The following is a 72,089-nucleotide window of genomic DNA, read 5'->3' on the forward strand; positions in this document are numbered from 1 at the left end:
TGTCATAATGGTCAATGCCACAGTTCTAATTCTTTCCCTGAGATAGTGGTTATGATGCTTTCTTTGGGGCACTGGCTCCAAAGGGAACCACAGTCAAATGAAGGCAACCAGGTTACCTCTCTTTCAAGGGTCACCAGATTCAGACTCATTTGGTTTGGGACATTCCGATACTGTCAGTATAACATCTAATATGACTTGCACTGTGTGTGCTCAGCTCTACACTACTGTTTCACAAGTATCGTGTTTCCTGCTCCTCACAATAACCCCATGAGACCTGCACTAACACCAAGAGGCATCATGGTGGAGGGGTTATGCCCCTGGACTCTGAACCCTGAGTACCTGGGTTTGAATCCAAGGTCTAGTATTAGCATCTATGTGACCTCAGGCCAGCTATTTGAACTCTCTGTGCCATAACTTCCTCATCTGTAGAATGGAGTTACAGCGCCCTGTCTCCTGGAGTGTGTGGATTAGATGAGATAATAGTGCCTGGTGCTTGCAAGTCCTCAACTGCATTAGCATCCGCTGTTGGCGGGTCTACTTTTGAACAGTAGATACTACACAACAAAAAGCACTGAGAGTCATCTCTGATCTTATTTCCCCACAGAGAGGTCGTGTGTGGATGGAATAGGGACTCAGTGAGTTTCTGCTTCGTCCCAGGCAGCCCCGTTAACCCTCTAACAGCCCCAGAGGTTGGTCCAATTATGGTCCACACTGTACAGATTTGGGAAGATTATCTTCTTTCTGAAGATCACTATTTTGTAAGTAATCGTTGTTTAAAGCCAGGTCCCTCTGAACTCAGAGCCAGTGTTTTATTACCCAATATCATGTGGCCTTCTCTTCACCCAGTTTCAACAGGGAAAGACAGAACAAAACAAAAGGTGCGCTGCTTCTTTACAAAAGGCAACCTACAAGGAGTCAGTGAGAATTTTCTTAGGGACTCGTGGGTGTACCTATGTTTATTACGTGTGTATTTACTCTGTCATTACTGTAATTGCTCCCTTTGTTTCCAACAGTATGGAAACCCTAATTTATTCTATGAGGGGGTGTTGTAGATTTGCAACTGCCTTTTGGGGGGCTCCTAATGAAATGAACCGAGAGTCTTGGGCAGAGCAGTACTAGGCAGTGTCTCCTGTGGCTTCACACTTCTTAGAGACTTCCTTCCACACTGGGCTTGGGCTGCCCTGAACTAAGTGGTACAGGGAGGGAGAGCACAGGTGGTGGTGGAGGAAACAGCCTGGGTGGTGGGAGGTCGCTGGTGTAGTTGATGGTGTGTTATTTTCTCAGGCTTCTTTTGTTTATTTACATGCTCTTTCCAATGTGGTTGATTCTTGGAAAATGCTCAAAGTCAAACCAACCCCTACTGGTTGTGGTTGTGCAAGCAGTGGCTATGGTGTCATACATAAATTAAGGACAGTTAATCCACAACCAATTTTGCTCACTTTCAAAAAGCCACAGCTAATGGGAGGAAAATATCCATCTACACACACATGCAATTGCTGTCAACCATACTGTTAGGGTGTTGGGTAGCAAGTTCCCTGCTTTTTACATACAAAGCTTACTCCAATTAGCTACGGCATGAGTTGGGAATCTCAGGTCCAGGACTGTTCAGATGCTGCGTTTCAGTCCACTCTCATGAACCTGTTCTGAAGGAAAGAGCAGACAGGATATCTTGGAGCACTAAAATAATCCTAACAATCCTCCAAGTATCTGGGCTCGTCCATGGTGTTTGATTTACTGAGACTGATACCTATTGCCTTCATTTTCTCAGTGTAGACTGGGTGACACAGATCTGTGCCCATGAACCTGGTGGCATGGATGGACTATAGATGTGGGCAACAGTGATGTGCTTTTTCCCTCCCAAGAACACAGAGATACAGAGGCCCCGAGTTCAACTGTGTAATTGAATGTCATATACTGAATCATATAAGTCCCCCTAATGAGTCAGAGTCAACCTGAGCAAGGCTTATTAGAGGGCATTAACATCAGTTGAAAGTGTGATTGGGCTCAAAATAGAAGTTGATGATGTACACCTGAAATTTATACAAGGTTATAAACCAATGTTACTGCAATAAACAAAAAATTTAAAAAAAAAGAAGAGGGCTGTTCAGCAATGTGAGCATAAAGAGCAAATGTCCCCAACCCCACCCACCTAGGCATGGTACAGAGTGGGTGCCCAGCCCACAGACTCAATCTGTCCAGTCCCGGGGGGAAGGAGAGATCTACTGTTGAGATCAACGCTTTAGTCTTTCACAGTTTTACTTCATGGCAGCACATTAAAATTACACGCTTCCTTCTTCTTGGTCTGTGCTCTGAGAGCCTTGGCTTCCTATGAGGATCAGCGGCATCTACTGGTTGAGCCCAGCATGTCTGGATGAGAGCTCTTTCTCAGGTTAAATTAATACATTGACGTCTGGCTTAGACATCATCTGTGGGCTTGGTGTATCCGCGACTCCGCTCCTGAGACAGGACGTTCTCACTGTGACAACACCATTGAGCTCCTGAGGTTTCAGTCCCAAGGCAGACCCTGGAGCTGTTCCTCACCCTTCTCCTCCATGGGAAGCTCTTCCTGGTCAGGACCCGGCCTCCCAGTGACCACCCCAGTTGTATTTCTGTCGTTTGGCCCATTCTTAGAACAAACACACATGGAGTTGTTGTGATCTGCACAAATAGCCAGTTTCCACCCCAAACAGCACCATTTCCACAACACATGATTGAGTTTTTCTTGAATGACTCAACGAATAATGAAAGAAAACTAGCAGACATGCTGCCTTCCTATGAAGCATTGAGGTGAATATTCATGTTTAAATAAATAGCTCACCATATAATTTAGTTCAGTTTAATTCAAATTAGCTAAACACAAAGGGAAAATAATGGTAGTGAAATTATAGTGTGGGTCCAAAGTACGAGAACTCAGACTACCTCAGGACCATACTTCTAGGAGAAAGGTACTATTTCATGATAAACTAATACAAAACTTCTGGTGACCTTTTATATATATTCACAGTCCCTCATGTTCCCCTTTTGTAATTCCAACACTTTTGGTCAAATACATAATGAAAAAGAAGAAAAATAAAACTAATCATTTTGATATGTTGGATTTTATTACTTTTTAAAATTGTACAAAGAGCACATGTGCATAAGTTAAAAAACACAACGTTAATGTAGGGTGTTAAAAAAGAAATACAAAAGAAATCTGAGGCATGAAACAAAAAAAATCCCATTCTGTGAATCAAAATTAAAAGATACTTTGCTTACTAGAAGAGTGTTCTTCCAGTATGTTAAGAAATCTTCTGATTAGGAATACAGCAGAAGCCTTTTCTGCAACTCTTCATTAGCAGATCAGACTCAGTCTCACCAAATACAAGACAGTTCATTCCATTATCTTACCAGTCACAGGCAGGCTACTAAATGTACGTGAATGTGGTACAGTGTCTGTGAGATTTTGCAATAAATATATGTACAAATTTATATATATATATATACATATATATATATATTTTTTTTTTTTTTTTTGCTGAGGTAGATTCACCCTGTGCTAATAGCTGTGCCAATCCTCCTTTATTTTTTGTATGTGGCTTGACACCACAACCTGGCTGACTAGTGGAACAGGTTCGTGGCGCTGGATCCGAGCCCAGGAACCTGGGCTGCAGAATCAGAAAACTTTAAACTTAACCAGTAGGCCACATGGCGAGTTCATAAATAAGTTTTTTATTAGCCATTCAGTGAAGTAAGCAGTGGATGTCACCACTTCAACCTTCAATAGGGAGACCCCATCTCCTGTCCTTCTTTCCTCTGGTGTCTTTCAATGAGGGGTTTTCACACCAGAAACGAGAGAACATAAAACTGAGATGTGGTGTAAAGGCAAAATGCTCCATTTGCCTATGTCTTTATAACAACGTCTATGCACTGCAGATGAGCTGTGTTACAGACACTTACAGGACCACGGCTGTGGCCACACAAGAATTTATCTAAGGCATTTAGAAAAGGATCTCCTATTCACATGCCCACATTTTTGCTTCATGTCCAACCACTGTTGTGGAAAGAAGGGGCTGAAGTGTGTTGGGTGCTTCTGATGCAGACACGGGGCCTCCAGTCACCACGACTCTGGCCGCCTCTGCTTCCCAAGGACCCCAGATCCATCCACTCCTTTTCCCATCTGTGACTGAATAATCAGGCAGAGTTGCTGCTACTCCAATTTACTTCCTGTTCATTTGCTTGTATTTCTGAGGATGAAATATTTCCTTTGCTGATCTGAAGGGATTTAACAACGTGCCCACCTAGAGGCTCATCAAGAGCTGCTGCTCTGACTGGATCACATCCTTCATCTCGGAAGCTCCAGAACACTGGAGAGACATTCCAGTCCAGGGCCGGGGCGGACCCTGGAACCAGACTGGGGGGCCTGAGTCCCGGCTCTGCCACTTGCTCCCTGTGTGACCTGGGACAAGTTACTCACCCTCTCTAGTCTCACTGGCCTCAGGTGTGAATAGAGACAATAACAGGACCACATCTCACAGGACTGTGGCCTACACAGCACTTGTAAGTTAGGGTTTGTGAATAAACAACATCTGACACGGAGACCCTTTGATTAAGTCAGCAATTATGAACTTGTGTTCATTCTTTAGAAATTTGGGACTCTGAGGTATTTTTCCTACTTCAGTAATTTATACCTCTGCAGAAAATGTTAAGAAATGTGACATTAACAAAATATGACTGATAAATTCATGTAAATAGGACAAATCTGGTTAAACACTCACGCTCATATTCTTTGATTTTACTTGGAATCTACTGGAAGAAAATGCTCCACATTTAACTACTTTGTTGTTATAGTTTCATTTTCAAAGACTTACTTTAACATAAGAAATACTCATAGTTCTAGAAGTGGTTTTCCACTGTCCTGCTTTCCTTCAGCTGCTTCAGATCTTGCATGGTTAGAAAGGTGATAAAGCAAAATTATTGCATCGCATTAAATTAGAAAGGATTTCTTTAAAATTACAACATATGTCCATAACATTTAAAATGAGAGATACATATGTTTAATCTTCAAGACATTTAAGTTAATAGAACTGTTAATATAAAATACAGTTTTACTTTATTTCTTGGGGTTGAAAGCCTTTAGAATGGGATCTATCCCTTGCACTAATCCAATAAAATGGGTTTCACTTATGTACTTCTAAAATAATTCCTATAGATCAAGAAATATCCCCTGCTGTTATTCCTCCTCCACCTCTCTGCAGAGAAGCTTGCATATGTTTTTCGAGTGCCGATAACTTTGAGCTTTGATCCAAATTACTTAATCTATATATTTTCCAAATTGCTCTCAGTAAATTCTCTTTTTGAAAAGCGACTATAAAACTGGATAAGAAGAACAAAACTAACCATTTCAGCACTCAGGAAATGACCACAGGCATACAACAATATGAGAAGTGCTTATGCTGGAAAAACTGAAGATCTCAGGCAACAACAGTGGTGTGCTTCCCTGGAACTGCTCCCATTCCTTCCCTACCTCTCAACATCCTGCTCAATGGGCATGAAGGTTCTTCCTCTTTAGGGCAGGCTATGCAGACTGGCAGAAATGTTACACGGTTGAAGGGAGCGCACTTGATTTGGGTTAGGGAGTGGTGCAATGGTGAACTGACAAACTCAGTTCTGTGCAAGCAGGAGGGCCTGAGGCTCTGCAGCTTTGAAGGTGCGGTCATGGTTTCAGCAAGCATATGCTTGGCTGAAGCTGTGTGTATGCTTAGCAGAGACGTAAAATTGCCCGAGTTAGTCAAACACTGCTGGTTGACTCTGAGGCTGTTCGCATATTTAGAAAAGGTGTGAAAAGACTCAGCAAAAAGTACAAGCTGGGAAAGACTCAAAATGGCCTGAAATTTGAATGTGCTCCCAATACACACACATATCCACCTGGCAGAGCATAGAAGTCTTAATCAAGGTGCATCAGCACAATCTTTGTGCAATCACTAGCTACCACTAAGCTATGTAGACACTGGGGGACACTAGGAAGCTAGACTTAAAAATAAGAGAATTAAAAAAAAAAAAAAGACCTGAGACGAGACATCAGACACCATACCTCACAGGGTTCAAAATTTCACAGATTTGGCTAAGGCAATTTTCTAAGTGAAAAAGCAGTAATAGCAGCATTATGGGGGAAAAATCAGAATCTAGAGTTGCTACAATATATTTTCAACAAAATATTTTTCAATAAATTAGAAGCAGGCAAATAATCAGAAAAGTGTGACTATTTTCAATAGAAAAAAAGAAACCCACAATTGAATACAAACTGTCTCTGAATGTATCCAGATATTTTATTTATCAAAGACTTCAAAGCAGCTATTATATATATGTTCAAAGAAGTATGGAAAACCATATTTAAAGAATTAAAGGAAAGTATGACAACAAAAAATGAACAGATATAGATTCCTAAGAAGGAGAAAAGTTACAAAATAAACAGACTAAAAATAAAATCTGGAGTAGAAAAGGATAATGATTGAAGTGAAATATTCACTACAGAGGGTTAAGAGAATATTCACATTAGAAGAAGACACAGTCTGTAAGCTAGTAGTTAGAACAATAGAAATTGTCCAATCTGAATATCAGAGAGAAAAAAGACTGAGGAAAAATTCAGCAGAGCTCAGAGACCTATAAGATAACATCAAGCATACCAACATACATGTAATGGGACACACAGAGAAAGAGAGAAGGGGGAGAAAGAATTATCATGGAAAATGTTTGAAGAAATAATGGCCAAAATCCACAAATTTGTTGTGAATTATTAATCTACACATCTAATAATCTAAACAACCACTGATTAAGATATAGACAAAGGGTCGGCCCTGTGGCTTAGCAGTTAAGTGTGCACGCTCCATTGCTGGCGGCCCGGGTTCGGATCCCGGGCGTGCACTGATGCACCGCTTCTCTGGCCATGCTGAGGCCGTGTCTCACATACAGCTACTAGAAGGATGTGCAACTATGACATACAACTATCTACTGGGGCTTTGAGGGAAAAATAAAAATAATAATAAAAAAAGATATAGACAAAGAAATGCACATGTAGACACATCATAGTCAACCTGCTGAAAGCCAAGGAATGAATGAAAACACAATACTTCAAAATTTATAAGCTGTCACTAAAGCAAGACCTAGGGGGAAATTTCTTGCTTTAAATGCCTGTATCAGATAAAAAGAAAAAGATCTAGATCAATCATGAAAAGAAGAACAAGCTAAACCCAGCCGAAGCAGGGTAAGGGAATAATAAAAATTGGAGCGGAAATAATTGAAATGGAAAACAGAACACAAGAGACAAAAATCAGTGACACCAATAGTCTTTCTTTATAAATATCAACAAATTTGACAAATCTGAAGCTAACATTACCAAGAAGAAATGAAAGAAGACACAAATTACCAAAATCAAGAAAAAAACCTCACTACCAATCCATCAGAAATTTAAAAGAATTATAAGGGAATAACACAAATAATTTGTCAACAAACCAGATAATTTAGAAGAAATCGATGAATTTGTAGAAAGGCACAAATTGCCAAAATGGTCTCAAGAATAAGTAAAAGGTCTTAATAGACCTATATATAATAAGAAATTAGATTAGTCATTACATATCTTCCCACAAAGAAAATCCCTGGCCCAGATGGTTTCAGTGGAGAATTTAATAAACATTTAAACATGGAATAATATTGATCCTTCACAAGAAGGATTCAATCAGAAAATAGAGACGTTGGTAACACTTCCCAATGTTTTCTGTGAGACCAGCATCACCCTGATATGAAAGCCAATGACATAATAAGAAATCCAGAGACCAATAGGCACAAAAATCATGAGCATAAGTAGAACAATTCTCAAGTAAATATTAGCAAATTGAATCCAGAAACTTATATACCGGATTACAAACATGACATAGTAAGATTTATCCTAGATGTAACCACTTGTATTAACATCAAAAATCAACTAATGTCATACACCATATTACCTTAATATAGGACAAAAACCACATGATGATCTCAGTGGATGCATACAAAGCTTTGGAAAAATCCAGTGCCCATTCATGATAAGAATTCTCTACACACTAGGAATAAAATGGAACTTCCTCAACCTGATAGAGGGCATCTGTGAAAACCCACAGCTACCATCATACTTCATGTCGAAAGACTGATCACTTTTCCCCAAAGACCAGGATCAAGACAAGGATGCCTGCTCTTGCCACTTCTATTCAACACTGTGTTGGAGGTTCTAGATACTGCAACACGAAAAAAACAAAATTAAAGATATCCAGCAGATGGAAAAGGGAAAAGCAAAAGAGTCATTATCCACAGGCAACACGATTCTGTATGTAGAAAATTCCATGGAATCCACACATATATAAAACCAAAACTCAAACTAAAAAACAAGTTAGCAAAGCCACAAGATAAAAATATTCAATATACAAAATTCAATATACAAAATACAGTTGTGTTTCTATACATGAACAACGAACAACTTGAAAATGGAAATGAAAAAAACACCAAAAAAACAATTACAGAGGCCGGCCTGGTGGCGTAGTGGTTAAGTTTGCGCACTCCGCTTTGTCGGCGGCCCAAGGTTTGACTCTTTGCATCCTGGGTGTGGACCTACACACTGTTCAGCAAGCCATGCTGTGGAGGTGTCTCACATACAAAATAGAGGAAGATTGGCACAGAAGTCAGCTCAGCTATAATCTTCCTCACTCGAAAAGATGACGATTGGCAATGGATTTTAGTTAAGGGCCAATCTTCCTCACCAAAAATACAAACAAACAAAAACAATTACATTCACAGTAAGGTCAAAAAGAATAAAATAATTAGAAATTAATTTAACAAAATAAGAACAACACTTGTATGCTGAAAATTATAAAACAATGCAGAGAAAATTTGAAGAACATCTAAATAAAAGCAGAGGGAGTCCATGTTCATAGATTAGAAGGTTCGGCATTGTCATGATGGCAATTCTTCCCAAGTTGATCTATAATTCAATGCAGCAGGCTTTTGAGGCAAAAATTTACAAGCTCATCCTAAAATTTACATGAAAACACAAAAGACCTAGAACAGTCAAAATAATTTCGGTAAGGAACAAAGATGGAGGACTGTTAAGGTCACTCTGAGAAAGCAGTTGGGGGACGGAGCCCCCAAAATGTGATTTGGATGTTGAGATTGATGATGCCACACACTCCAGAGAGCCTGACAAAGGTCATTACTTACAAAATCGAGGTCTCAGGGGACAGCAGGGAAGGCCTTTCAAGCAAGGCCTCACAGGACCTGATTTCAAAGTGACCTAAAAATAAAATCACAGCAACCAAGCCAGTGTCGTTATGGGGCAAGGAGAGCACACAGGTCAATGGAGAGAACTGAGAGTCCAGAAATAAACCCTTATATTTATGGTGAACAGGTTTTTAAGAAACGTGCTGAGTTAATTCAAAGTGGAAAGGATCATCTTTTCAACAAATGGTCCTGTGACAAGTAGATATCCGCGGACAAAAGAATGAATTTAGTTCCTTACCTCCGCCATACACAAAAATTATTCAAAATAGCCAGGAGAGGGTGCTAGAAGTTAGTCTAAGTAACAAAATGCAATCAAAATACTGTATATTTTCAGCAGAAAGCATGGTATTGTAAACAAACAGGAAGTGTAACAACATCACATTTTGCATTCGAATGCAACAGCCCAATGAGGACAGAAATTAACCCCTGAATCACAAACAGCCAAGCAGGTTACTTAGGGCACAGGCCCTGGAGACTAGCAGACTTGATTCAAATTCTTGGCGTGCTCTTTATTAGCTAGACAACGTCAACTTAAGTTACTTAACCTCCCTAATCCTCTGTTTCATCTGCAAAATGGGGATCAGTAACACCTACTTTACTCTTGCGAGGAAGGAATGAATATGTACAATGTTTGTCATTCAGTAATGTGTATATGTTATCGTTTCATGGATCAATGATTTCTGTTATGCCTTAAAAAATTAACGTGTAGTAAAATAAATCAACTCAACTCAAAAGGGCTAGAAGACATTTCTTCTACCTTTTGAGATCCACCACTATTAATTGAATGAACTCTCTTCAAGAATATCTTCAGCTCTTTGCTTACTGGCATGGGAGAGTTATTCTTGAGTTTCTGCAATCTTTCTGAGATTTTCTTCATGGTACCTTACACTTTATAGTTTAAAAAGAAATTCTCTGTATAGACTGAATTCTGTATATATTGAATGGATGGTGACATGGGTTTTGGAATTTGTTAGACTTGTGCTTTAATCCAGGCTCCATGGCCCACTTCTTAAGTGACCCTGAGCAGGTGAAACTTTTTAAGATTCTGGTGGTCTTATCTGTCAAATGTGGTTGATTATAACTACATTGAAGTGTTATTATGAGTTAAATTATTATAAGAATTAAATTGTACTTAAGACTGACTTAGGGCCAGCCCCGTGGCTTAGTAGTTAAGTACGCGTGCTCCGCTACTGGCGGCCCAGGTTGGGATCCCGGGCGCGCACCAACGCACCGCTTCTCTGGCCATGCTGAGGCCACGTCCCACATACAGCAACTAGAAGGATGTGCAACTATGACATACAACTATCTACTGGGGCTTTGGGGGGAAAAAAAAAGAGGAGGATTGGCAATAGATGTTAGCTCAGAGCCGGTCTTCCTCAGCAAAAAGAGAAGGATTGTCACGGATGTTAGCTCAGGGCTGATCTTCCTCACAAAAAAGAAAAACAAAAAAACCCCACACATTTAAAAAAAATTTAAAAAAAGACTGACAGCATCTATTTAAAAAACAAACAACTTGGCGCAATCCCTGGCATGTGGTGAATGACGAATCCAGAGTCAGCGTTATTATTCCCACTTACAGAAACTTTCCCAAGGACACATCCTCCAAGTGGCAGTGCTTGGACTCGAGCTGTAATTCCGTGTTTTTTAAAGCAATGCATCCTCACAGAATTACAAGGTCTCATGTCAAACTCTCCAAAGTGTCCCTTTTTGGCAGCTCCGTCCTGAGAAGGACCATCTCCCCTCAGCTCACTGTTTATTGGATTACATCAGTGGCTGCCCGGGGAGCTGGGCTCCCAGGCTGAGCCGCATGACTAGACCATTCGCGAGGAAAGGAATTCTGGCGGGCTGGCACCATGTGCAGTGGATCAGAACCCCCAGTTCCCTGAAGATTGCATGTTCCTGGCAGCCACAGAGCCTGTGGGAAGAGCAGGCAGGCTGTGACGCTGTGGTTGAGGTGTCTGGGCTACACTCAGCTTCCCTGGAACCTGCGCCCGGCCCAGCGCTGCCACAGCACTGGCAGGAGAGGCTGCTGCTCTCTGGGAAGCTGCAGGGCGCACAGAGCAGCTCAGGGCCAGGGACGCGACCTGGGCCCTTTGTCCACCTGGTGTGGCTTCCTCCTCCTCCACTGTCAACACCTAGTTTAGTCCCGTGTGATGAGGAATGGTTTTCATCAATCACTGCTTCCCGTCTATTCCCAGCCCAGACTGACTCTATGAAAATGTTGTTTACTGACAGCTTCTTTTAACCTTCTCTGGAAAGGCCACACACTGTATAATTCAGTTTCACTGTCACCCTTGTAAGAATCTTCCAGAATATTCACGTGGTACTTTTCCCCATAAATGTGTGTAAAATACCCAGGCTTTGCTCCAAATGCTCTTCATGCAGACGTATGTGCCCTATGAAGCTCATTACAAACACTATTGACCTGCCTCACTGTGGTCACAAAAGGGTAAGAGAGGGCAGACACTCATTCAGAGGCCAGGAAATCATAGGAAACACTAATAATTCATGATAAACAGTCATGAGTTACTTCCCATATTGCTGCTAGATAACACCTCATGGCCAGTTGAAATAGGAATATAAGCAATAGTCTGTATGTGATACCCTTCTCCCCGAGGTAGCAATGTTTTGACGGCTCTTCTATCATCACCATAATAGCTCTGATCTCTTGATACGTGACCGGTACAATTATGAGGAGAAGCAGAAGAAGTAATTTTACATTTGTGAGCTTGGACTCATTCTCCCTTCATAGCGAGCTGACACGACCCACAGGCCTACATGCCATAGGCCCCAGGAGACCAGAGGAGAGGAAGAGATAGAAAGAAAAGGAGAGGAGGAGGAGAGAGGTCAATATGAGAGAGGAATGAGTCACATCAGTTATTTTTTTTCAATTATTAAAATTAAGGGACACTTGGGGTGAACAATCAGACAATGAATAGTGTATATTGGAACTGAGAAGTTGTATAGGAAAGGGTTGTGGCTGCCTCGTTGGGCCAGGTTTAAGGATGCACAGTTAATACTGAAGTACAGAAATGCTAGATTCACCTGTGTCTGGTCTCTTGTGTATCAGATCCTCCAACTTTCTGCCAGGACTCTTCACCTTGACTCTAGCTTAGAGTTTAAGCTCCTAGTACAGTGTTTCTCAAACTGTGGTCCATGAACCACCTGCATCAGAAGCACCTGGGACGTTTGAATAAAAGTACAGGTTCTGGGTAACATCCAACACAATATATCAGAATCTTAGGCTGAAAGCTGAAAATGTGCATTTCTCAATGACCTCCACATTCATTCTTATTCAGATTGATTTGTAAGAATTTCTGTCCTAACAGAAACAGCTAGGGTGATGTGTCGCCAACTGAAATCGACTGTTTCCCAGCCTGACACAAGAATGCATTCTAGAAAGGTGCTCATGGGCTTCCTCCCAACACACAAAGCCCTCACTCTTATTGCACTCCTGGATGCTGCTACTCTAACAGCTCATCACATTTCTCCATGATACTTCCATCAGAGCCACAACTGGAAACTTCAGTTCCTTCTCACTTCTGTGACCTTAGACAAGAAGAATTGTATACTAAATGAACCAGCTTTAACTTGCTCTACTGTACGAAGGACCATGTATTTAACTATTTTTCAGCTTTATGAAAGTTTGTTCCTTACCTTCAATCATAAACATATTCTCATTTTTATTTTTTTAGTAGCGTTAAGGTTTTTTGTGTGTGTGTTTTAAAACATTTTAATGTTTATTTTTTTGGGGGGAGTTTCTATTATTATTATTATTTTCATTGTGGTAACATTGGTTTATAACATTGTATAAATTTTAGGTGTACAACATTATACTTCTATTTCTGCATAGATTACTTCATGTTCTCATGTTCACCACCCAAATACTAATTACAATCCATCACCACACACATGAGCCTAATCATCCCTTTCACCCTCCTCCCTCCCCATTTCCCCTCTGGTAACCACCAATCCAATCTCTGTCTCTATGTGTTTGTTTGTTGTTGTTTTTATCTGCTACTTATGAGTAAGATCATACGGTATATGACCTTCTCCCTCGGACTTATTTCACTTAACATAATATCCTCAATGTCCAACCATGTTGTCACAAATGGCTGGATTTCATCGTTTCTTATGGCTGAGTAGTATTCCATTGTGTATATATACCACATCTTCTTCATCCATTCGTCCCTTGATGGGCACTTAGGTTGCTTCCAAGTCTTGACTATTGTGAATAATGCTGCAAGGAACAAAGGAGTGCATGTGTCTTTACGAATTGGTGTTTTCATGTTCTTTGGATGAATACCCAGCAGTGAAATAGCTGGATCGTATGGTACTTCTAGCCTCAATTTTTTGAGAAATCTCCTTTCTGTTTTCCATAGTGGCTGCACCAGTTTGCACTCCCACCAGCAGTGTATGAGAGTTCCCTTCTCTCCACATCCTTTCCAAGTGTTAAGGCTTTGTTATGCACATTTATTTCTTTGATCTGCTTTGAACTGAATTTTTGTGTATGGGGGTAAGGTAGGAATAAGAATGTGGAGATCCAATTTCTCCCCCAAATTATTGACAAATCCAGCATTACTCTCACTGTTTTTCATTGCCGCCCCTGTGATAACTAAGTTTCCACAGGCTCACACAGCCCTTTCTGCTCTCTCTATTGTTTTCCACTGTACATGTCCCCTTAAACTTGCCCTTTTTTCTAAGGATACAGCTAGAGGTGGAGTCACTGTTTATGCACAATTTCACCTTTACAAATGGGGCTGACCCCAGTTTCATCTATTCCTGTGCCAGGAACATAGTATTCTAATTAGTATAGGTGTATAATAATTTTTGATTTTTGGAAAGCAAATTGTCTTGGTTTTTTTTTTTCAAAGTTTTCTTGGCTTTATTTTATGCATGAATAAACACTCAATATAGCTACATTAATTTATTTATTAAGTAATAAGTCACAAGAACTATGGTAAAATGCATTGTGCATATTGCCAAACATAAAAAAATTAAAAATTTCAAAATATGTGATATAAACAAATAAAACAGTAGTTCTAACACTTTCTTGCAACACACCAATGTATTGTCTTATGCCCCTCACTTTGAAAACCGCAGCACCAGCAGCACCAATGCCAATAACACATTTCATTTTCAATTCTTCCTCTATCCTGACTTAGCACACATCCCTAAGACAAATCATACTCAATGTCTTCTTTTTTCTTCAAACAAAATTCTCATAATCCCTTTATAGTGCACCTTTGCTTCATTCTCTGAATTACTTCTCGGCTTATAAATGGACACGTGATGGTGTCTTTTCATGTTCTTTACAAGGAAGTACCCCCAAACCTGAGAAATCTTGGGCTAGATCAGCTGTTTAAAGAGATCTTTGTGAGGAACGTCCAGGGAGCCCGACTTTCACCATCTGTTGACTGAGAACACTGGTGTGCGCCTCATAGAGGTTCATTCCCTTCACTGGTTATAAACATGAGGTTACTGCTGTGAAAGGGCCTGGCCCCACACCTGACGTGTCCTGGGTGCTCTAGATGAGGTTGTTGAATTTGAGATGACAGGTTCACTGCATGAAAGGTGCTCACAGTGGAAAGGAGGGAGAGGGTGTTCTGATCCTGCCTCAGCTGCTCACGGGCCTGTAATGTAGAAAGAGTCACCCATATTTTGGGAGTTTTTTGTCATCTTTAAAAAATGAGAAACAGTGAGGCTTCTGGTAGGAAGGGTTCCTTTTTCACCTTTAAATGTCTAATCTTTTGTGTTTCCTTAGCAAACCTACGACTTGGTTTTAAAAATGGGGTTAATAATTTTAACAAAAGACAGATGATCATCAAGAAAAAGTATTTACTCAACAGATAGTGTTATAAAGATGTAAATTGGAGATAAAAGAAAGAAAATTGTATCCACAGTCCTGTCATCAAACTATACCAAAGACTTTCTTCTTTTTGGTTTTCCAGCCTTGTCTGTTTTATTAACAATTGTCATCATATATACATCTACTTTATTCCATGTGACTAAAATGAAAAAGTCAGATTAGATTAGTTCTCTGATTCTGTGATGGCCAGAAGGGCGCTGCACTGAGTCAGATAAAGTATGCCAGGGTCTCAGAGGTTAAATTAAAAATTCCAAACTTCGAGACCTGGAACTCTGCTCACCCATCGGCCTGAGTCCGGATCTGCTCTCCCGCACCCGCTGCCCCAGGCTGGCTGAGGTCTGCTTCCATCAGAGCAGGTTCATTCCTGGCAGCAGCAGGAAGACCCAGGATGAGAGGAAGTCCTGCTCCCTCAAGCAACACTTATTTCTCTCTTCCTGGAGACCAGTGGGGTCTTGATGAGAACCCTCCAGACTCCACACGAGGGCTGAGAGGGGAAGCGCTGGCTGCTCTTTGCTGGTGTCCTGCCGGAGAGTTTTCCTCTATTATGTTTTTTAAACATATGTCTCTTTCAGAGGAGTATAACCTTTCAGTGCCCCTTAGAGAAGAGCACAGACACACCACAGCAGGAAGAGAAGTAGAGGACAGGAAAACAAACGTGACCTGCTGAAATCACCTTCTAGGCCCAAGATGGAGCCACTCCTGCCCAGGGTGTCAGGTCAGCAAACTGAAACCTGGATGACTTTCCTGGCCCTGTAAATGCTGCGCTTGACCAGAAACGCAGTCTATCCAGCCAGCCAGCCCCCAACTGCCAAGAATCTGTAATGATCTCCCTGTTCTCAATAAGGTCAGATATGCAACCCTAGTCAATCACCTCAATCAAATATTCCTTCCTTATTCCCTGACTGACCTGCTGGCCTTCTAAGGAAATCGCTGACCTCCCAGCTAGTCCTGCCCTGTTTCTGCGTTGCTGCTTCTACGGCTCCATAGATCTCCTCTCACCCAAAATGCCTGGGAAGAGGGCTCCACTGCCCGTGAGGCGCTGGACTCCCCAGTCCATGCATTGTCTTCCCTTGAATAAAGGTATCAGTCTCATTACTAAATTGTATTATTTCTGTAACTTTACACACTGAAAAGAGTATTTTGCTTGGGGTGGGACAGACTTCATTAAAATTATGGCTGGTTATTGTCAACAATTGTTGAACCTTAAATTTGAGTAGTAATTGATAAAAGTGATTAAAATAATTGAGAGAAACATAGCTTTGAATGTTGACAATGTGAAATAAAACAAATTTTTTTTCATAAACCAGTAAATCGTTGTGGATTTTGTCCCCCAAAGCATAGTTTTCTCATTGGTGAAAATCTAGAAGAGAGAAAAAGAGAAAGAAAACAGTTCACCCAATTTCTCACCACCCAATTGCTCACTGACTGTATTGAAACTCTTTCCACCTGTCCTTTTGCTATGCAGATGTCACCACAATTGTCACTTTCTTTTCCACTTAACATTTTACCACAAATGCGCTAGACATCTCCAGAAGGTATAAATGATAGCCTTGGAATATTCTCTTAGTTCTAGGTGATCAGAATTGGCCACCACAAAATGTGTCTCTTTGCCTTGGTTATTTTTAAGAACAAAAGACTCTAAGAGAAACTTTGACCTTCCCCCTAACTGCCTAAAAGAATTTAAGATAGAAGGCCTATTCCAGGAAGGAGCTAATACCATAAGATAACATTGCCCACAGATGGGCCAACAAACACTCGTTTAATAAACATTTGCTTTTCCATCTCCATGTGAATTGTCTTCCTCCCCTTTGAAGTCCCAAACCTCTACCCCCAACACCTTCCTTTGTCTCTACCTCAAGATAATATTTAAAGTGGTTGCTTTGGCCATTCTGGGGAGTTATTCTGTTTTTCTGGGTTTCTCCATGTATACGTGTTATAAGCTTTGATTTTCTCCTGTTATTTTGTCTCATGTCAATTTAATTCTTAGACCAGCCAGAAAGAAATAGAGAGTAGAGGAATTGTATTTTTCCCCTACATAGCAAAGTATTCTGTTGCTTAATATTTGGCTAACACCTCACCAATAAAGCACAACCCAAAAGCCTACATGTGGGGACACTTGAGCCTTGAAGCTTGGTTATAGGTGAGCAGGTCTGACTTTCAGTTTTTACTAGAGAAGAGAAACTCAGGAAGTGGGTCTGGTGGTGCATGCTGAAGGACCCACAACTTCCCTCCCAGGCAAAGTTCCCTTTCTGACTGCTTCCTTCTCTTGGCCATCAGGATATAATTGGCATAACTAACTAGCATAACTACACCCAGGAGGCCCTGGGTATAATTACCATAACTGGAAAGGAACCTTCTTTTCAGTTGGGAGTCACAGCTATCTCTATTTCTGAAAGCTTCATTTCAGATGCATTCCTTGCTCATCCTTCAAAATGCCCTGTCTTACCGTTTCTGAGGATATGGTGCTGGAACAGGAGGAGCTGGTCCTGCCCCCTGGCCTTCCCTGCAGCCTGATTCAATTTAGTCTTTTTCCTTTGGCCACACACACAACAACCAACTCTCCAAAACTGTAATATTCCCTATAATTTCTAATTTATGTGGACCCCAGAGATCATCTACTGCCACCTGGCAGTTTCAAGGTGAACCAATAATCCCACCATTTCCTGATCATGTCTATGCATCTGGGACTGGACTACATGCTTTGCTCACGATATCCTGTTTACTCTCCAGGCAACCCCATGAGGTCCCATTTTACAAATGAGGAAAAGGAGATGACATAACTTGCCCAAGACTACAGAGCTATCAAGTTATTTTAGGGCATTTAAACTCTTCTTCTGATGGAACCTTTGGGTAAAATGCCCCAAAGCTAGCTAGGATGGTGGGCGTGGGTTTCTGGCAGGGATTGCTGTTCTGTGCTTGTCCCTCCCTCCCAAGCAAGCAGCACACTCACTGCTCTATTAGTATCAAGTGGTAAATGAAGCATGAGGTTTGTCTCCAGCCAGACCTGGCTCCATATCCCCACCTCATTCTCTGTAGATGTTGTCAACCTATAAAAACAGAAACCAATTTGAGGGCAAAGCTTTTATTTGTGATCAAAGAACTGCAGTTCAGGGAGCACAGATTTACATAGAAACCCTAATGGTGTCCCGATTATAGGAGAGGGCCTCAGGGTTTTTATGGAAAAAAGGGAGAAATATGAGGTAAGTTGTATTAAACAGGAGTTTACTGGTGCTAGATGAGGCAAGGATAGGCTTTTACTTCGTAGATTGGTTTGAGATTCTGTCATCAAGCAAAAGGCTAGACTTGTACTTCATTGGTTCATTAGCAATTTGGTCATCAGCAAAGTCCAATTACATTGGTTCTTACAAACAGGATATTCTTGTCCTTACTGACTGCTTGGAATGTTTTCCATTTGGTCCAGTTGGGAAGGTCAAGAAAACAAGATGAGCAAGGCAATTCCTCTGAAATGGCTACTCCAGCTCTGTTTTAATATGACTCCACTCATGTCATTTTTCACAATGTGCAGCTTTGGGAAAGTGATTTAAAATACCAGCCCCGACTCTCCCTTTTTCTAAACTAAGTCTAACAATATTTGTCCCACAGGACTATTTTCAAGATAATAAAACAATGAACATAAACCAATTAGTGCAGTGCTAGAGTGTAGTCGATGTCCAATCAAAAAATGCTCTCATCGCTGTTATTATCCAAACAACAGCGATAAGAGCATTTTCTCTCACCATTTATCATCCCTCCTTTCACCTTGTGGTCAGACTTCTGTATCTTCTTTCTAGAGCTCCTCCCTCCCTCATGTCTCTCACCAGTTGCCTCCTTGCCCCACCAAGGAAGAAGCAGCTCAGGCCCTAACCTGGCCTCCACCACCCACCAAGGTGTGGCTCCTCCCATGAGGTCACTCTGGGATTCTCTCCACCAGGGCAGGAGGCAGGGCCGTGCTGGGCTGCCTTGTCCTCCTGTGGGCCCTCCTTTTCATGGTAGGTCCGACCCCCTTTCCTGGTACAGGGTGCACAGTAATGTCTGAGGGTCTTGCCACCTCTGCTTCACCGCTGTCTCCCTCGCAGGTGAAGAGGCAGCAGTCAGGCTGGAGCAGCTGGCCTCAGTGGTGGTGTGCACGGCCACCCTGGCTCAGCTTGGCCATCCCGCCGTACATGGCCCACACCACGGTCAGCTACATCCAGTTGGTACCTCTGCTACCAAACCAAAATGAGTTCACTCCCTGGTGAGTTAAGATCAGACTCTCCACCAGAAGCAGTTGACACACAGAGTAAAGTATACTTGCAACAAATAGGACACCACGCAGAATCATTTCCAAAGTCATGGCGCTCCCTGAACAAAGGGAAACAGGTCCTTTTATTTCGGGTGGAGAATGAGTATTTCAAAGGGAAGTTTTGCCATCACGTGTAGATGTAGGTATTAGCCGGCATGGTGCAATCTAAAAGCATGCCCTCACATACATCACAGGTTACGCTAATAAGGCATAGGCACTTGTTAGGGCAGAGATTTTAGTATTAAGATGAGGAAAAAGGCCATTTTCTGGTCATCTTCATGTCATCTACCCAGGAGTTGCCCTTGCAGTGGGGTTGGATCCAGTTCAGACCAGTTGACACTGGTATCTCTTCCACACATAGCTCTAAAAAACAACCTTGAGGGAGAGGTAAGCATGATTAAACTTCCCTCAGCTGCTTAGACAATGCACCTGTGACACCACAATCATCGAAGGGCAAGAACCCTGAGAGACTCCTCCGACTGGGCCATGTTCAAGGCAGATGTGCCATGGGATTCAGTCCTAAAAGCAGATAAAGTTACCATGTTGAAGGAAAATGATGGCACTGGGTGTACCCTGTGGGTGCTGAGGGGAGAGAAGCACAACATGGACATATACTACTGCACTGCCTGGAATGAGCAAGGCCCCATGAGCCACTTGGGCCCCTGTGCAAAAAGCACTCGGACTCCCTACTCGTCAAGGCCTGGCAACTTCCACCACCTCCAGGTCCCTTTGGTTACCCTGGGGTTATCCATCAACATCCCAGTCTCTCCTGGACGCCACCTCCCCCAGTCCACTGCAGATAATGGATGAGAAAAACAACTGCTAGTGCGCAGGCTGGCACCCACTCAGAGAGCCATTTGTTTGGAGGTGGCCTTTCCAAAGATCACGCATCTCAGTGTTTCTGAAGTACTTGGAGGAGGATCTGTGCTGTTAAATCCAGTAGCCACTAGCCATATGTGGCTAGTGAGCACTTGAAATGTAGGGAGAGACCAATAGCCCAAGCTGAGATGGACTGCATGTGTAAAATGTATAAACCATATTTTGAAGTTAAGATAAGAAAAGTGAAATATCTCATTAAGAATTTTTTATACTGGTTGCATGTTAAAATGATATTTTGGATATCTTGGACTAAATAAAAAGTCCTAAAATTTATTTTACCTATTTCTTTTTAGTTTTTTTTTACACAGCAGCTAAAAAAAATTAATTTGTGGCTCAAATTGGTGACTCACATGTAATTCTATTGGATGCACTGTTAAATACTAACAGTTTAAGAATCTGACCTTCTCCCCTGAAAAATGCATAAATGAAATGCTTTGCAAATAATGTCAAGGGTAAAGGACTCTCTGGAGATTGACCACAAAATGGTTGAAAGCTGAGACTGGAAGCCAATTCCTAAATCCAGTTCCTAAGTTGTTGCCCCACCAACCATCAATTATTTTGCAGCAGAGGAGCCAGTGATTAGGTGCACTGGAAACAACATTGCCAACTTTGCAGTGCCTCATCCATTAGTGGGCCTGACACTCAGATCAGTTTGGTAGATAATAATCCTCGTGGCAGGGTGATGCCATCAACCCTGGTGAGACACCGGGCCCTCTGCCTTCCACTTCTCCCCTAGTGCCACCCCACACGGGAATTTGGGTGGATCTCCAGCTTCTCTGGACCTCTGTTCTGTCATCTGTAAACTGATGTGGCTTAACTGCTGAAATTATGTGGCTCTGATATCTGTATTAAAGCAAAATCATAAAAAAAGATATAACTATATTCGCTATTTTCTCATAAAGCCAGTCAAATTCTTGGAAATAAAAGAACAGAATAGAAAAGAAAAGTAAAGAAAAGAAAAGCTATATTACTAATCCTCCAGCCCCAAAAAAGAAACTCCTCTGCTGCTATTTGTGGGGGGAAAAAAAACACTGTTTGAGACCTAAGCCGAACTGACACATTTTCAATTGAAAATTCAAAGTTTATTCACAGTTTAGTAAGATTGGCAAAAATGATTAATAAAAGGAAAGTCTAAAGGTTATGAAGGAAATCAGTCCCTCGGATTATTAACTCATCGTCTGTCTTCCTAAGCTTCTGTTTTGTGGTTAGAAATTTATAATTAAGACATGACTGCTTGTGAAAGAGCCAGACACCCCCACCCTCTACTGAAGGCCTAGGTCAAGGTTAACACCTCCCAATATATGTGAGAAGGGGTCGGGGTAGAGGGGGCTTAAACTTATTTTCACTCTGTTTTCAGGCTGTTCCTTCATTTCGTCTTCCCCATTGTCCTAATAAGACAGAACCCTTTCCTCTTCTAGCACCATCTCAGTGCCTGACTCCAGGGAGGACAGAGCTCTGTGAACTGATGATAATGAGGGGCATGGCCAACAGGAAGAACAAGCTCCTCACTCATCTCCTTACAGAATGTCATCCCCATTCCCCAAGAGGGGCTGGCCAGTGCTCTGCTGTGAACCTCCAGACCACCCTAAACCCCCATCTTCACCCCTCACTAACTCCTGCTGTGCCCGTTATGAGCTCTGTGACCTTGAGTGAGATCTTAACTCTTCTTAAAGGGGAGAATTGTGGCTGACACTCAGGCTCTTGGCTTGGACAAAGTGGGTAGGAATGTCCTTTATTGAGACAGGAAGAAGAGATGGGTTGGAAGGAGAGAATGAGTTCACCATGGGCTATGTACAAAGTCAGTTTGAGGTCCTATGTCAGACACTTGAACATGCCCAGTAGTCAGCTGGATATGTGGATGTGTTACTGAACCAAGTGGGCTTGCCTCCTGGTGAGGTAAATAAGACTCTACACCACTGGAAGTTGTCTTGGAAAGTAAAGTGTATTTGCAGCAAATAGAAGGCCATGAGGAATCATTTCCAAAGTCATGGCGTCCCCGAACAAATGGAAGCAGGAACTGTTGTTTTGGTTGGAGAGTGAATATTCAAAAGGGAGAGGTAGGTATTTGCTTGCACAGGCTCAGTTGGAGAACAGGCTTCCACATAGTGAGGCCTAAGCTCCTCCTGGAGAAATCTTTGCATTAAAAATAAGGCGATGTCATGGGCTCTTGTGGTGAGGCTTGGTCAGTTTCAGGATGGTTGGTGGTTATATCTCCTAAACATACAAAAGGAAAAGAAACAACTTGGAAAAACAGCTAATTGCTTCCAAATCCACCTTTGAGTTTCTTGGGGAACCTCATTGGTGACAGATATGCTCAGGAAAAGGTGTATGATGGAGATGGACATGTAATTACCTCCTATCATCCCTTCCCCAATTCCTTCAAGATAATTAAAGCCAAGAATGGAAAGAGATCCCTCAGGGAGAGCCAATAAAGTGAGAAGAGAAGTCTGGAAAACAGCAACTTTTGGTGGATTGGGGAAGAACAGTTTATAAAACTACCCTAGGACAGATTGAATGTCTTGCGTTGGAGACAGAAAAACAGACAAAAAGGAAACTCAGGAATTCAGAAACAGGGAACCCAGTTTCATAGAGGAGAAGCTGGGGTTTCGAAGAGATGTATTGCTCAGGTGGCCAATGGAGAGGACGTAAACCTGAAGCTTAAACAGAAGCAAACAATCCAGAATAGAGTGTTCAAACCCCTGAAGGTGCCAGTACCTCTCTAAGCTGTAGGGTTTGTGAGTAGCTCAACAGACGTGAGCACATTGACAAACCAGTCTATCTAGCTGGTTGCAGAAGTTCTCTGTGGGCCCAAAGATGCATAACACAGCCTGGACCACCCTCCATTCTTCCCACCAACTCTGGCCTGACAGCTCACAAGGATTATTGAGGATTTGTTCTTTGACAGGGAGTGGGAGAAAAGAGAGAGGACTAAGATCATATCATTAAGTCATATGGTCTCCCCATTAGACAGTTCTCCATGGTTAGGTGCCATATCACTGCATCTTTATTACACCCAAAGAACTTAGCATAATGCCTTGCACATAGTGGGAGCTTCATGAATAAATGACTCCTCTCAGAGTTCTGTGGTGGCAGTCTGTACTATGTGGTGTGATCAAACATGGAGATCTTAGTAGGTGGAGTAGCTGGCACTACTGTCTTCACATAGTGTGGATGTGCTAACTGGTGGTGAGGACCCTCCTTCACAATGAGACAAGAGAGCCATGTTCACCCTCCCCATGGGAAGTTTGACCTGGTGACTCAGCCAAGCCACAATGGTCTGAAACTGTTCTCAGCAGTGGTTGCAGGCTGCCCTACAGGAGATCGTAGTTCATACAGACATGCTTTCACTCTTTCAAGCATTACCTCTGGCAGTCCTTGGTGCTTCTATGTTGTTTTCCTCTCCAATTCCCTTTGATAGGTATTCTCTAATTTTGTAATTCTTAAAAATTTCTGAGTTTTTGCTCGCTACTCTTTTCCTTCCCTCAATTTTCAGTGTATGTGTGGTGCAGATCATCTTTGGCAACCTCACCTTTCCAGTGCTAAAGGGCTGTCAAAAACAGCCCACCTGGAATGTGCCATGTGGTGTAAAAATTTCTACGACGTCCATACATTGGGATTAAGAAAGCCCTGGTCAAGCCGTGCAGCACCTGCTGCACATTTCATCTGACAACACTGTCACAATGGAGGCAGGCATTCCTCCGGGCAAACTTGAGGCAGACAAGACACCTGCAACTTCCACCTCTACCCTCACCATTCACTGTGTGGGGAAAGGAGACTCAGCCACCTACTATTGTGTCTTCTGGGAGGTGCACAGCAGCAGACGTTAGAGCCATGCCAGTCAGTAAATGTCCAGTGATTCTTCATTCACTATTATGAACTGGGAAAGCACAGTTATTTGCTGTATGTCTTTATGCAGTATTCTAGATAAATGTTCATATGGGTGACTGTGTATGGAGTTGCCAAATTCTATATTTTCTCAAAGAGGAATCTTCGCACAAATAGGTGCAAATGATCAGCCTCGTCTTTTCAGGACTCTACTCTCTTGACAACAGGGTTTCCCATGCCACCCACATTTGTTCATCGGGGTCAATCTCCCCTACTTGCTCTATTTTATTTTCCACGAAGATATGTACACCACACCATCTCTGTGACTCCTTTTGTACTAGTCAATTTGGATTACATTAGTTTTTTGTGATCCACCTTTCTGCTTTGATTAATAAACTGGATATTAGATTAAATGCTATTCATTTTCCTTGAAGTTAAAATGTAACAAACACAGCATGATCTGGCACCCAAGCAGGGCCACCTTAAATGATAATATTTCAGATGCATGCCCTGGAGTGGTGACATTTAATTTTGCACAAAAGTTGTAAACACAGCTACTTGATGAGTCTGAATCAAAGTCTGCTTTGGGTTGGAGTTTGAGGAGTAGTTCATTTTCTGGCTTAAGATTCCAGTCACCCAACAGGAGGTGTTTGACTGACTCCTCTGAGCCAGGCACTGTCACAGCAGTCATTACAGATCTCCTCTGCTCTGTCAAGGCTGCAGGTTGCTCCTGTAGAGCCCTTTCTCCTGCTGGGCTGCCATTATCTGGCTACACATGTGGTACAGCAAAGTGGTTAGGACCTAGGCCTCTTGTACAGAGATATCCAGGTCGGACCTGGGCTCTGACACTGACTAGCTGTGTGTCAGGCCGATGGCTTCTCTAGCCCATTTCCTCACCTGTAACACAGAGGTCCTGTAGTTACCTCACGGTTGTGGTGAGTGTTCCTGAGATGATACACCCTAACGGTATGGTCCAGTGCCTGGCACATTATGAGAGTTCAGTAAATGTTAGCTGATAAAAACAAAACAAAACAACAACTAGCATACATACAAAGAGAGGAACACATACACACACACAGAGGTACCACACATCTTTGTATACCAGGGCTTAGCACCACATCTATCATAGTGTGACTGACTATTACAGTTTAGTTAAAAGGAGATTAGCTAGACACGAAGAGACTCTCATGAGTATTCATCGCAAATCAATTTAAATCTAAGTTTTTAATCATGGTTCTGTAGTCCCTTCAATTTACACAGGTTGGGGAGGAGAGTGGCCTCGTACTTAGAGCAAACCACCTCTACTGGGGGACAAACAAGTCCATATTTGGAGTCATTTCCTCCTCCTGCCTTTCTCCTTTAGGTGAAGGTGAACTTCCCCAAGGGCACTTTGACCACACTCTCAGAAGGCAAACCAGCCAGAGGAAATCAGGCCTGTCCTAAGTGGACGTTTGCCAATTGAATGGTGGTTTAAATTGCTGATTCATAGAAACACTGTAAGTATCTTCTGGAATGTACAGCATTGAATATAGTGGGGACTCAAGTAACGTCTGTTAAATTGAGATGAGTATTTTGGTTATTATTGAGGTGTAACATTACCTAGTGGGTCGGGGATTTTGTGTACTTGGATGCCTGAAAGATCCTGATGATTTTGGCTCAACTTATTTTCCTTCAGACCTGAAGTGGGTGAGACACAACCACTCTGAGTAATAGAAGCAACATTATATTATCTAATGAACACTGAAGGAAATCCAAGAAATTCTTCAAAATCACTATTTTCATATAACATGTTTATTACCCGACTTCCCACACGTTCTAGTACTGTGGAAAAGTGATGTCTGTAACCTAGGAGTCATCTTGTAAAAGTCACAATTCAACAATTGTGAGGGCCCCCTGAAATCCATGTTGACTGCTTTGTCTTGGGGGCTTTCTTTTTTCAGCCCCAAGAATGGGTTTAGAGGAAAGGGTACAACTCTGGAGTGGTCAGCTCTAGACACTGGGCTCATGGATATTTTTTTCTATGTCATTTCTGTAGTCCTCAAATTGTCTAGTAGAAAAAATTTATGACTTTTGAATTTTATTTTAAAATTTATTTTGAGAGAGAATTCACATTTTTCAAAATATTGACACTACCTCTGCATGTTATTGAGCTCTTTAGAGACCATACGTGAAACTTGGCGATTAGAAAAGCCTGTAATGGGCTCTGCCGTGATGACCTTTTTTTCCTCTTTTCTCTAACGACTTTTGCCTTCTTTACAAAACTAACCTGATTTCTCTCTTGATTCCTACTGATCCCATCTGCCAAGTTAGAGACAATGTTCATGCTTGGGGTGCTCAGCGTGGCTTATTGGGCTGAAAATCTCTTTTTCACTAAGTTGTACAGATAGAAAGTGTTACAGATAGTGGTAAAAATACTCAGTTCTCTTTTTTTGCCATTGACTGATATTTATTTTTATTATTCATTATTATTTTTACCATTTTATTGAAGTCACAGTGGTTTATAACATTGTGGAAATTTCAGGTATACGTCATTGTATTAGCTTCTGTATAGACTGCACTGTGTTCATCACCAAAAGCCTAGTTTTCATCTGTCTCCATATATATGTGCCCCTTTATCCCTTTTGCCCTTGCCCTCTGCCCTTCCCCTCTAATAACCACCAATCTGTTCTTCTTATCTATCTTCCACATATGAGGGAAATCATACAACACTTGTCTTTCTCTGACTTTTTTCCCTTAGCATAATACCCTCAAGGTCCATCCATGTTGTCACAAATGGCACAATTTCATCTATTTTTTGTGTGTGTGTGTGTGTGTGAGGAAGATCAGCCCTGAGCTAACATCCATGCTAATCCTCCTCTTTTTGCTGAGGAAGACCGGCTCTGACTAACATCTATTGCCAATCCTCCTCCTTTATTTCCCCCAAAGCCCCAGTAGATAGTTGTAAGTGATAGTTGCACATCCGTCTAGTTGCTGTATGTGGGACGCTGCCTCAGCGTGGCCGGAGAAGCGGTGCGTCGGTGCGCACCCGGGATCCGAACCCGGGCCGCCAGTAGCGGAGCAGGTGCACTTAACCACTAAGCCACGGGGCTGGCCCAATTTCATCTATTTTTGTGGCTGAATACTTTTCCATTGTATATACTCACCACATCTTTTTTATCCATTCATTCACGGACCGGCTTTTGGGTTGCTTCCAAGTCTTGGCTATTGTGAGTAATGCTGAAATGAACATATGAGTGTATATATCTGTTCAAATTGGTGTTTCTGTGTTCTTTGGACAAATAACCAGAAGTGGAATAGATGGATTATAGGATATTTCCATTTTTAATTTTTTGAGAACGCTCCATGCTGTATTCCATAGTGGCTGCCCCAGTTTACATTTTCTCTAGCAGTGTATGTTGAACCTCCCTTATATTCCTGGAAGAAATCTCACTTAAGCGTGAGACATGATCCATTTCATGTATTGTTGTATTCGATCTGCTAACATATTGTGCAGAATTTTTGCATCTATGTTCGTCAGCGATATTGGCTGTAATTTTCTTTTTTTGAGTCGCCCTTATCTGTTTTTTGCATCAGGGTAATGTCGAGTTTGTAAAATGTGTTAGGAAGCATCTCTTTCTCTTCAAAGTCTTGGAAAATTTTGAGAAGGAAAGGTATTAAATCTTCTTGAATATTTAGTACAATTCACCAGAGAAGTTGTCTGGTCCTGGGCTTTTGCGTTTTCGGAGGTTTTTTTGATGGCTGTTTCAATCTCCTTGCAAGTGATTGGTCTATTCAGATTCTCTATTTGTTCTTGATTTAGTTTTGGAAGGTTACGTCATTCCTGGAATTTATCCATTTCTTCTAGGTTATCCAATTCGTTTGCATATAGTGTTTCATAGTATTCTCTTATAATCCTTTGTATTTCTGTGGTATCTGTTTTAATTTCTCCTTTTTCATTTTTGATTTTATTTATTTGAGCCTTCTCCCTTTTTTTTTTTATTAGTGAGGCTAGTAAAGGATTGTCCATTTTGTTCATCTTTTCAAAAAATCAGCTGTTCGTTTCATTGGTCCTTTCTTTTTTCTTTTTAGTCTCTATTTCATTTATTTCTACTCCGATTTTTATTATTTCCTTCTTTCTACTGATTTGGACTTCATTTGTTCTTGTTTTTCTTGTTCCTTTAGGTGTAAAGTTAAAGTGTCTATTTGAGATTTTTCTTGTTTTTAGATGTAGGCCTGTATTGCTTTAAACTTTCCTCTTAGTAACAATTCTGCTGCATCCCATAGATTTCCTTATGTTGTGTTTCATTTACATTTTCATTTAGATATTTTTTTATTTCTCCTTTGATTTCTTCATTGATCCAATAGTTATTCAGTACCGTATTTGTGACTTTTCCAACGTTTTTCTTACTGTTGATTTCTAGTTTCGCATCCTGTGATACAAAAGATGCTTTATCTGATTTCAAATTTTAGCTTAAAGAATCTATTATTTCATAGGAGATAGAATTCCATAAATTTCTTCTTTAATACCATGAAAAGTAATGTCATCACAGAAATTATTTTCTTATTTGGCATTGCTGGGTAAAGAACCATATTGCCAAATGGTAAAAGTGGCTTCATTAAAAATGCAGAAACTTGGGGGCCAGCCTGGTGGCATAGTGGTTAAGTTCATGCACTACACTTTGGCGGCCAAGGATTCACGGGTTCGGATCCCGGGCACAGACCAGCACACCACTTGTTGAGCCATGCTGTGGTGGTGTCCCATGTAGAATGGAGGAAGGTGGGCATGGATGTTAGCCCAGGGCTAATCTTCCTCAGCAAAAAGAGGAGGATTGGCAACAGATTTATCTCAGGGTGAATCTTCTTCAGAAAAAGAAAATGCAGAAATTTGTTCACATTTCTCAAGTATATTTGCATTGGCATATTTCCATTTCAGTTACTGAAGAGTTACTTCCTCTCAGATATACATTCCCAAATTGCTAACAAAGCAGCCCTGCTGTTTGTGAGAACAAAAGGGCCTTTCTTTTGATGCAATGTCTTAGCAGTTTCAACACAATTAACACCTGGAAATAAAAAAAAAAATCTTAATTCTCTGTACGCTTTTCTTAGTAACTTAGAAAAGTAGTTGGTTGACCATTTGGCCTGATCTCTTCTTCTGCTCTTATTCTTTCCATTTTACATCAGTGCTTTTCAATGATTAGTGCCTTGTTTGAAAACAGATGTTTGGGTCAATTTGTCTGAGGAAAACTTATAAAATATCTGATGCCACAAAACTTATGTTCAAGGACTTCCCAAGGAACCCACAAGATCAAGTTGCCAGTACAGTGTTTTCACTGCTAGTTACAACATGAAGCTCAGGAGGGGGCTGCGTTTTGTGGAAGCTGTAACCAGTGTGACAGCTCATACTGGATCAAGACATTTGGAAAAGGGACTAAGCTCACAGTAACTCCCTCTGGTAAGTTACTTTTTTTCTATTTTTACCCAAGTAACGAAAAATTGGTAGATGCTTTTCAGAAAAAGAATTTAGGATCACCCTTATCTGACTGCCACATACTTGGCCTCAGCATATGAAGACCAATTTTGCAGCTACTGGTCACTGTACATGAAAAGAAAACTACTTCATAAATGATTTGTTGAATTCCCTGATGGTAAGTAGATTGAAATTACTTTTATAATACACTAACACAAAATGATAGACTCAGGCTACATATTAACATATTTTTTGGACCATATTTGCAAGCCATTGGTGTAAATTATTTGTTCAAGATACTTTTCTTGCAGACAGTCTTTTAGGTGAGAGTCATTTTTATTAATTACTACTTCTCTATATGTCGAGATAAAATATACTGCTCCTTTCTTGCAATAACCTTCAAAACCCATGTTATTGGTTTTCATATATCCCAACAGCAGTGCAAAAGATTAATTCTTCAAGTAAATGACGATAGAACATTGACAAATCTCACTTCTTGTTACTGTAGCTTCTTAGAGGTAGGCTGAGATCAGTCTAAATTTATGCATCACAAGTCTTGATGAATTGCCTAGAGATGGGCCAGTTTAAGGGAATTTGTAAGCTCAATAAGCCATTTCAGCTCCAAAGTCCATGAAAAGAGTCTGCATGGTTTACATCCTCATTTGCTCATTCATTCTGTCAGCACGCATTCATTGAAAACAGTTTCAGTGCTGGATACTGGAGATAAACAGGGGAAGAAGATAAAGATAGAACAAGTCTTAATATTCCAAAAGCTTCTAGCCTAGTGGATAAGTGTTCTAACTCCAACTAAGTCCTTGGAGGCCATTCTCTGCCTGACGTAGCAAGGAAGACATTCACAAGGAGTTAACTACTTAGACCACTTTGAGTCCCTATGGAGTGGGGACGTTAACATCCATTTTGTATTTCTGTATTGAAAGATTTGTAAGGAAGTTTGGTATTATATTTATTTGATTCCAAAATAACCAGTGGGAAAAAATTAACAAAAATTGCTAAACTTGTCATTTGCTCAGAAGATGATTAACATCAATTATTAAAATATTTAACAAGGCAACCATATTCAAAAATTTCACACGATGAGTTGTCTTTTTCTAAATTCAGTGCAGTAAATTTGTTCAGTCCTCATTAGCCTCAAAGAGGAAATTTTGCGTGAATTAGGGAGAACATCTCACAAGGATATTCTTAGACTACTAGATTCGTTGAAATGAAAGCTTTTAAAGAATTTTCACAAAGTTGCTAAAACAACAAAAAAATAAAGTATATGTTTTCTTTTCGTTAGTGGTTGTGATCATATAAACAAAGAATTCATAGGTTGAAAAGCAACTTTCTACTTTCCAACTGACTACATATTCAATGTAAATTTTAGCAATCAAATTAAACAGTGGTGACACAGATATAATTCATGTGGGTCCTGAAAAATGTTTTTTAAGGGAGTGTGGTGCAGGGAAAAATATGGACTTTGACTCTGGGTCTATCACTTTTTGTATAGTCATGCTTTAGCAAATAAATTTTAATTCATTTGTTACTGCTCTACTAAAATTATAAAAATAATACTTGCCTGTTATGAAAAAAAGGGAAATAGAAAAAATTAAAATTTTATATCAACATGTATTTCTGTTAACATTTTGATATATTTCCATCCATTCATTCTGTCTATGTAAGAACCAACTCAAGAGGATGTTGTGAGGATTAAACAAAATTAAAATTACCAACATGGTCATTGATAAAAATGTCAATTAACTGAGTTCAAATTACCACCATTTGAATTCTTCATGAAATCCGGAGTGCAGACAAATGTATTAATTACTCTCTTGTCTACAGGTCACATTAGAACAAATGGTTAGTATTTGGAAAAAATTTTCAATTTCTAAGGCTAATTGTTACCTGCTTCTAAAAAATGATTAGAATATAATAAGCATTCTCTCAAATATTATTAGCCTGAATTTAAGGTGATCTCTCATTTTCCAGTAGAAATTTCTGGAAGTAAAATAAAGAGGGTCTTTTGCAACTTGAATGTGTTAATTTATAGTGATACAGATAAGAGTCAAATACCCACTTATAATATTTAATTTCTTAACTGGATTATACATACAAAGTTAACATTATATCAATAAATATCAGTGGAGAAATATTGCTCTTTTGGCCCTCACATTTCATTAAAATTTTGTTCAGACTCTTCACCTGCATCTGAAACATCTACCTCAGAGCAACTTTCTAGGTCATCTCAGGGTCTGAGTGTCTGTTCTGGGATCCCCATAGGATGATGTCATTGGATATTTTACCTAAAGAGACAATTATCCATTTATAAAATAAAAGGAAAGCATTTTTTTCATTTATTCCGTTAATTTATAAATGTGCAACATAAGCATAACCTGTAGAAACTTTATTCCCAAGTAATATTTACCAAATCCATGTTAAATTTCTTTAGTTGCTTTTACCAGTGCTAGCTCCAAAACAAGCATTAATTGAGTTCTTTTCAGGTGGAGATCTTGTCCAAGTAGTATTTTTTTATCACAGCAGAGTATTAAAAGAGCATCTTTTGACATACAACTATCTGCTGGGGCTTTGGGGGAAAAAAAAATAAAAGCAGGAAGATTGGTAATAGATGTTAGCTCAGAACTGGTCCTCCTCAGCAAAAAGAGGAGGATTAGCACAGATGTTAGCTCAGGGCTGATCTTCCTCAAAAAAAAAAAGAGCATCTTTTAATATGAGAGGTTGCAAAAGGACTGAAAGATAGGGCCGCCCCTATTTTCTGAGGGATAATTTTGAGAAAGAAAGCCTCACCTTATGTTCTGGCACTTTCAGTCTGTTTGAATTCTGCATGTTTTGTGTCTATATCACAGAGCTAGGATTTGCAAACATATCTTCCACCTCTCATGCCATATTCGAGGTAGACTTCACTAAACCATCAACCACTGGGGCAGAAAAAGAAACAAGCTGTAAGGAGTAAACTCTTTGTCATTTATTTCAACTGCCTATTTCCAAAATCTATTTGAGAAGAGCTAAAGTCAAACACACAACTACAGTCATACCATATTTCATTGTACTCCGCTTTGTTGCACTTCGCAGATATTGCACTTTTTAAAAATCAAAAGTATCTGCCAACCCTGTGTGGAGCAAGTTTTCAGTGCCATTTTTCTGAAAGCATTTGCTCACTTCGTTTCTTTATGTCACATTTTGGAAATTCTTGCAATATTTCAAACTTTTTCATTATTGCTATATTTGTTATGGTCATCTGTGATCAGCGATCTTTGATGTTACTATTGTAATTGTTCTGCGGCTCCATGAACTGAGCCCATATAAGACAGTGAAGTTAATCCATAAATGTTGTGTGTGTTCTGAATACTCCAACAACTGTTTCCCAATCTCTCTCCTTCTCCTTGGGCGTCCCTATTCCCTAACACACATCAAAATGGAAATTAGGCCAATTAATAACCACACAATGGCCTCTATGTGTTCAAGTGAAAGGAAGAGCTGCATGGGTCTCATTTTAAATTAAAAGCTGGGAATGAGGAAGCTTAGTGAGGAAGGAATATCGAAAGCTGAGATAGGCCAAAAGCTAGGCCTCTTATGGCGGTTGGCCTAGTTGTGACTGCAAAGGCAAAGTTCTTGAAGGAAATGAAAAGTGCTACTCCAGTGAACACATGAGTGACAAGAAAGCAGAACAGCCTTATTGCTGATGTGGAGAAAGTTTTAATAGTCTGGATAGAAGATCAAACCAGCCAAAATGTTGCCTTAGGCCAAAGCCTAATCTAAATCAAGCCACTAAATCTTTTTCATTCTATGAAAGATGAAAGAAGTGAGGAAGCTACAGAGGAAAAGTTTGAAGCTAACAGAGGTTGATTCACAAGGTTTAAGGAAAGAAGACATCTCCATAACATAAAAGAGCAAGGGGAAACAGAAAATGCTGCTGTAGAAGCTGCAGCAATTGTCAGATCTAGCTAAGAGAATTCATGGAGTTGGCTACACTAAACAACAGATTTTCAATGTAGATGAAACAGCCTTATGTTGGAAGAAGATGGCGTCTAGGGCTTAGAGAGAAGATTCAAAGGACAGGCTGACTCTCTTGTTAGGGGTTAATGCAGCTGATGACGTTATGTTGAAACCAATACTCGCTTACCATTCTGAAAATCCCAGGGCCCTTAAGAATTATGCTAAATCTACTCTGTTTATGTGCTATAAATAAAACAACAAAATGAGGGTGACGACACAACTGTGTACCACATGGTTTACTGAATATTTTAATCCCCCTGTTGAGACCTACTACTCAGAAACAAAGATTCCTTTAAAAGTATTACTGCTCAGTGACAGTGCAGCTGGTCACCCGAGAGCTCTGACGGAGATGTACAATGGGATTCATGTCGTTTTCATGGCCGCTAACACAACATCCATTCTGTAGCCCATAGATCAAGGAACAATTTTGATTTTCTAGTTTTATTATTTAAGAAATACATTTCATAAGGCTATAGCTGCCATAGATAGTGATTCCTCAGATGGATCCAGGCCAAGTAAATTCAAAAACTTCTAGAAAGGGTTAACCATTCTAGACGCCATTGAGAACATTTGTGATTCATTGAAAGTAGTCAGAATATCAAAATTAACAGGAATTTGGAAGAAGTTGATTCCAACCTTCATGGATGACTTTGAGAGTTTCAAGACTTCAGTGGAGGAAGTAACTGCAGGCGTGGTGGAAATAGCAAGAGAACTAAAATTAGAATTGGGGCCTGAAGATGTGTTTGAATTGCCACTATCTCATGACAAAACTTTAATATTGAGGAGCTGATTCTTATGGATGAGCAAAGAAACTGGTTTCTTGGGATGGAATCTCTTCCTGGTGAAGATGCTGTGAATGTTGTTGAAATGACAACAAAGGATTTAGAATGTTACATAAACCTAGTGGATAAAGCAGCAGCAGGGTTTGAGAGGATTGACTCTAATTTTGAAAAAAGTTCTACTGTGCGTAAAATGCTATTAAACAGCATCACATGCTAAAGAGAAATTGTTCATGAAAGGAAGAATCAATCGATGCTACCCACTTCATTGTTGTCTTATTTTAAGAAATTGCCACAGCCACCACAACCTTCAGCAACACCACCCTGATTGCTCAGCAGCCATCAACATCGAGGTAAGACCCTCCACCAGCGAAAAGATTACAACTCATTGAAGGCTCAGATGACTGGCATTGTTAAGCAATAAAGTATTTTTTAGTTAAGGTGCATTCACTGTTTTTTTAGACATCATGCGATCTCACACTTAATAGACTAGAGTGTAAACGTAACATATATATGCCCTGGGAAGCCAAAAAAATTGTGACTTGCTTTATTTCCATATTCTCCTTTTTGCGGTGGTCTGGAACCAAACCTGCCATGTCTCTGAGGTATGCCAGTACAGTCACACCATGAAATAAAAATAGAAGATCAAAACCACTAAGGAAAGCAGAAGAAAAAAGATCTGTGGTTATCTTGCAACAAGCACAGGGTCAAATTTTACGCTCAGAGGTGGGAGAAAAAATGAAATGGAATTCATAGTTTTCACTAACTGATGAAATGAAGCACACTGAATTTTCAAATAGGACGTGTTTTTCCCACCATAAAATTAGAAAAAGACTTCAATGCATGAGTCCTTTAGGAGGAAAGGGAAGTAAAAGAGTGGACATTGCCTTTAACATTCATTTTAAAATGGAAGAAATGGTCTTTCAGCAAACCCATTTTATCCCCCAACTGCATCAAGGCTATGTGCATCATAACGTTGAGTGTCGTCCACAGATGGTGACCCTCAGCAGCTATGGTCAGGCAGGTGACATTTAGTGTCTAACGTGACAATAGGAGGATTTGAGGACAGGCATCCTGCCATCTCTCTAGTCAGTTGCCTTGAAGGCCCGCTGCCAGGAGTTTCAAGATGAACTTTCCACATGAGCTGGAAAGATGTCAGTTTGAGGCTGAAATTTCTGGTGAAAACTCGGAATGCAAATAGATTGTGCCGTTGATTAAGGAAAAGAGCCATTTGTTTTGGACAACACGAGTGAAGCAGTTCCATATACTGATTGCATGTTATTAGGCTTTAGTCAGTGTTCCCTTAGATTTTCTTAAAACTGTGAATGCAGTGGATAAGAAAAGACAATGATTCCCTATTAACTGGATGTGTGAAACACATGCTTCCTGTGTTTATGGCTTTGAGAATTCCAGACATATTAGAGCAAAGTGGAATGCAAATGAAGGAACAAGTCTTCACGCTTAATTGCCTGGGATCTAACTGCAACCTCAAAATACTAAATTCCTATTAGTAAGAACAATTTGGTCCCATGAGATTAAAATGTCATGCTGGAGCACACAATCACCACAAACAAATCGTTAATAATAATGATGATGATAATAATGACCATAATAGCAATTATAATCTCTATTTCTATAACATTTTTAATGAAATCACTTTTCAGATCTCATGTCATTTTGGTCTCACTTTAGCTCTAGTAGGGATGTTGAATTGACTTACAGTAACATTATTGTTTTCAAACAAATAAGGCACCAAAGCCTTTAATTTACTTGATTTCTCAGCCACAGAACTTGTTGTGAGGAAAGGCACCAGGACCAGAACCCTGGTCCCTTGAGTCCTCAGGTCATCCTAGTTCCCTAGAATTTGAAGAGTTCAGAGAAGCTAAATTAGTCTAAAGTTTTTGATATGGGTTGATCACTGTGGAATTATTATACAGAACTCCTCACTGATGGAACAAAACGTCGTCACGCCTGGGTATCAGAAGAGTGGAATTTTTCAAGGTAATAGAGGGAAGGCAAGAAGTAATTAAATTGGAATAATAGTTAAGAATGTTTAGAAAAAACAGGAATGTGATGCGGATTGGATGTAGATATCTTAGGAGTGATTTTAAAACAAATCCTTATGGCAAAGATCAGCATAGACAACTTTGTGCAAATATTGCAATAAGATTTGGCTTTGTGTACGTATGGACATATAAAAAACTCAAATATGATATATATGGTTACCATGAAAGTGTTTAGCCCGTGGACAAAGTTTATGATTACGGGTAAGTTTTGTGAGTCGACACATTTCCTTTGTAACGGTGAGAGGATATTGTCAAAGAGCCTGGGCTTTGGAGTCAGGCTGACCTGGCTCCACCTCTTACGTCCTGCTTATGTGAACTTGAGCGATTATTCTCTGGCCTCAGTTTCCTAATCCATAAATTGGTATGACAGTATGTATCCAGCAGAGGTTATATGAGAATTGAATGAAATAGTGTGAATAAAGTACTTGGCACATTGTCTAACACGGAATAGGCGCTGGTTACATGTTCCCCCAGCTCAAATGTAAAGGGAGAATTACATCCAGGTGGAGCACTCTTTGCAGCCAGTAACGTTGACAGAGCAGCAGCTCTCCAGAGCACTCAGCTGTACCTCTAACTGCTCAAATGGAAAGATACCTCATTGTCCACTCACACACAAAAATGAATTTGGAGGTATTTGCTTCTCTTTAGCAGACTTTTCTCTCATTTGGGAACAAAAATGAGATTAAACTGTATTTGTTTTTTATTTTGTTGTTCTATATGCTTTAAATCTCAATCCATTATTTTAATTGATATTATCTCTAATGCCAACATTTGTTGACCCTTAAACTTATAGCCAATAAATTTAAGATTCATGCTCATGTTTATCAGAAAAAAAGTTTAAATTCAAACAGAACATGGTCAAGATGTAAAATCAGTTATTGTAGAAACTTGTCATAAATTTGAAATACGTATTTAAACATAAAGTAGCTATGATTATTTATTTGATAAAAGAAAAATTACAAGAAGAATCTAAGGAACACCTAAATGAATATCAATATGTAAGTTTGAAATATCATACTCTCAATGCAAAATGTAGTTGACATTTGTAAATTTATGTAGAATTCATACTGTTCCATCTCAATAAAATATAAACAAGTTAGGCAATTTCACTGAAATGTATTATTTGATTATGCATATGAATGTATATAAATGAATTAGGTTTGTTTATTTTTTTACCTGGTTTCCCTTCTACACACCATGAAAATGACTTTGACCATAAAAAACACTGTTAATAAGTTTTAAAAAGAATGTTTCAAGAAAAAGCATGTAATATAATTATTTAAAATATAAACACTAACCATATATACACAGGTACACTATTTAATGCTCAGTTAACTCTTACATTAAGAAAGTTATGGAAATGCAAGATTCATTTTATCCGGAAACAACTGAAACTTCAAGAACCCAGGTAAGGGAAAGGGACAGGAGGTAAGAATAGTGTGTTATCATACAGAAAATTTTCAATTCATCATTTGATTTTCAATTTCTTTACTATAATGAATCAGAAATATTCTTATGAAGAAATAAAATTTCTGAAGATTAAAATGATTCTTTAATAAATTGACTAAAGACTAAAATTATGTAAACGTAATTTATGACTGAAAAATCAATCTTGCTTTATGGTACATGTTTTTTAAATTAAAAACAAGTTATAAGATTGGAGAAATATAGTGTCTTACTAACATAATCAATAAAATACCATTTACACTAAAAGCAAGATGTATAAAATTAAAATAAGCACATTATGACCTAATTGTATTTACAGCATGAAAAAAAACTCAGCATTGTTTGCTTACTAATAGAGTATAAAAATCAAGAGTTTGCTATAGTGGCAGAACTTCTCAAGAATTTTTTTTTTTCCTTCTCAAATAAGAAATCAAATTCTTCTTTTCTTAAGAAATTGTCCATTGAATTATTTAACTCCAAGCTAGCCCAAAGAGAATATTAGTAAACCATTTGTGTGTCACTTGGAAATCAAATTGTAAAATTTTAGTGTTTATAATTCCAATCATTAGATTAACAATAAATGTATAATCAACTACCATTCCAGCATTCAAGTGATATGCCTTTGTAAACTATGAGGTTTTGTTATGTATTTTGACATTATGTCTGCAAGAGACTCTGGAACTGTGACATTTAACATTACACCAATGGTATATATACTTTATTCAGCAGATGAAATAAAGAAAATAGTGGAGCTCTAACACAGTTCAGCAGCCTTACAGGCTAGACATAAATTTTAGAGGAGACATTGAGAGTCAAATGTGATGTATTCTTTGTCATGCTTAAACTTTAAGGAATTCCAAAATAAAATGCGCTTTTGGTGAACATATTCTAAAGTGAAACAAAATTCTGATAAATGCATCACTTAATATAATAGCATCTCTGAAAATAAGAAATTTTTTAATAGGAGTTTTGAAAATATTGCTATTTTGCTTCTATATTCAAGGCATTGTGATATAATTTGGAGGTGCAGCTTTAATACTGCCCTGCTCAAAACCCTAGGGTGGTTCAGATGTGAAATTGAGATGTTATATAAAATTAGACATCAAGTAGGAAAAGTCCATTACCTCAGAACTGGGCTTGGGATCCACATTTGAAGCTAAAAGGTCAACTTGATTGTCAAGTACACGTGGAAATGAAATCCAATTAACAAGTGACTGTGCATTGTTTTAAAACAAATGAAAATTTTCCTCCTGATGTTTATTTTTATGGCAAATAAGATAAATATGGTGTAATCCAGAAACAGTTAAATGAAGAGCGAGGTTTCACAGAGTTGAAGAATACAAGAAAGTGTTACTTGGCCAAAGGCGCATAAGTTACAAAATTCACAGGATGGGAATGGGAAGTACTTTAGAAAGGACCAAACATTCTCATGAGTAGAGAGATCATCAAAGTTACCTGATTTCCTCCCCTATCCCTCCTATCTACCAACCCACCTTGAAAACATTTTCCACTATGATAGAACAAAAGAGATTTAAAAAAATGCATGTGTTCATGAACATTAGATGCCTTGAAATTGGGCGGTTAAAAGTCACACCCCATTTTAGCATGTGGAGAAAGAACGAAGGACAAAGTATAATCCAGCCTCTGCTACTTCACAGATGTGACTCTGGGCAAGTTACATAGCCTCTTGAAACCTCTTTCCCCATTGAAAATAAGAACAATAAATACCTCACAGACTATTGTGGATGAAAGGCCATGATAAGCACTAACTCAATGGCAGCTTTTCCTCCTTTTACTATATGCGCTAGGTTGTTCCAGACCACACAATGTTTGTGCGTCTCTAATGATTCTTTTTAATGGCTGTTCTATTTTCTCCCATAGGTAGAAGCTTTCCTGTAGACATTTCCCCCAAGCCCACCATTTTTCTTCCTTCAATTGCTGAAATAAACCTCCATAATGCTGGGACATTTCTTTGTCTTCTTGAGAAATTCTTCCCTGATGTTATCAAGGTATATTGGAAAGAAAAGAATGGCAATAGAATTCTGGAATCCCAGCAGGGAAATACCATGAAGACTAATGACATGTACACGAAATTCAGCTGGCTGACCGTGACGGGAAGGTCAATGGATAAAGAGCACAGATGTATCATCCAACATGAGAATAATATTGGAGGGGTTGACCAAGAGATTCTTTTTCCTTCAGTGAACAAAGGTATGTGTATATAAATATAACCTCCCAGAACACTTGTTTTCAAAAGGAATATCCCACCTTTTCTGTCAAGAATTAATGAAAAACAAACAAATATAAATCTTTCTTAAATGTTGTTCCACTTATTTGTAGCATAAATGTTCCTCTATTTCCCCTTAGAAGTAAAATAGTATAGGCTTGAGAAAAGAACAAGAAAAATTTCCTCAGCCTCAGTTTTATCAACCATAATATTGAGGTCTCAGTGATGTTTTTTAGGTTTGTTGATGGATTTAATGAAACAGCATACGTGAAAGCACCTAACAATTTAGCACACAAGAAATACTCAAAAAGAGATTCCCCTTTTGATGAACTTACTTGATGACAAAATAAGAGCAATTATACCTCTTTCAGGAATGTTCTGCTCAGCAAAAACAGTCACTCTCAGTTTAATCTTACTATACTCAGAGTATAATCACAAAACAATGTTATTAGGTGACAAAATTGTGTTCCTTTGATCAAGCCAAATTGCAGCCCCACAAAAAATAGAATAATTTGGCCATTGCAGTTTTATTATGGCCTTAGATTGTCCAGATTTGTATTTTATGTATTTATGTTATTACCTGATGTGAAATAAGGTAAAATTTCACAATTACAGATTGAGTGAGGCTAATGTAATTCTACATAATGTAATTCTACATAATGAATGTATTTCTTGCCATTGGTAAATGCAGCCCAACAAACATTTATTGCAGACCTAGCTTGTGCCCGGCCTGGAAGAGATGTGTGGATGGGCACACTGGGATGAATTACTGTCCCAAGAGGATGCAGTACAGTAAAGAGAAATATTCTTTTCCTAATCACTCGGGTTCACTTGTGATTCAGGCATGATGTACCAAAGGAGTCCTGGCAGTTGTCCAGTAACTCACTAGACTCAAGACTTGCTGTCCTGAGTATGAACACAACAGACCAAAGGCCCCAGATCACCCACAAGAAAGACTAAGTTTCTACTTTTCCCTGTGGTTCACAAGCCCTTTTGAAGCATTGGGGCCAAGCACATAACAAAACATGCAAAGACCTTTGCTCTGTACCAGTATTAATTTCTGAAGTCAGTCTTGATCTTCTCGGATCCTTAGTTTCATCAGTGACCAAATTAGATTTGAATGCTTGCCTTGGCCTTCTCCTGGGGCCGTGATGAAGATCAAATGTAATAATGTCAGTGAAAACACTTGCTTTTGAAAACATAACATAGATGTGTTTATTTATATATTTATTGTATTTTTTAATATCCTTTCCTAAAACTCACTAATGAAAGATTTACAAAATAGTCCTAGTTTACTATTTCTACAGCTAAGAACAGTGCATGATAATAAAAGAGTTTCACTCATTTTTTAATAAAAATGTCGCTGTCAAGGAAAATAAAGAGACTTTTAAGACACATTAAAGTCAGTGTTGAAGATATTTTAATATCTAAACATGATTATGTTAGCATTTTAATTCTTGGAATTTATTCCAAATCCTATACCTCAACCCAGTTTTAGAGCCATCAAAAAAAATATCTCATGAGTGCATAAAATTGCATATCAGAACCATATCCATATGGACAAGAACATACCTAGTAGAAAAAGGAACAACCAAAACAACGGTTTCACCTTTGTTTTCCTCCATCCTACAGTCAATTATCTTTTAAAAAATTTTATCTTAGTACGTTTGCCACCTTTTTTTTTTTTGCATTATATATAAGTCTCACCTCATGTTTTACTTATTTATAGAACTGTATATGTGATTTGGCCTATCTTTCTATCTTTGGAAATGATTGCTGTGAAATGCTGGGCTCCTATAATGAAAAGGTCATTTGCTGAGAGTATTTAACATATCTGGAAGAGAAGATGATTTTAGTGTCCATAATGATGAAATTATGTTGTTTCAATATAGATTATTTCCTATTCCTATGGATTGTTTTTACAAAGTGCTTTCCACCTGCTCTATCTCACTGAATCCCCCGCAAGGATCAGTTGAATGCTGGCTCTACCGTCACTGGAATGACTCTTGGCAAGTTACTTATTCTCCCAACCTTGTTTCCTTGTTTGTAACACTGAGTCCTCCAAACCACAACTCACTTCAGCCTGACTGGAGCATTAAAGGTGATAATGCATGTGAAGCATTTAACACAGTGCCTGGTGCAGTAATAATCACTCAATAGCTCTTTGCTTTTATTCATATTGCTGTCATGTCCACAAACACCACAACTCGGAAATCATGTGCATGAGTTGGGGATATTGGCATTTGCATGCTTTGGAAAGGTATGACTGATTCCTTTGCTCTAATGGGAAATTTGCCTAAACCAGACTCCTTCAAACCTGAGACTCTGTTGTGGATTCTAAGATTTGTAGAATTGATTTTGGCAGCAACTCTTCATGTTAGCAGCATGTGCTGAACACTGTAGAGCAGCCACATTTTCTGTTTTCCATGAGACAAGTATTTCTCCAACACCTCCTTTGTGGCAGGCACTGTGCTACGAGCTGTGAATACAGAAGGAAAAGAAGATAGTCTTGGATATTACCATCCTGTTGTGATAAAGAAGAAAAAAATGTATTTGTCTTGAAGGTCAACATCTTCATATGCAGAAACACAATACCTGAATTAGATCTACTGAATTACATAGACTCAGATGAGCTATTCCTGGAATTGTAGGGCTCATATTTTTAAGGACAGTCTCTCTCAGCTGATTGTGTGTGTGTGTGCGTGTGTGTGTGTGCATACACGGATAGTCATATAAACACATATGCACACTGTTGAATAATGGGCCTGAATAATTGACTAGTGTCTGCTCTCATTTCTTCTAGTTGTCACCTCAGTTGTCAGTACTACTGATTCTACACAGGCTTTCCCGAAAGATGAAAGCAGTAAGTGGTTGCATATGTTTTCCTTCCTGTCATGTTACAGGCATTTTTTCCTTCCTGATCAACTTAAATTTTAACATGTTCAGGCTTAAAGTAGAAAAGACCAATTATTCCTAGAATTGTGGGCTCATAATTTTCATATTTTTAGTGGCTGTTTCTCCTCTCTGCCAGCATATTACATACATATAATAATATATGTATATATACACCCTGTTAAATAATGGGCATGGAGAATTGACTAGTACTTGGTCTCATTTCTTCCAGAGGTCAGTGTTGCTGATTCTACCACAGCTTCCCCAGCAGAGCAAAGTGGTAAGTTTTTTTACATGCTTGCCTTCATGTCATGCTATAGAAATTTTTCCCTTCTGATCAAATTACCTTTTGGACTTCCTGGTTCATAGTACTTAAGACAAATTATTCCTGGAATGGTGGGGCTCATATTTTTAATGAGTATCTCTCCTGTCTCTCTGTTGCCAGATTTTATATACATATATATGTGTGTGTGTCTGCGTGCATATATACACACACATATAACAACTGTAAAATAACAGGCATGAAAAATTGACTAATACTTGCTCTCATTTCCTCTAGAGGTCGCTGCTATTAATTCTACAAAAGCTTGTCTGAAAGATGAAAGCAGTAAGTTTTTGTATATGTTTGCCTTTATGTCATGCTACAGCAATTTTTTCTTCCTGATCAACTTAACTTTTAGACTTCTCTGACTTGAGGTAGTAAAACTAGAATGGCTAGATGTTGAAGAGTAAAGTAAGTGATATTTAAAACAAACCCATCATTTCCTAGGAGTCGTCTTAACACAGTAATTCTGGTTTTTGGATGAGATGGCTGTGAGTTAAAGTGATGGGCTTTACTCAGTGAAGGGCTCTGGATTATCTCAACAATGGAAGTCATTCACTTGTCTGGCTTGTTTCTAATGACTGAGGAACGTATGACATCAAGATGCTTCCAGGTTTATTTTTAGGTCTTTAGTCCTTGGTAGTAGCTAATAACATGAACTGAAGCGTCCTGAGAACTTCCTATACAGAAGGCATTATGCTGGGTTTTGTGTACATTTTCTTGTTTAATTCTCATAATACTCCCAGGAGGTGGTACAATATATTTCCCCAATTTTATACGCGAGAAAAATGAGTTAAAATTAATTCTCTTGTACCATGCCACACAGCTAGATCAGGGTTTCAACCCGACCATCTGAATCAAGAGTTCATACACTTACTCAGTTCTCTCTTCTTCCTCTAAGATATAGTCTTATGGCAAGAAACCCCAAAGCCAAGATCCTGAAACCTGATGAACACATAGTGGGGGGTGGGTAAGTGCACGGGCTTCACAGTATCACAGACTGGACTTGAACTCCAGTTCTTTTAATGATTAGTTGCGTCAATATAGGAAAATTACTTACATTTTATGAGCAACAATTTCCTCATCTGCCAACCAGGAATAACTACACTTAATCAGTTATTGAATAGCTAAGGTCACCTATGTGGAACGTGTAGCATAGGGTGTCTTATTTAGCTGTCACAGAGTCAGTACTAGTTTCTGGCCCTTTCTCCCTACATATGTACAAAGAAAGTGACTAGAAGCATTGGCTCTAGCCCTGCTGATCTTTCCTCCATTTCCAATATCAAGGGGGCTCTGGACCTCAGCTAACACCTTACCTGACCAAGGGCAAGGAATTATGAGCACATCACCTCTGAGATCCCTTTCCCCAACAAGTGCTAATGATTCTTGAGTTCTGACTCTATGAAGATAAAACATGTAAAAGAGAAATTTCCACAGGAAGAGACTCACCTTTGTGGTTCATTGAATAGCCAGTCTGGCTTAGCATTATTATCATGAATTATTTCTTGACATCATATATTTCTTGCAAAACTTCAAAGGCTATTAGGTGCAAATATCCTTTAACAGCATAGTTACAATAAGGCACATTTAGGAAGGAGAGGTGAGTGAGCCATGACCTCCTAAAGTTTCAAAGAATTTGGATTAACCACTCTCTTCCATTTTATGTAATGCCGTCTTTACTAAAACCTCTCACCTATCCCACTGTGGACACCATCAAATTTCCATGGATTGTACCCTTTGTAGGAATCTCATTGCATGCACAGCGTGTAATGGCTCAGTTGCTTCTAAATCACAATTCCACTTTATATTTATGCTTAACATTTTAACGTCTGTGGTATTTATTGTACTTGGAGATGCAGAATTAGAGAATAGCTAAGAATTTGTTCTTTAAAGTCATGTTGCTGGGATGAAAATCTGGTTCCTGGTACTTACTGAATGCATGACATCAGGCAAATTACTTCTTTCTCTGTCCTCAGTTTATATGAAAATTGGTAATCCATGTAACAATCTCATAGCTTATTGTAAAAATTAGATAAGATTAAAGCATTGCAAGCAAAGCTCTCAGACAGAAATGTTCTTGGCATTTGGTTAGTGGTTAATGAATATTAGCTATTATCACTTAGGGACATGGTAGGGGTGAAGAAACACTAAAAGCTATTTATTTATTTATTAAAGTGGTATCTCATATTCAGGACTCATTTCTTCAACTCAGTATTTTTCCTACCAATGAGTGCTTCCTGTTTTTGTTGCTGTTTGTTTTTTTGAGGAAGATTGGACCTGAGCTAACATGTGTTGCCAAAATTTCTCCATTTTTCCTATTTTTTTTTCTCATCAAAGTCCCAGTAGATAGTTGTATATCATAGTTGTGCACCCTTCAAGTTGCTCTATGTGGGACGCTGCCTCAATATGGCTTGATGAGCAGTGCGTAGGTCTGTGCCCAGGATCCTAAACGGAAAACCCCGGGCTGCCAGAGTGGAGCGTGCAAACTTAACCGCCTCGCCACCAGACTGGCCCCTAAAAGCTATTTATTACAAATACTTCTTTCCCATTAGACTCATGCATTAAAAATCCAACCTTATTTTTCATATTTTGGAATGTTCTAAGTGAACTTAGCAGAGGTTGTTGATTGACATGACCTGTAAACTGGATTCTGAGTTGTCTTGTTGGTGGTGGCAATGGTGGTGATAGATGTTTACTTTTGAGATTTGGTGGTGTGGGGTGTCACTGCAATGTAGGTCATCAGAAATAGATAACTGTGACCACCCTCCCATTAATATCTCCTATCCTTTCAAAAGAACAGTTGAAACTAATCAAACTTCTTCTCTTAGACACCCTCCAGCTGCAGCTTACCATCACCTCTGCCTATTACATCTACCTCCTCCTCCTCCTCGTGAGTGCGGTCTACTTTGCCATCATCGCCTGCTGCCTGTTAAGGAGAACAGCAGTCTGTGGCAGTGGAAAGAGTTCGTAACAGATGGTGGCACAAAGAAGGCAGCTTTTCTCCATTGTTCATTCTCCTTAAAAGTGTCTCCTGAGGATCCATCTGGGCATTCTCTCTGGGTTTGGGTTATTTCAGTTCACGTGTGTTTTTCTATTGTGTCAATATTACAAAATAGTTTTCTAAACCACTGGGCAAACAGAATCTTTTACTCTGTAACAACAATGAATTCTGCCATTACTCAGGGGCAGGGCCAAGGGGTAGTCCTTTAGCAACACTCTCTCTATGATCTCCATCAGCTGCTCCAGCAACCCAAATAATCATGCCTTCTGAGTACAGACAGCATGTAGCTTCTAGTCACCTCCCTTAGGGCCATTTAACCAGATGACCACCTTGAAGCTTTCCATTTTACACACCCTGAAGTCAACACGTTTGCTACTTGAGTTTGGTACTTTGTTTTTCATAATAAGCACAATAAAAAAAATCAAAAGTCTACATTTGTCTTTGTGTACTTTAGTTTGATGAAATCTAACTGAAAGTCCAAGGGAAGAAACAGCATGACAACTGAGCTACCACGTCTAGCATTGGTTGTAATAATGGTCAATACCACAGTTCTAATTCTTTCCCTGAGTTAGTGGTTATGATGCTTTCTTTGGGGCACGGTCTCCAAGAGGAGCTACAGCCAAATGAAGATGCTCAGATTACTTCTCTATCAAAGGTCACCAGATTCAGATTCATTTGGTTTGGGACATTCCAATGGAGTCAGTATAACATCTAGCATGACCTGTACTGTGTGTGCTCAGCACTACACTAGCGTTTCACAGGCACCATGTTTCCTGGTCCTCACAATAATCCCATGAGACCTGCACTAACATCAGGAGGCGTCGCAGTGGAGGGGTTAAGCCCCTAGACTCAGAATCCCCAGTGCCTCGGTTTGAATCCTAGGTCTGGTATTAGCACCTGTGTGGCATCAGGCAAGCTATTTGAACTCTCTGTGCCATAACTTTCTCATCTGTAAAATGGAGTTACAGCGCCCTGTCTCCTGGAGTTGTGTGGATTAGATGAGGTAATAATGCCTGGCACTTGCAAGTCCTCCACAGCATTAGCATCCACTGTTGACAGGCCTACTTTTGAATAGTAGGTACTATACAACAGAAAAGCACTGACAGTCATCTCTAATCTTATTTCCCCACAGAGAGGATAGATGTGGGCAGAATGGGGACTCTGAGTTTCTCCTCTGCAGCAGACAATCCTGTTAATCCTCTAATAGCCCCTGGAGGTAGGTACAATTAGAGTCCGCAGTGTAGATATTGGAGAAATTAAGTTCTCTGCTCAAGGTCACTATTTTGTAAGTAATAGACATTTAAAGCCAGGTATCTCTGAACTCAGAGCCAGTTCTGAGTTCTTACCTACTTCTTACCTACTATCAGGTGGCTTTCCCTTCAACTACCGTCAACTGAGAGAAACAAAACAAAGCAAAACATGCACTGATTCTTCACTAAAGGCATCCTCCAAGGAGTCAGTGAGAATTTTCTTGAGGACTTGTGGGTGCATCTGTTTTCTCCTCATGTGTATACTCTGTTATTACCATAATTGCTCCCTTTGTTATCAACACTATGGAAATCCTACTTTATTCCGTGAGTGTGTCCTAGATTTGCAGCTGCTTTTTTGGGGGCTGCTAATGAAATGGTCTGAGAGTCTTGGGCAGAGCAGGCCCATTGCTGCTCTTCTCTGAGCATATCATTCTGACACTTCAGCTCCTCTTGTAGACTGAATGGGCCTAGAGGTCCTCAGAATCAGCTGTGGAAGCTTTTGGTAGGTTCAGGTGCGCTTCTGAGGTAGGAGATAGGTTATACACCCTTTTTGGTCAAGTACTTTTCCACCACAACACAACTGCCATGTGGTGTGGTGGGAGAAACACTGGCCCAGATGTCACACCTCTGACCCCATAGTTAGAGCCTCAGCTCCTTGGTCTGGCTCTAACTAGCTGTGTCATTTGTTGTTGACTATGTCACATTGCCTAAATTTACCCCGGTGTAGAAGAAAGTGTGCAAAGAAAATAATAGCAGGTTTCTCATGTGAATTACAAGTCCAATGATTAACATCCAAAAGAAGTAATAATAGCAAATTCTGGGATAGTTCTTCCTGGTACTGGTCTAAGTACATGTTAACTTATTTAAGTCTCACAAGAAACCTGTGAGATATGTACAATTATCTCTGTTTTATAGATGGGGAAACAGTAGATAGGGCATAAAGAATGTCCCCATAGTTAGATTGCTGATAAGAAACAGAGCTGGGATTTGAACCCAAGCAGCCTGGCTGCAGGAGCTCTGCTCTTAAACTCTACATTATTGGCTACTAGAGTCGAAAAGGTTACTTTTAGTTTCAGTTAAAGCAGGAAATTTCCTTCCTTATAGGGCTATAACGTTGTTAACAGATCTGTGCACACTTCCTCTCCTTCTCCAATGCTGTTAGGAAAATTCGAGGGTTCATAGGCCAACATGCCACACAATTTTTATGCTGGGAAGACTTTTATGTGCTGACCTCACACCCACCAATAGGACCACTGTGATTAAAGTCCACTTCACCTGGCTGGATGAAATGAATACTATAACACCGGCTGCATTCACAGGTGTGCAAGGAAAAACTTGGCAAGGATTTACACAATTCCACATGAAAACATTCATGTCTCAATAGTCTATAGAGCTAGAGTCTCCACACACTTCTCAACTATAACAAAGGGAAACTTCAAGGCAACAATTCTCAAAATTTCCCCATTATGAACTCTCTGTACTATTTTGGAATTCTTTTCCTCAGAGACTTCATTTTTGAAGGCTTTCTGTCAATCAAGCAGGTCACAATTAAGTAATATTTGATTTCCCCCTTTATATTAACCAAAGTCCCATATAACTGCCCATTAGAAAATCTGAGTAATAAGAGATAACCAGAGATACTACAGCAACATGATACAGTTCACCAAAAGCCTAGAAACTCAACATTTTTGTTAGCCATGGAATCTTATCTGGGTAAATGCATGGACTCTGTCATGTTCTGTCAGGCTATATTTTTGTTGTTTGATGTTGTTTGTTTTGTTTAAATAACAGAAAGTACCTACCACTTAGTGAGCATCAGGAGTTCTGCTAGGCAGGTTGTGTGCTCTGTGTCTAATGCTCTCACTGTACCACACACGGGTATCACGCTCATCTCACTGATGTGAAGACTAGGTCCCAGAGAGGCTAAGAAATATACCTGAGAATAAACACGGAGTAGTGCCCGAGTCCACATGACTTCAGTCAGGTCTGCCTGACTGAAGACCCACCGCTCCATCCGTCTTTAAGAGCCCATACCAGCGGCTCTCCTATTGGGAGCCTTTAAAAACCACTGAGGTCCAGACTTCACAGGTCAGGCATCGGCCTTTAAAAGCCTCCTTCAGTAATTCTAATGTGCTCGGGCTGGAGGCCAGCAAGTGACTGAAAGAGCTCCTGGGCTCCAGCGCTGCTGTCCCGGATCACACGCAGTGAGGAGCCATCACAGGGCCCCTCACACACGTGAGAACCTGCTGCAACCCGGAGAGTGTTCTCAGCACTCCACCCACCCACTTCCTGAGGAAACGAAGGGTATGTACCAAGATTTATGGGCAAGGATGTTCATTCACTGTAGCACCATTTATAGCAGCTGCAAATAAACTCAAATGCCCAAAAAGAAACTAAAAAGAAAAATAAGGATGTCCTTTATAGTAGGACGTGCATAGTAGGATGGTCTACTATGCATCTTCAAAAAACTGTAGATTGTTTAAAGAAATGGAAAGTTAATCAGAAACCATTGTTGAAAAAATAATATGTATTGCATGACCCTATAAAAATTGTCAGATAATAACGACACTTGTTTCAAAAACCAAAACGCTCTAAAAAAGCATTAAGAGATCTTCCTTCAACCACTGTCTCTATCTCCCCACTCTTTGCAAGTCATACTTTTCTTTCTTGTGCATTCTTCCAGGTTTAATTTATGCCACAATGAATGTACGTATATAAATTTATATTCCTGAATATACATTCTCATTTTGTCCCTTCTAACACAGATGTACTAAACAATCTACATTATTCTGCACTTGTCTTTTCCCTTAAATATCCTAGAGCTCTTTTCATGTCAGTCTAGAGGGATATGTAGACAGTTGCATGATATTTCACTGGTGAATATGCAACATTTTATAAAATCAGTTCCCTGTGATAAGCCGTTGGTTCATTTCCAATCTTTTGCTCTTATAAGAAGTACTGAAATCATAAGAGTGTTTTCTGTCATTTTGAACGTGTGTGTGGGTCATTTTGATAGGTGCTGCCAACTTGCCCATGATAGAGATAGCACTATTTTGTACTTCTACCGTGTCGGTGAATGCCAGGAGTGTGCCTTGGGATTTTCTAATCTAACAGGTGAAAATAGTGTCTGATCGCAGTTGTAATTTGCTTTCTCTTACTTATGAGTGAGGGGAAGCATCTTTTCATATACTGAAAGTCTATACTTCTTTTTCTGTGAAATATTTGTTCATGTTCTTTGACCATTTTCTTCTGTTGAGTAATTACACCAACAGGTATGACACCCATGTACATGTCTCTCTGCATAAGAATAGAACAACACATCCAATGTATGGTAGCAGGGTGAGAAATGATAAGAGATTGTATATTTTTCTATTTTCTCTACTGAATCCTTTTAAAGTGAAAACTTTTATATATTAAAAAGAAACAATGTCATTTAATATTGGGAAATTTTTTTGTTTACTACTTTGCAATCAGCTTCAGCTTTTGTGAAACACGTTCCTTTGGAAACCAAGTAGAGGTTCCCATTTGGAAACAAAAGAAGACCCACCAGATAGAAGAAAGATTAAACTGAATTAGATCTATTCTTTGAGTCATTAATTTGATCAGATCCTCTAGGCCAAATCCCTGGCCCTCTACTTAGAGACTTGGAACTATTTCTGCATTAGGAAAGAGTAGAAGCAAAGATGGGAAACTTGCACATCACTGAAAGCTTTGAGCAGCTGACTTCACTGCCAGGCACTACTAGGCAGTGTCTCCAGTGGCTTCAAACTTCTTAGCAACTTCCTTCTGCACTGGGCCTGGGCTGCCCTGAACTAGGTGGTACAGAGAGGGAGAGCACAGGTGGTGGTGGAGGAGACAGCCTGGGGAGTGGGAGGGAGTTGGTGTGGCTCATGGAATATTATTTTCTCAAACTTATTTTGTTTACATACTCTGTCAAATATGGTTGATTATTGGAAAATGTTCAAACTCAAAATGACCCCCACTGGATGGGGTTGTGCAAGCAGTGGCTAGGGTGTCATAAGATAAATTAAGCACAGTTAAACCATAAACAACTTTGCTCGCTTTCAAAAGGCAACAGCTAGTGGGAGGAAAGTAACGATCTACACAAATATGCAATTGTTATCAAACATACACTTAGGCTGTGGATAGGGTGTTCCCTGCTTTTTATACGCAACATTTCCTCCAATTAGCTACCATGTGAGCTGGGAATCTTAGCCCAGGACTGTTCAGATGCTGCATCTCAGTTGACTCTCATAATCCTGTTCTGAAGGCAAGAGCAGACAGGACATCTTGGAGCACTAAGATAATCTTGACATTCACCAAGTATCTGTGCTCTTCCATGGTGTTTGATTTCCTGTGGCTGGTACCTTTTGGTTTCATTTTCTCGGTGTAGACAGGGTGACACAGATTAGTGCCCATGAACCTAGTGGCATGGATGGACTGTAGATGTGGGCAACAGTGATGTGCTTTTTCCCTCCCAAGAACACAGAGATACAGAGGCCCTGAGTTCAACTGTGTAATTGAATGTCACACTGAATCATATAGGTCCCTCTAATGAGTCACAGTCCACCTGAGCAAGGCTTAATAGAGGACGTTAACATCAGATAAAAGTGAACCCAAGCTCAGTTTGAAGAGGGCTGTATAGCAATGTGAGCTTAAAGAGCAAATGTCCCCACCCCCACCCACCCAAGCATCGTACAGAGTAGGTGCCCAGGCCCATGGACTCAATCTGTCCAATTCCAGGGGAAATAGAGCTCTGTTGTTGAGATCAGAAGTTTAGGCTTTCAAAGTCTGACTTCGTGACACAAGCAAATCCTACACTTCACATTCTTAGTCTGTTCTGTGAAAGCCAACTTCCTGTTGAATCTTGGCTTCCCATGAGGATTGGCTGCGTCTACTGGTTGAGCCCAGAATGTCTGGATGAGAGCTCCTTCTCAGGTTAAATTAATACACTGACGTCCGGCTTAGGCATCATCTGTGGGCTTGGTGTATATGAGACTCCACTCCTGAGACAGGACGTTCTCACTGTGTAACACCATTGAGTTCCTGAGGTTTAGTCCCAAGGCAGACCCTGGAGCTCTTCCTTGCCCCTTCTGCTCTCTGAGACAGTCTTCTTGAAGAGGCCTCAGCCTCCCAGCGAGCTTGCCAGTGGCATTTCTATCATTTGGCCCATTCTTAGAATAAGCACATATAGAGTTGATTAATCTGCACAAATGGCCAGTTTCCACTCAAACCAGCACCATTTCCACTAAACACAATAGAGCTTTTCTTGAACAACTCAATGAATAATGAAAGAAAACCAATAGACATGCTGCCTTCTATGAAGCATTGAGGTGAAAATTCATATTTCAAAAAATATATCACCATATGATTTAGTTCATTTTAATTCAAATTAGCTAAGCACAAAGGAAAAATGATGGCAATGTTCATAGTGTGGGTTCAAGGTAGGAGTACTCAGACTATTTCACAACCATACTTCTAGGAGAAACATACTATTTCATGATAAAAGTAATACAAATGTCTGTGACCTTTTATATGTATTCAGGATGTCTCCTTGTCCCCCTTTTGTAACTCCAACACTTCCTTCCAAACATTATGCAAAACAAAGAAAATAAAAGTAATATTTTCGATAAGTTGGATAATTTTACTTTTTAAAATTGTACGAAAAAGCCTATGTGCATGGGGTGAAAAAACATAAGGGAAATGTAGGGTGTTAAAAAAATACAAATAAATCTGAGACAGGAAACAAAAAATCTCCATTCTGTGAATCAAAATAAAAAGATACTTTTCTTACTAATACAGGGTCATTCCACTATATTAAGATGTCTTTTGCTTAGGAATATATCACAAGACTTTTTTGCAACTGTTTATTAACAGCTGAGACTCAGGCTCACTGTATGTAAGATGGATCATTCCATTATCTTAGCAGCCACAGGCAGGCAACTAAATGTACGTGGCTGTGGTAAAGTGTCTGTGAGGTGTTACAATAAATAAATTCTTTATCAGCCGTTCGATGAAGTCAGCAGTGGGACTGCTGTAGGGACCCTACCTTCAGTAGGGAGACCCCATCTCCTGTCCTTTTTTCCTCCAGTGACTTTCTTTTCACACTAGAAAAGAGAGAACACAAAACTATTTCAGATGTGGTGTAAAGGCAAAGTGCTACATTTGCCTTATGTATGTTATGTCTTTATAACAAAGTCTGTGCACTGAAGATGAGCTGTGTTACACACACTTAAGGGACTATGGCTGTCGCCACACAAGAATTTATTTAGACATGTAGAAAAGTCTCTACTCTTCACATGCCCACATTTTTGCTTTGTATCCAAGCACTGTTGTGGAAAGAAGGGACCAAAGCGTGCTGGGTACTTCTGATGCAGGTATGGGGCCCCCATTTGCCACGACTCTGGCCACCTCTGCTTCTCAACAACTCTGGATCCATCCACTACTTTTCCCTTCTGTGATTATTAAATAATCAGACAGAGTTGCTGCTCCTACAGTTTGCTTCATGTTTATTTGCTTGTATTTCTGAAGCCGAAATATTTCCTTTGCTGATCTGAAGGGATTTAACAACATGCCCACCTTGAGGCTCATCAAGAGCTGCTGCTCTGACTGGGTCACATACTTCATCTCAGAAGCTCCAGAACACTAGAGAGACATTCCAGTGCAGAGCTGGAGTGGACCCTGGAACGAGACTGGGGTGCCTGAGTCCCGGCTCTGCCACTTGCTCCCTGTGTGACCTGGGACAAGTTACTCACCCTCTCTAGTTTCACTGGCCTCAGGTGTGAATGGAGACAATAACAAGACCACATCTCACAGGACTACAACCCACACAGCACAGGTAAGTTAGGGTTTGTAAATAAACAACGTCTGACACAGAGACATTCTGGCTAAGTCAACAAAAATGAACTCGTGCTCATTCTCTAGAAGTTTGGAATTCTGAGATATTTTTCCTACTTCAGTAATTTATACCTATGCATAAAATATTAAGAAATGTTACATTAATATAATGTGACTGATAAATAAATGTAAATAGGACAAATACGGCTATACATTCACATTCATATTCTTTAAAATTTACTTGGAATCTACTCAAAGAAAATACTCCATGTTTAACTACTTTGTTGTTATAGCTTCGTTTTCAAAGACTTAGTATAACAAAAGTAGTACTCATAGTCCTAAAAGTGGTTTTTCACTGTCCTACTTTCCTTCAGCTTCTTCAGATCCTGCATGGTAGGCAAGGCAAAGGAGCAAAATCATGACAATTGACGTAAGCAACATGGCAGAGTGAGCTGTTCCCTATGTCTCTCCTTCTTCGAACTACAACTAAAGGGACATTCAGTGATCAGCAGAGTATACCAGCACAGCACATCAGGATGCCTGAGAGACCCGAGGAGCTATATATCTGAAGGTGGATGGACTACACCCCCATTGAAGTGGTGGAGATTGGTGAGAACCCTTTGGACCCCAGGCAGCCCAGCCCAGATGTGTGACCACTTTCCCAGCTGGAATGCTCATAGCACTGCTGTGGCCCCAAGGGTGGGATCGTGCCTCAGCGCGACTGTGGAAACAAGTGTCGGCAGCCCTGAGCCCCTCGTGTGATTGATTCCCTGTCTAGCGGGAGAACCCTTAAGGCCTCTCAGCCCATAGAGAGGGGCACACACTTGGACCCAGTGGGGAAGCCCCAACCACCAAGCACAAAGTCTGATGAGATATAGGAGCAGAGGGTGGCTGAGCTGCCAGTCAGGTGAACGAGCTCCCGGCTGCCACGAACTCCCATAGTACTGCTGTGGCCCTGAAGGGGAAGCCTGTCTCAGTGGGACTGTGGGAGCAGGCAGCAGTAACCCTGATGCTCCATTTGATCACTCTCTCATCTGGTGGGAGAACCCATTTCCCACTGCTTTCCCAGGGAGTGACTTTCGTTCAGTCCCAGAGGGGACGTCCCCCCTACCAAGCACAATGGCTGGTGTGACCTAGGAACAGAGGGCAGCTTAGCCTTGAGTCTGGGTTAACTCGGCTGCCATGAACACCCATAGTACCGCTGCCTTCCCAAAGAGGGGAAGTGCATCTCAATGGGACTGTGAGAGCAGATGGCAGTAGCCCTGAACCCTCATGCGATCACTCTCTCATCTGGTGGGAGAATCCAGAATCCCACCCAGTCCCAGGGACTGGCTATGGCTTGGTCCCAGAAGGGAAGTCCCACCCACCAAGCACAACAGCTGGTGCAACCTAAGAACAGAGGGTGATTGAACTCCAAATCCTAGTGAACAAGCTCCCAGCTGACGTGAATGCCCATAGTACCACTGCGGCCCCAAAGTGGGGAGCACAATTCTGTGGGTGTGTGGGAGCAGGTGGCAATGGCCCTGAGCTCCCCACGTGACTACTTTCCCATTCGGTGGGAGACCCCACAAGATCACTGTGATCCCAAGGAGTGACCTAGGCTCCGACAGCCACTCTCACAGGGATTGTGGCAGTGGGCCCAGATTACACAGCTCCTGCCCCCATTCCAAGTGGCAGCAGGTGGAACCTGTGTCCAGAAACTATCAATATGCACTAGCACAAATCCACTCCGTCAAATGGTATAAAGAAATATATTAATACTCCAGACCAGAAGGAAAAAGACAAACACCTAGAATCCAATCCTGATGCATGGAAGTCTATGATCTAAATGACAAAGAATTCAAGACAGCTATCATAAGAAAACTCTGTGCTACAAGAGAATTCTGAGACAGTTCAATGAAATCCAGAACCAAATTACAGAGCAGAGGGAATTCTTCACAAAAGAGGTCAAAACTAAAAAGAAAAACCAAACAGAATTGTTAGAGATGAAAAACACAATGGATGAGATAAAGAAAAATCTGGAGTCCTTAAACAACAGAGCTGACAATATGGAGGATACAATTAGTAGTCTGGAGGATAAGAACACAGAAATGCTTCAGATGGAGGAGGAGAGAGAACTTAAACTAAAAAGAAATGAAGAAATTCTCCAAGAAATTTCTGACTCAATTAGGAAATGCAACATAAGGATTCTAGGTATTCCAGAGGGAGAAGAGAGGGAAAAAGGATCAGAGAGCTTGTTCAAAGAAATAATAAGTGAGAACTTCCCAAACCTGGAGAAGGAGCTGGAATTAAGTGTAAAAGAAGCCAACATGACTCCTAATTACATCAATGTAAAAAGATCTTCTCCAAGGCATATATTAGTAAAGCTGGCAAAAGTCAACGATAAAGAAAAAATATTAAGGGCAGCAAAGCAGAAGAGAATAACCTACAAAGGAAGCCTGATCAGGCTTTCAGCAGATTTTTCAGCAGATACCTCACAGGGTAAGAGAGAATGGAATGATATATATTCAAAATTTTGAAAGACAAAAACTTTCAGCTGAGAATACTATATCCAGTGCAAACATCCTTCAGATATGATGGAGAAATAAAAACTTTCCCAGATAAGCAAAAGCTGAGGAAGTTCATTGCCACAAGACCCCCCCCCCAACAATAAGATTTGATCAAGAAGCCCTCATACCTGAAAAAAAAAGCAAGAAAGAGGGTACAAATTCTTGAGCAGGAACCTAAATAGGCAGACAAAATCAGAAAATTGCAACTCTTTATCAGAACAGGTTAGCAAACACTTACTTATAACTCTAAACATAAAGAGAAGGAAAGCATCAAAGATAAATATTATCACTTCATTTTAACCACAAATTCACAACACATAACAGAATAAGTTGTGGCAACAACAACTTAGAAGGGGAAGAAGAAAAGGATGAAGCATGCTTAGATTAAGGGAACAAGAAGCTATCAGGGAATGGACTGTCTCGTCTATGAGATCTTTTATATGAACCACATGATCACCACTAAACAAAAAGTCAGAACAAAGACAGAAATGATAAATAAAGGAAAAAACCAAGAAAACCATCATAGAGAGCCACTAAACTGACTTAGCAGTCCAAAATACATAGGATGAGAAACAAGACAAACACATAACAACTGAAAAACAAGAGCTAAAATGGCAGCATTAAGGCCTCATATATCAATAGTCTCTCTAAATGTAAATGGATCGAATGCCCCAATCAAAAGACACAGAGTGGCTGGATGGATTGAAAAACAAGACCCAAAAATTTGGTGCCTCAAGGAAACACATCTCAGCTCTAAAGACAAACACAGGCTCAGAGTGAAGGAATGGAAGACAATACTCCAAGCTAATGGCAAACAAAAGAAATAAGGTATTGCCATACTTATATCAGAAAAAGTAGACTTCAAGATAAAAAAGGTAATGAGAGACAAAGAGGGGCAATATATAATGATAAAAGGGACACTCCACCAAGGGACATAGCATGTATAAACATATATGCACCCAATATAGGAGCACCAAAGTACATAAAGCAACCATTAACAAACCAAAAAGGAGATATCAACAAGAACACAATAATAGTAGGGGATCTTAACACCCTACTTACATGAATGGGTAGATCATCCAGCCAGAAAGTCAATACGGAAATAGTGGACTTAAATGAAAAACTAGACCAGATGGACTAAATAGATATATATAGAGCACTCCATCCAAAAAGAGCAGATTACACATTCTTCTCAAGTGTGCATGTAACATTCTCAAGGATAGACCACATGTTGGGAAACAAGGCAAGCCTCTATAAATTTAAGAAGACTGAAATCATAACAAGCATCTTTTCCAACCACAATACTATGAAACTAGAAATCAACTACAAGAAAAAATCTGGGAAAGTCACAAAGATGTAGAAACTAAACAGTATGCTACTGAACAACTAATGGATCATTGAAGAAAGTAAATGATAAATGAAAGAATATATAGTGACAAGTGAAAATGAAAATACACCATGTGAACTCATATGGGATGCAGCAAAAGTGGTCCTGAGAGGGAAATTCATAGCAATACAGGCCCACATTAACAAACAAGAAAAATCTCGGGGCCGGCCCCGTGGCTTAGCGGTTAATTGACCGCACTCCACTACTGGCGGCCCGGGTTCGGATCCTGGGCACGCACCGACACATCGCTTCTCTGGCCATGCTGAGGCCGCATCCCACATGCAGCAACTAGAGGGATGTGCAACTATGACATACAACTATCTACTGGGGCTTTGGGGAAAAAAAAAAAGGAGGAGGATTGGCAATAATTGTTAGCTCAGAGCCAGTCTTCCTCAGCAAAAAGAGGAGGATTAGCATGGATGTTAGCTCAGGGCTGATCTTCCTCACACACACACACAAAAAAGCAAAATACCAAATAAGTAATCTTAAACTACACCTAACAAAATTAGAAAAAGAAGAACAAGCAAAGCCCAAAGTCAGCAGAAGGACAGAAATAATAAAAATCAGAACAGAAATAAATGAAATTGAAACAAACAAACAAAAATGGTAGAAAGGATCAATGAAACAAAAAGCTGCTTCTTTGAGAAGATAAAAAAAGTTGACAAACCCTTAGCCAGACTCACCAAGAAAAAAGAGAGAAAGCTCAAATAAATAAAACTAGAAATGAAAGAGGAGACATTACAATGGATACCACAGAAATACAAAGGATTGTAAGAGAATACTATGAGAAACTATATGCCAATAAAGTGGACAATCGAGAAGAAACAGATAAATTCTTAGACTCATACAAGGTCCTAAAACTGAATCAAGAAGAGATAGAGAATCTGAATAGACAAATCACAAGTAAAGAAATTGAAACAGTAATCAAAAACCTCCCCCAAAATAAAAGTCCAGAACCAGATGGCTTCTCTGGAGAATTTTATCAAACATTCAAAGAAGATTTAATACCTATGCTTCTCAAACAGTTCCTCAACGTAGAGGAAGATGGAACACTTCCTAGCATATTCTACGAGGCCAACATCCCCTGATAACAAAGCCAGACAAGGACAATACAAAGAAGGAAAGTTATAGGTCAATATCGCTGATGAACATAGATGCAAAATTCCTCAACAAAATATTGACAAACCAAATACAGCAATACATTAGAAAGATTATACACCGTGATCAAGTGGGATTTATACCAGGGACACAGGGATGATTCAACATCTGCAACTCAATCACTGTAATACACCAAATTAACAAAATGAGGAATAAAAACCACATGATCATGTCAATAGATGCAGAGAAAGCATTTGACAAGATCCAACATCCATTTATGATAAAAACTATCAATAAAATGGATACAGAAGAAAAGTACCTCAACATAATAAAGCCTGTATATGACAAACCCACAGCCAACATCATACTCAACAGGGAAAATCTGAAAGCCATCCCTCCGAGGACACAAACAAGACAAGTGTGCCCACTCTTGCCACTCTTATTCAACATAGTACTGGAGGTTCTGGCCAGAGCAATTAGGCAAGAAAAAGGAATAAAAGGAATCTAAATAGGCAATGAAGAAGTGAAACTCTCACTGTTTTCAGATGACATGATTTTATATATAGAAAACCCTAAAGAATCCATAAGAAAACTATTAGAAATAATCAACAACTACAGCAAAATTGCAGGGTACAAAATCAACTTGGAAAAATCAGTTACATTTTTATACTTTACCAATGAACTAACAGAAAGAGAACTCAAGAACAGAATCCTATGTACAACTGTGACAAAAATAATAAAATATCTAGGAGTAAATTTAACCAAGGATGTGAAAGACCTATACAATGAAAACTATAAGACATTATTGAAAGAAATCGATGATGACATAAAGAATTGGAAAGATATCACATGCACATGGATGGGAAGAATAAACATAATTAAAATGTCCATACTGCCTAAAGCAATCTACAGATTCAATGCAATCCCAATGAGAATCCCAACAACTTTCTTCATGGAAAGAGAACAAAGAATCCTAAAATTCATATGGAGCAACAAAAGACCCCAAATAGCTAAAGCAATCCTGAGAAAAAAGAACAAAGCTGGAGGCATCACAATCCCCAACTTCAAAATATACTACAAAGCTATAATAATCAAAACAGCATGGTACTGGTACAAAAATAGACATACAGATCAATGGAACAGAACTGAAACTCCAGAAATAAAACCACACATATATGGACAGCTAATCTTTGACAAAAGAGCCAAGAACATAGAATGGAGAAAGGAAAGTCTCTTCAATAAGTGGTGTTGGGAAAACTGGACAGCCACATGCAAAAGAATGAAAGTAGATCATTATTTCTCACCATACACAAAAATTAAACCAAAATGGATCAAAAGCTTGAAGGTAAGACCTGAAAATATAAAAATCCTACAAGAAAATATAGACAGAACATTCTTTGACATCAGTCTTAGGGGGATCTTTTCGAATCCCATGTCTACTTGGAAAAGGGAAACAAAAGAAAAAATAAACAAGTGGGTCTTCATCAGACTAAAGAGCTTTGCAAAGCAAACGAAACCAGGAGCAAAATGAAAAGATGACCCACCAACTGGGAGAAAATATGTACAAATCATATATCTGACAAGGGGTTAACCTGCATAATATATTATGAACTCACACAACTGAACAACAACAACAAAAATAACCTGATCAAAAAATGGGCAGAGGATATGAACAGACATTTTTCCAAGATATACAGATGGCCAATAGGCACATGAAAAGATGTTCAACATCACTAATCATCAGGGAAATGCAAATCAAAACTACACTAAGATATCACCTTACACCCGTGAGAATGGCTATAATCACCAAGAGAAAAAATGACCAATGTTGGAGAGGATATGGAGAAAAGGGAACCCTCATTCACTGCTGGTTGGAATGCAAACTGGTGCAGCCTCTATGGAAAACAGTATGGAGAATCCTCAAAAAATTAAAAATAGAAATACCTTATGATCCAGCTATCCCACTTCTGGGTATTTACCCAAAGAACTTGAAATCCACAATCCAAAGAGGCTTATGCACCCCTATGTTCATTGCAGGATTATTCACCATGGCCAAGACGTGGAAGCAACCCAAGTGCCCATCAAAAGATGATTGGATAAAGAAGATGTGTTATATATATACATATGATGGAATACTACTCATTCACAAAAAAGATAAAATCATCCCCTTGGCAACAACATGGATGGTTCTGGAGGGTATTATGTTAAGTGAAATAAGCCAGACACAGAAAGACAAACACTGTATGGCTTTACTCACATGTGGAATATAAACTAACACACGGACAGAGAGAACAGTTTGGTGGTTACCAGGTGGAAGGGTGTTGAGGGGTGGGAACAAAGGATGAAGGGGTACATTTATATGGTGACTGACAAGTAATAATGTACAACTGGAATCTCACAATGTTATAAGCTATTATGACATCAATAAAAAAAATTTAAAAAGCACATCACATTCCATTAAATTAACAAAATATTTCTTTGAAGTACAACATATATGCATAGCATTTAAATGAGTGATGCACATGTTTAAACCTCAAGAGATTTAGGTTAATGAACCTGTAACTGTAAAATAAAGTTTTACTTCATTTCTGGTAAGAGGAAAGTCTTTAAAACAGGGTCTATCACTCACAATAGTGTGTAATAAGGGATTCACTTATGCACGTCTAAAAATATTCATATAGACCGAGAATTATTATCCACTGCTATTCCTCCTGCACCTATTTGCTAACAAGTTTGTATCTGTTTTTCAAGTGCAAAGAAATTTTAGCTTTGGTACAAATAATTTAATCTGCATATTTTCAAAATTGCTGTCCCCAGTGACTGAGAGAGCTGTGAGGGCTTCCTAACACCGAGGGCGATGCCAGATGGTCACTCTCGTGCACTGTAGCCAGCGACCACTGCTATAGCCGTTCTGGTCACTGCCCCATGAGCCTTATCTTATTTGTGCATTTGACCCAGTCATTCCACCCGGGAATTATTTCCTTAGGATGTATCCCTGAGGAAATAATAATACTTGTTTTCCATTATATAGCTCTCTCTCTAAAAATTAGGAAAATATTTAAATGGTTGAGTGTAGAAAAAAGTTAAAAAAGTATATTTTCATGAAATATCTTATATCCACTTAAAATTATATTGATAGTTTTTAACAACATGGAAAATGCATATGCTATAAAGTAAAAGAAAATGTGTAATAAAGGAAACTGTATATGATGTAAGAACATAGTTGATAAAAATAAAAAAGTAAATGTAATCGGGCAAAACAGAAAGACTAGAGGAAAATAACAAGGTGACTTACATACATTTCTGGATATTCTCAAATTTCTACAATAAACTGAAACTGACCTTTTAATTTTTAGACAGGGTATAAATAACATGGGCGGTGTGACCACAATCATGTAAGTTACAAACACAAACTAGGAGAAAAACTGACCTGTCAGAGATATTGCCAGGTAATGTGAAGGACAGGGGATCTTTAGTTTTGTCTTTCCAAATTCTTATAAAAAGCATGCATTACACTCACAATCAGGGAAGGAAGATAAAAATGGAGTGGGGGGATGACCGAGGTAGCAGGTTGGGGATATGAGCTACACACACACAGAAGCAGCCTGCCTCCCTGGTGCTTTCCTCTCCTCAGATAACACACTTCAGGAGGGACATTGTCTCTTATGAGAATGTCTGCTTGAGTTACAGCCAAGAACAAACCTGCTGCAGGCGAAAGAATGGCCAAGATTCCTAAGAAGAGATGGTGTTTCACCTCTGAACCTCATCTATGTCACATAGTTCAGGTTACATTTGTGGTGACATATTTTATTTATTTATTTATTTATTTATTTATTTATTTATTTATTTATTTTTCCCCTCCAAAGCCCCAGTAGGTAGTTGCATGTCATAGCTGCACACCCCTCTAGTCGCTGTACGTGGGACGCAGCCCCAGCACGGCCGTAGAAGCGGTGTGTCGATGCTTGCCCGGGATCCGAACCCGGGCCACCAGCAATGGAGTGCGCACACTCAACCGCTAAGCCACGGGGCTGGCCCTGTGGTGACATAAATAGCAAAAGGTTTAGTGGTTGGAAAGCTTCAGTTTCTAGCCTATTAAACTGCTGTAAATTGTAGAGACACTGGGGGGGTTTAACTGCCTTCTTACCTTGAAAGGAGTCTGAGGAAGATGGTCACACCAAATCTTCCTGTTTCTGGGCTCACTTTCCACCTGCCAGGCTAGTGGCATTGGAGCCACAATGAGCTGACATTTCGTGGACTTATCTGAGAATTCTAAATAAGCCAAACTTTTAATTAAAAGAAAACCTATATGCTTTACATAATATAAAAGTGAATGCTAGCAAGGCCTTCTGGCTCTGGTCAAGAGAGGAGGTCAAAAATTCTCTATTAAAAAGCAGCTATAAAACTGGACTAGATGAACAAATCTAACCATATCAGCCCTCAAGAAATGACCAAAGGCATACAGCAATCTGAGAAATGCTTATGCTTGAAAAACTGCAGAACTCAGGCAACAACAGTGACGTTCTTGCCTGGAGATGCTCCCCTTCCTCCCCCACCTCCCAACACACAGCTCAATGGGTATGAAGTTTCTTCTAAGTTAGAGCAGGCCGTGAGGACTGTCATAAAAATTATGCAGTTGAAGGGAGCTCACCTGATTTGGGGTGGGGAGTGATGTGAAGGTGAACTGACAAACTCAGTGGTGTGCAAGTGGGAAGAGCCAGAGGCTCTGCTGGTTTGTTGTTGTGGTTGTGGCTGCAGCAAGCAGATGCTTGGCTGAAGCTGTGTGCATGCTTAGCCAAGACCCAAAAGAACTTAAGATAGCCAAAGACTCCTGGTCCACACTGAGGCTGTGAACACATGCAGAACAGATGTGAAAAGACTCAGCAAAATATACAAGCTGGCAAAGACTCAAAATAGCCTGAAATTTGACTGTGCTATACAATACATACACATATCCACCTGGCAGAGGATGAGAGTCTTAATCAAGATGCTTGAGCATGATCTCCACCCAGTCACTAGCTACCACTAAGCTATGCAGACACAGAGGGGAGCCTAAGGAAGCTAGGCTTAAAAAGAGAAAAAAATGATGAGAAGAGACATCAGCCACCTACGTCACAGGGGACATAATTTCACAGATTTAGCTCAGACAATTTTCTAAGCAAACAAACAGAAATAGCAACAACCTCACAGGGGAAAAATCAGAATCTAGAACTTCAACAATCTATTTTCAACAAAATATTATTCAATAAAAAATTAGAAGGCAGGCAAAGAATCAGAAAAGTATTTCTACTCTCAGAAGAAAAAAGTAAAAAGCCCACAATTCAATACAAACTGTCTCTGATGTATCCAGATATTTTATTTAGCAAAGACTTCAAAGCAGCTATTATAAATATGTTCAAAGAAACATGGAAAATCATGTTTAAAGAATTAAAGTATAACAACAAAAAGGAACAAATATAGATTCCTCAGAAGGAGATAAGTTAAAAAACAAACAGATTAAAAATAAAATTTGGTGGCTGGCCCAATCGTGTAGTGGTAAAGTTTGCATGCTCCTCTTCGGCAACCTGGGGTTTCTGGGGTCAGATCCCAGGTGTGTACCTACACACCACACATCAAGCTATGCTGTGGCAAAATCCCACATGCAAAATAGAGGAAGATTGGCACAGATTTTAGCTCAGGGACAATCTTCCTCAAGCCAAAAAAGGAAGATTGGCAATAGATTTTACCTCAGGACCAATCTTCCTAATGAAAAAAATATGAATAAATAAAATAAAATAAGATAAAATTTCAAGTAGAAAAGTACAATGATTGAAAGGAAATATTCACTAGAGGGAGTTAACATACTATTGAAGCTGGAAGAAGACATAATCTATAAACTTGTAAATAGAGCAATAGAAATTGTGAAATCTGAATAACAGAGAGAAAAGAGACTGAAGAAAAACTGAACAGAGCTCAGAGACCTATGAAAGAACATCAAGCATACCAACATACATGTAATGGGAAACCCAGAGAAAGAGAAGTGGGAAAAAGAATTATCAGGAAATGATTGAAGAAATAATGGCCCCAAATCTCCAAATTTGTTGAGAAATACTAATCTCCACATCTAATAAGCTAAACAACCACTGATTAGGACACAAAGAGATCCATATGTAGACACACCATAGGCAACCTGATGAAAACCAAGGAAGGCATGAAAACACAATACTTCAAAACACATAAGATGTCATTAAAGCAGTGCCTAGGGGGAAATTTATGGCTTTAATAGCCTGTATCAAAAAAAGAAGAAGAAGTAAATCAATTGTGAAAAAGAAGAGGAAGCTAAACCCACCCTGACCAGAGTAAAGGAAATAATGAAAATTGTAATCGAAATGATTGAGATAGAAAATAGAAAACGAGAGAAAAGCCAATGAAAATAAAAGACATTTCTCTATAAGTATCAACAAATTTGACAAACCTTAAGCTAAAATTACCAAGAAGAAATGAGAGAAGACACAAATTATCAAAATCAAGGAAAAAAAAGAACATCACTACTGATCCTACAGAAATTAAAAAGGATTATAAGGGAATGGTATAAATAATTTATGTCAGCAAACCAGGTAATTTAAAAGAAATTGATGAATTCCCAGAAAGCCACAAATTACCAAAATGGACTCAAGAATAAGTAAAAAATCTGAGTAGAGCTATATATAATAAGAAAAAAGTTGAGTTAGTCATTAAAAATCTTCCCACAAGGGCCGGCCCACTGGCGTTGTAATTAAGTTTGCGCACTCTGCTACTGCAGCCTGGGGTTTGCGGGTTCAGATCCCATGCATGGACATACGCAACACCCATCAAGCTATGCTGTGGTGGCAGGCCATGTACGAAATAGAGGAAAATGTGCGCAGATGTTAGCTCACGGCCAATGTCCTTCACCAAAAAAAAATCTTCCCATAAAGCAATTCCCTGGCCCAGATGGTTTCATTGGAGAATTGTTCAAACATTTAAAGAAGGAATAATATTGATGCTTCACAAGAACGATTCATTCAGAAAATAGAGGAGTTGCAAACCTTTCCAAATGTATTCCATGAGACCAGCATTACCCTGACATCAAAGACATAATAAGAAGACTAGAAAACAATAGGTAAAAAAATCATGAGCATAAGTAGAAAAATCCTCAAGTAAATAATAGCAAATTCAATCCAGAAACATGCATAGTGGATTATAAACATGACCAAGTAGGATTTATCCTAGATGTAAACACTTGTATTAACATCCAAAAATCAATTAATGTCACATACCATATTAACTGAATATAGCCCAACAACCACATGATCATCTCAATAGCCAAGATGTGGAAGCAACCCAAGTTCCCATCAACTGATGAAAGGATAAAGAAGATGTGGTATATATAATACTACTTAGCCGTAAAAAAGAGAAAACTCTCCTGTTTGCAAAACCATGGATGGACCTTGAGGATATGATGTTAAGTGAAATAAGCCAGTGTACATACAAAGCATTTGAAAAATTCAATGCCCATTCATGATAAAAACTCTGTGTACACTAGGGATAATATGGAACTTCCTCAGCCTGATAGAAGGCATCTGTGAAAACCCACAGCTACCATCACACTTCATGTTGCAAGACTGAATGCTTTTCCCCAAGACCAGGAACAAAACAAGGATGTCTGCTCTAGCCACTTCTATTCAACGTTGTATTGGAGGTTCTAGACACTGCAAGAAGAAAAACAGAAAATTAAAGATATCCGGCAGATTGAAAAGGAAAATATAAAACAGTCTTTGTCCACAGATGACATGATTCCGTGTGCTGAAAATTCCTTGGAATCCACACATATATAAAACCAAACTCAAACTAATAAACAGGTATAGCAAAGTCACATGATGCAAATATCCAATACACAAAACATCAATTGTTTTTCTTTTTTTTATTATTTTTTTGAGGACATAATGTTTTATAACTTTGTGTAATTTCAGATGTACACTATTATTTATCAGTTTCCATATAGACTGCATCGTGCTCACCACCGATAGTATAATTTTTATCTGTCACCATATATATGTGCCCCTTTACCCCTTTTGCCCACCTTCCAACCCCCATCCCCTCCTGTAACCACTAATCTGTTTTTTTAATCCATGTGTTTGTTTATCTTCCACATATGAGTGAAATCATGCAGTGTTTGTCGTTCTCTGTCTGGCTTATTTCACTTAACATCATATCCTCAAGGTCCATCCATGGTTTTGCAAACAGGAGAGTTTTGTCTTTTTTACGGCTAAGTAGTAGTATACATACCACATCTTCTTTATCCCTTCATCAGTTGATGGGAACTTGGGTTGCTTCCCCACCCAAGTTGGGTTGGCTATTGTGAATAATGTTGCAACGAACACAGGGGTGCATAAGTCTCTTTGAATTGTTGATTTCAAATTCTTTGGATAAATACACACTAGTCGGATAGCTGGATCGTATGCTATTTCTATTTTTAATTTTTTGAGAAATCTCCAGACTGTTTTCTATAGTGACTGCACCATTTTGCACTCCAACCAGCAGTGAATGAGGGTTCTCATTTCTTCACAACCTCTCCAACATTTGTTGTTTTTTGTCTCTGTAATTACAGCCACTCTAACAGATGTGATGTGATATCTCATTGTATTTTTGATTTGCATTTCTGTAATAATTAGTGATGTTGAACATCTTTCCATGTGCCTGTTGGCCATCTGTATATCTTCTTTGGAAAAATGTCTGTTCATAGCCTCTGTCCATATTTTGATCAGGTTGTTTGTTCTTTTGTTGTTGACTTGTATGATTTCTTTGTGTATTTTGGAAATTAACCACTTGTCAGATATATGATTTGCAAATGTTTTCTCCCAGGTAGTGGGTTGTCTTTTCGTTTTATTCATGGTTTCATTTGTCTTGCAGAGGTGATTTTGTCTGATGTAGTCCCATTTGTTTATTTTTTTCCCTTGTTTCCAGGGAGTAGACATGTTACTCAAAAAGATGCTGCTAAGACTGATGTCAAAGAGTGTACTGCCTATATTTTCTTCTCAGAGTTTTCTGGTTTTAGGTCTTACCTTCAAGTCTTTAATCCATTTTGAGTTAATTTTTGTGTATGGTGTAAGATAATGGTCTACTTTTATTCTTTTGCATGTGGCTGTCCAGTTGTCCCAAAACAATTTATTGAACAGACTTTCCTTTCTCCATTGTATGTTCTTGGCTCCTTTGTCAAAGATTAGATGTCCATAGATTTGTGGTTTTATTTCTGGGCTTTCAATTCTGTTCTTTGATCTGTGTGTCCGTTTTTTGTGCCAGTACCATGCTGTTTTGATTACTGTAGCTTTGTAGTGTATTTTGAAGTCAGGGATTGTGGTGCCTCCAGCTTTGCTCTTTTTTATCAGGATTGCTTTGGCTATTTGGGGTCTTTAGATGTTCCATATAAATTTTAGAATTCCTTGTTCTATTTCTGTGAAGAATGTTACTGGGATTCTGATTAGGATAGTATTGAATCTGTAGATTGCTTTAGGTAATATGGACACTTTAACTATGTTTATTCTTCTAAGCCATTCGCACGGAATATCTTTCCATTTCTTTGTCATCTTCAATTTCTTTCAATAATGTCTTATAGTTTTTAGTGTATAGGTCTTTCACCTCCTTGGTTAAATTATTCCTAGATATTTTATTCTTTTTGTTGTGATTGTAAATGGGATTTTATGCTTTATTTGTCTGTCTGCTAGTTTGTTATTAGTGTATAGAAATGCCACTGATTTTTGTAACTTGATTTTGTACCCTGCAACTTTGCTGTAGTTGTTGATTATTTCTAATAGTTTCCTAGTGGATTCTTTAGAGTTTTCTACATAGAGGATCATGTTTTGTACAAACAGCAAGAGTTTCACTTCTTTTCCAATTGGATACCTTTTACTTCTTTTTCTTTCCTAATTGCTCTGTCCAAAACCTCCAGACTATGGTGAATAGGAGTGGTGAGAATGGGCATCCTTGTCTTTTTCCTGTTCTCAGAGGGATGGCGTTCAGTTTTTCACCATTGAATACGACTTGGCTGTGAGTTTGTCATATATGGCCTATATTATGTTGAGGTACTTTCCTTCTATACTCATTTTATTGAGATTTTTTATCATAAATGGATGTTGGATCTTGTCAAATGCTTTCTCTGCATCTATTGAGATGATCATGTGATTTTTACTCCTCATTTTGTTAATTTGGTGTATCACATTGATTGATTTGCAGATGTTGAACCACCCCTGTGTCCCTAGTATAAATCCAACTTGATCATGGTGTATGATCCTTTTAATGTATTGCTGTATTCAGTTTGCCAATATTTTGTTGAGGATTTTTACATCTATGTTCATCAGCGATATTGGCCTGTAATTTTCCTTCTTTATGTTGTCCTTGTCTGGTTTTGGTATCAGGGTGATGTTGGCCTCACGGAATTAGTTAGGAAGCGTTCTGCCTTCTTCAATTTTTTGGAAGAGTTTGAGAAGGATAGGTACTAAATCCTCTTTGAATGTTCGGTAGAATTCTCCAGGGAATCCGTCTGGTCCTGGAGTTTTGTTTTTTGGGAGGTTTTTAATCACTGTTTCAACCTCTTTACTTGTGCTTGGTCTATTCAGATTCCCTATTTCTTCTTGGTTTAGTTTTGGGAGGTAGTATGAGTCTAAGGAGTTATCCATTTCCTCTAGGTTATCCATTTTGTTGGCATATAGTTTTTCATAGTATTCTTTTATAATCCTTTGTATTTCTCAGGGATCCATTGTGATTTCTCCTCTTTCATCAAATTTTATTTATTTGAGCCTTTTCTCTTTTTTTTTTTTGGTGAGTCTGGCTAAGTGTTTGTCCATTTTGTTTACCTTCTGAAAGAACCAGCTCTTAGTTTCATTGATAATTTCTGCTGTTTTTTTGGTTTCTATTTCATTTATTTCTCCTCTAATTTTTATTTCCCTCCTCGTGCTGACTTTAGGCTGCGTTTGTTCTTCTTTTTAGAGTTCTATGAGGTGTAGTTTAAGATTACTTATTTGAGATTTTTCTTGTTTGTTGAGGTGGGCCTTTATTGCTGGGAATTTCCCTCTTAGAACCACTTTTTTCCATCCCTTAAGAGTTGGTATGATGTATTTTCATTTTCATTTGCCTCCAGGTATTTGTTGATTTCTCCTTTGATTTCTTCATTGATCCAATGGTTGTTCAGTAGCATGTTGTTTAGTGTCCACATATTTGTGACTTTACCAGCTTTTTTCTTGCAGTTGATTTCTAGTTTAATAGTATTGTGGTTGGAAAAGATGCCTGATATGACTTCAATCTTCTAAAATTTATTGAAGTTTACCTTGTTTACCAACATATGGTTTATCTTTTAGAAAGTTCCATGTTCACTTGAGAAGAATGTGTATTCTGCTGTTTCTGGATAGAATGTTGTATATATATCTGTTAAATTCATCTGGTCTAGATTTTCATTTAAGTCCACTATTTCCCTATTGACATTCTGTCTGGATGATCTACCCATTGATGTAAGTGACAAGTTGAGGTCCCCTACTATTATTATTTTGCTGTTAATTTCTTCCTTTACATCTGTTAATAGTTGCTTTATATAATTTGGTGCTCCTGTGTTACATACATATATATTTGTAAGTGTTATGTCCTCTTGGTGGAATGTCCTTTTTATCATTGTATAATGTCTCTCTTTGTCTGTCACTGTGTTTCTTATCTTGAACTCTGCTTTGTTTGATATAAGTAAGGGAACACCTGCTTTCTTTTGTTTGCCATCTGCTTGGAGTAGCATCTTCCATCCCTTCACTCTGAGCATGTTTTTGCCTTTAAAGCTGAGATGTGTTTCCTGGAGGCAGCATATTGTGGGGTCTTGTTTTTTGTTTTTGTTTTTTTCTGAGGCATATTAGCCCTGAGCTAAGATCTGTTGCCAATCTTCCTCTTTTTTTTTTTTTGGTTGAGGAAGATTAGCCTTGAGTTAACACCTGTGCCAACCTTCCTCTATTTTATATGTGGGTCACTGTCATAGCATGGCTGTTGATTGGTGTAGGTCTGCCTCCGGGATCCTACCTTGAGAACCCAGGCAACCGAAGTACAGTGCACCATCCTAACCACCAGTCCATGCAGCCAGCCCCTGCTGAGCCTTCTTTTTTAATTCATTCAGTCACTCTGTGACTTTTGGTTGGATAATTCAGTCCATTTACATTTAGAGTGATTATTGATATATGAGGGCTTCATATTGCCATTTTATGTCTTATTTCTGGTTTTTCTATGTTTCCTATTGTTTCTCTTACATTATATTTCTGACTGCCATTTCAGTTTGGTGGTTTTCTATGATGGTTTTCTCAGTTTTCTCTTTATTTATTATTTGTGTTGCTGCTCTGATTTTCTGTTTATTGCTTACCATGAGGTTGTATGGAAGATCTTGTAGATGAGATAGTTTTTTTTTTTTTTTTTTTTTTGCTGAGGAAGATTCACCCTGAGATAACATCTGTGGCAAATCTTACTCTATTTTGTATGTGGGCTGCCACCATGGCATGGCCACTGACCAACGGTGTAGGTCTGTACCCGAGAACTGAACCCAGGCCACCAAAGTGGAACACACCAAACTTAATCACTAGGCCACGGGGCCTGGAGAGAGGTAGTTCATTTTTTGATAGCCTCTT

At 39.4% G+C, this 72,089-nt stretch overlaps 1 gene segment (V, D, J or C); it reads left to right on the forward strand.

Annotated features, from left to right (window-relative positions):
* Positions 1-19,179: 19,179 nt before the first annotated feature.
* On the forward strand, positions 19,180-43,373 carry LOC131422779 (T cell receptor gamma constant 1-like). The segment is given in 5 exon segments: positions 19,180-19,347; positions 29,454-29,568; positions 39,767-40,096; positions 42,916-42,975; positions 43,237-43,373. Coding segments are annotated over 5 exon segments (810 nt in total).
* The last annotated feature ends 28,716 nt before the right edge of the window (positions 43,374-72,089 follow it).

The sequence above is a fragment of the Diceros bicornis genome, chromosome 3, assembly GCF_020826845.1.
Source record: "Diceros bicornis minor isolate mBicDic1 chromosome 3, mDicBic1.mat.cur, whole genome shotgun sequence".
NCBI classification, from domain to species: domain Eukaryota; kingdom Metazoa; phylum Chordata; class Mammalia; order Perissodactyla; family Rhinocerotidae; genus Diceros; species Diceros bicornis.